This window comes from Setaria italica, chromosome IV, assembly GCF_000263155.2.
Source record: "Setaria italica strain Yugu1 chromosome IV, Setaria_italica_v2.0, whole genome shotgun sequence".
Lineage (NCBI taxonomy): Eukaryota > Viridiplantae > Streptophyta > Magnoliopsida > Poales > Poaceae > Setaria > Setaria italica.
This window is the reverse complement of record NC_028453.1, coordinates 34,039,864-34,109,194: the sequence shown is the minus strand read 5'-3', so window position 1 is coordinate 34,109,194 and position 69,331 is coordinate 34,039,864. Positions and strand designations below refer to the sequence as shown.

The following is a 69,331-nucleotide window of genomic DNA, read 5'->3' as shown; positions in this document are numbered from 1 at the left end:
AAGAATCTCGGCCGTGCATTATTGGTGTCCGGTGTCCCTGCACTGCAGGTATCATTGTTGGAGTGAGGCGTCAAATCATACGATTAGGAGGTCTCACCGGCCTAACCGCACGGCCACGGCGGGCCAAATCGTTGCCGTCCAGTACTCCAGTAGCAGTAGGCTAAAGGCTACTGCGACGGCACCTCACCTCACTGACACGAGTGGAGCAAGACGGGATGGCCGGGTAATCCATTCACTAATGATGCGTTGTTATCGCGTAATGATTCCTGTTACTTTCTCGTACTTAACCACAATTCACAAGGGGGTCAGGGGCGATCCAGCGTCGCTTTCTCCGGCGGGGCCCGCGGGCTTGACGGATCGAAAATCCACCCATGCCAGCAGCTGATGACAGCGCGGGGCCCGCTCGGAATCCGTCGCCATCGCCGCAGGGCTGGGTGGGCCCTCCGCCGGAGAAAGCTCTCCTGCGATGAAGGCACGAAGCCATTCGGTGCACGGGTCGCATGGCTCTTTCGAGGACTTATCTGCAAAAAAGCTAGACTCTCCGATAGATTTTTATAAAATTTTTCCAGTCAACGGCGAGGTCTTCGGATTCGAGCAGCAAAGCAGCATCTTGGAAAAGAGAGAGCTTTGTGGTGTGGTAGTGAGTGTCCGAGTGACGACCACTCCCAAAAGCACCACACCACATCACCGTGCCGTTGCAAGCTTTTGGTACCCAGCAAGCATTGCACTGAGACCGCCAAGAAAAACACGAAAGGAAAGGTGGTTGAGGATTAAGCACAACAGAAATTGGCTTTTAGTGCCACTAAACACGGTACGGAGGCTCACAAGCTCAAACCCAAAAAGGCCAGACGCGTGTGCGTTCCACTTTCTGATGGTGATGGGATGTGTTTTCTGACGGGCATCAACCACCTTTCGCTCCACCTACAAAAATCAGTAAACCACCGGTGCTCGTCGTGGATACCAGCACAGAATTTGCTCGTTGTGTTGCAAATCCTTTTTTTTTGTTTTCCTTTGGGTAAGATAATGGGGGCTTTGGATGAGTGGTCAAGTCGTCGGGATGTACTGATGATTCGCGAAGGAGTAGAATTGGAGAAGAGAAGAAGAAGTTGTCGTGTAATGACACTTGCTTCGTACACGACGACTAAATAATAAGCTAGGCATGGAAAGTCATGAGATCTAGGTCACGAGGAGCATGCCTAATTATCTACCAATGATTCCTTATCTTTTGTTTTACGAGCTAACAATTTTCGTTCTATTGTTCTAAGCTTGCAAAGTTATAATATTTCTTAAATTGACGTAACTTTCTTGCTCAATTCAAGCATTTTACATGTGAAAAGTTTTTCTCCTTAACAAACATTTAAAATCAACATGTCTACTTGAAAACATAAAATAAAGCTATATGTTATTCATTCCCACGGTCCGTGTATTTATAAGTGTTTTTAAAATAAATTACTTGAAATTTATTAGAACTAGGAAGCCTAAAAGAACATTGCAGATCGTTTTAAAGAGGTGGAATGCAAAACCACGGAAGAAAGCCAATCTCTCTGTCACTCGGTCATGCCACAAGCTCGCATAAGGATCTACAAGAGTCCAACATGACCTTCATATGAAATACAAAATAGCATTCTTTATTTTCTCACTCATTTTTAGGTTGCAACTGGTTCAAAGTTAGTGAAGTCGATTGTGTTCTTCTTCCGTACGTTCCTTACTCTTGAATTATCATGTCCCATTGTCTTAACAATGTCACTAATCCATCTATACCCAACCCAACTTCTTTTAGAAATCCTTGGAAACCCTTAATCCTACAACAACAGACTATAGCCTATAAAAGCTCTATGATTAAGCTAACAAAACCTTTATCCGTAAGTAACTCACATACACCACAAAACCACAATGAATTCACACCACCATATACCTTTTCTCTAATAAGTTGTTACTTCTTTTTCACATATAGTATGACACACATAGCCTCCACCTGGAGATCCAACTTAGAAAACGCGTGCGCAGCCGACACACCTTTTATATTAACTCGTTTGCGTGTCGCTCCTTGACTCTTACAACATTCCTATTCTGCTCGACGTTCACTTAATTCTTGACATGCTCATATACCCCTACACCTCTGGTTTGGAATTTTGAAAAATAATGCCCATCAACACGGGAAAAAAAGGCAACCGCAAGCACAAAAGAAAGTCCTAGATACGTGTTTTAACAAATAAAATATTATAAAAAGTTTGCAGGGATGGCAACGCGAGACACCTTGGGACTTTGGAGGGGCAACTTGCAAAACGGCCACCCTCCTCCGTCCCCACCACCGCCGGTCCACGACACGCACGCACAGAGCACCACACCACCGCCACGCCGCCTCCTGCCCCTGCAGCACAACTGCTGCCTCCGCCTGCCCACCCCGGCTGCTTCCTCCCCTCGTCTCCGCGTTTTCAAAAATCAAACCCCGGCCGTAACGGCGAAAACCCCATCCTCCATCGGAGAGGGAGAGCCGGAGCAGTGGTTGCGGTTCCCCTCCCCGTCGCTCTCGCCACCCGCCGCCCGCGGCCGGCTCTGTGTCCGGGGCGGAAGGCGGTAGGCACCTCTGCTCCGCGCCCCTTCATCCCCCACCGGCGGCCCCCCTTCCTTCGTCAGGTCACCAATCCACTTCGTTCGCCCACCCTTTTCAGTTTGCCCCCCGGTCGATCTCCTTCTCGCTAAGCAAACCCTCTTCTTAACCCCCCCGCGGCCGTCGCCGGGAGAAAGCTCCCCGCTTTTCGTCCAGGCATCCTTCCACCACTTCGCTTTGCTAGTCCTGTGCTGCGCTACCTGTACAGTCCTGTGTTAGAGGACGGCGCGGGGGTCAAGATTCCTTCTTGCCGTGCCCTTGTTGGTGGTTGGTAATTGCGGCGGCCGTGGAGTCTCGGTGTGTGGGAAGTGAGGGATCCGTTGTTCTTTTCCGTTCTTGGCGATTCTCTTTCCCGTGCGACGGCTGAAGTGGCAGCGGCGGCGGGGGGAGAGCAGCCGCCGGTGCCCGGCCTTGGAGCGGCCCCAGTCCGTCTATGGAAGTTGCGGCCCCGGCGCCACGCTTCGGCTCGGAATTGAAGTGCGCAGCAAGGCGCTGCTTGCCTGCCCCTCTGACGCTGCTGGTGCCTGCCCCTCTGACGCTGCTGGTGCCTGCTGTGGCAGTCTCCTGCTTGGTTCTTGCTCCTCGCTGAGGGATTGCGGCACTGAGAGGATGGCGCCTACGACGTTGCTGCTCCTCTGCTGCTGCCTCCTGGCGTTCCCGCTACCAGGTACTGGCATTTTCTCTTATGCGACTTATTCAATTCAGTGGTTTATTGTTGTCGTGATCGATTAGTGAGCTGCGCTACATATGCATTCAAAGATGTTACTAGTATGTGACAAAAGAGGAAATTTTGTCGGGGGAAACTGAAATTTGATTGGTGGTGTTTGTCGTGACTAGGTTCGCTAGCGGTTGAAGATTTTGTCGGGGGTTATGGGATAAACTATGGGAGAATAGCGAACAACCTCCCTTCCCCGGATAAAGTGGTGGAGCTCCTGAGGAAGTCAAAGATAAGAAATGTCAAGATATATGACTCTGATCACAGCGTTCTCGATGCATTCAAAGGGTCCGGGCTCAACCTGGTCATTGCAATCCCCAACGGGCTTGTCAAGGATATGGCTGCAAACGAGAGCAAGTCGATGGACTGGCTAAATCAGAATGTGAAGCCTTATCTCCCTGAGACGCGCATTATTGGGATCACTGTGGGAAACGAGGTTCTGGGAGGCCAAGATCAGAGCTTGTACCAGCCACTTGTTGATGCTGTGAAGAATGTTTATAATGGACTTAAGAGGCTCCACTTGGAGAAACAGATTGAGATTTTCACACCTCATTCTGAAGCTGTTTTTGCTACTTCTTATCCGCCCTCTGCATGTGTCTTCAAGGAAGAACTCATGCCATACATGAAACCTCTCCTGGACTTATTTGCAACGACTCACTCATCTTTCTATGTCAACGCGTACCCCTTTTTGGCTTACACTTATGATCCAGAACATATTGATATCAATTATGCTCTCTTTAAACCCAACAATGGAATTGTTGATCCGAATAACAGCCTGCACTATGACAACATGTTTGATGCTCAGATAGATGCAGCTTATGCTGCTCTACATGCCGCAGGGTATGATGACATGGAGGTTCGGGTGGCAGAGACAGGCTGGGCTTCTAGTGGAGATCAAAGTGAAGCAGGAGCTTCATCTGAGAATGCAAGGACATATAATTTCAATCTCCGTAAGCGGCTCTTCCTGAGGAAGGGAACTCCTCTGAAGCCAAATAGACCAGTGAAAGCTTATATATTTGCCTTGTTTAATGAGAATGGGAAACCTGGAGCTGGCTCCGAGAAGCACTATGGGCTGTTCCTTCCTGATGGAAGGATTTCATATGACATCGGTGTCTCAGGTCTACTACCTTCATCTGCATCCTCATCCATGCTGTCCAAGAAGGTAAGCAATTGCTTCTTTCCCTTTTAGATTATGCTGCTGATTCTGCCATGAAGTCTTGGTATTATTGTTAGTTCTCATCAGGTGATTGTTGGATTGGATTTAAGTGTGAATGAGTCTGCCAGTTGTGGAGCCATGTTTCAATATTAGGAATTTGGGACTGTCGTATGATACCTTGCATGATGGTAGTTAATGAACAACAAATAGTTTTCTGGTATCTGTGATATTTTTGCAACTTTGGAAGCAACATGCTGCTGCACGCACTAGTATGCTGGGTCTTGTGTGTGAAAAATGTAATGCTGAGGACATCATGTGCTAGGTTTTTAGCCCATAAGTTTGATTTCATATTGTCAGCCAACTTGACAATCCATGTTTGAACATTTTGTGGCTCCTGAAATCCTCATTCGCTGCATAGTTCGGATGTGTGAATACCCACCCTTATTTTCATTGTTTTATAACAAAATAACATGCAGTGAGTGGTAAACACTGATGCTCAATAAAAAACACATGATGTTCACTGGTCAGAATTAGCTTGGCTAACTCTTTCCTATTTGAAAGCAAACAATTTTCTTTGCTTTCTGAAACCTCCTCTGTCCAGTTGGCCTGGGCCTATTATTGTCTTTTAACAAATTGATAGCAAAAGGTACAAATGACCTTTCACTGATGTTTTCTCAAGGGCATATTTTTACTTGTCACCAATCAATGCCAAATTATTAGAGGTGATCCTCCGATTTCATATCCTAAGTCCCCAGTCTTTTCCAGCAAAGCAAACCACTTAAGTGCGAAGAGACTGTGAATGAAGCTTAGTACAAAGAACTATGGGTGTCTAAAGTAGTACAAAAAATATGGGTGTCTTATACTCATTTATGTCTAACAAATAACAATTGCCTATGCTCTTCAAATGTAGGCATGATAAATACAGCACTAGAATTCAGAAATCAATTGCGGTATCAGAATATTTTCCTGATTTGTGTAGTCAGTTTGCTCCCTGAATTCTAGTGCTGTATTTATCATGCCTACATTTGATTTCTGATACCGCCTCATATTGAAAGGTAACCTGACTTGAGCACGTTATTTCTGTTTGCAGAAAATTCGAGCTGGGGGTTGGATTTTACACTATTTGGCTACAGTTCTTCTATCTATTTTCATTTTTTGGCCATAGTGGAATTGAGGACGGCATAGGCGCATAGCACATCTGTAGTACATGTACAATTGAGCAAGTTAGAATGTTGGGAATGGGAAGTTCACAATGAAAATTCAAATAATAGTACCATGCACATGAGTTCTGCTTCTTGCAATAACTATTATCCTCATGCTGATATGCTTTTTGATGAAAACCGTACTCAGTTTATTTAAAAAAGGATTCCTACTCTAAAACACTCGCTCCTCAGCTTTCACATTTCAGCAGTTGAAATGCCGTATCAAACTGTTAACCCTGTGAAATAAAATTATCTATTGTACCAACTTGTAGCCTCCTAGGGATTTGTTTTTCATTTTTAGCAATCAGGTTATAGCCTCCTTGGATACCTTTTAGGTGAATTTATTTTTATATGGGATGTGCATCAAGCGGCCAGGCTGACAAAAGATTAACAAATCATTGTTCTTTCTTCCCCTTCAAGCATTGTATCTTGACATATCAGTCACCATTTGACACTCAAAGATGCTGACCTTGCTGACCGAAAGATCAGCATTCTTTCTTGTGGGTATGATGAAGGATTGCACGTGCATCAATCCTGTGATCTGTTCTAAGAATGTCTTAAAAAGCAGTAGTTGCAGTACCTCGGAGAATATACATGAAGATATTAAACGGCATCGAAGGATATGATATGTGATGTTGCTGCCTCTTGTTAAGCTTTGCCGAGAGGCTCCATCCGTTGACTGAAGCTCTACCTTATTGATATGATATTAAACTAAGTCTAGTGATGAAGCAATCATATCTTAACAATATCCCCATCATATCTTACTGATGGAGGCTTTACAGAGTGATACATATCCTTGCTAATAATCATGTATTACTTTCCGTTGCCATCTTTATAAAGAAAGGAGTTGGTGCAAAACTAGTATATATGGTCATTGTTTTACTGAATCACTCCGTCCTTATACAGGTGAGCAGGGCATCAGTTGCTGCTGAGGGATGAAGCAATCATATCTTAACAATATCCCCATCATCTTTTTTTTAAAAAAAAAACAAGTCTGGTGATGTAGTGGTCACTCCTTTCATTTCCCCGGTGTCCTTTTTGCATTCCTCTTTTGATCTTTGCACAAAGAAAGAATATAGTATCAAGACAAAAGTAAAGGAAAACTTTTGGCATATCCTATCTTTTTAGCCCCTGCTTTAGACGAAAATTATTTCTTCCATGGAATCTTTGATGATCTCTCTTGCTCGTTAAGTACTGACGTACTGTGGTACGTGCTCAATCAGAGAGCAACTGAGCATTGGATGCCACTGCATTGACATGTGCTATGAGGTTAACGACGGATTAATTTACCCAGGGATTGTCCATTCAATTTGTACCGGCTATGCCATGCTGATGAATTGCCAGAAAAGTTTGGGGTAGTGCCACAAGGATATGGAGAAGCTCATAAATTGAATTAAAAAAAGAGAAAAAAGGGTAAAGGATGTCGGCAAGAGATGCCCAAGTACCATCGGTATTTGGTGTTGAATAAACAAGCAGGTGTGGCCGCCCTAGTATTATGCTGTGATTAAATATGGCGCCGTCCTTGGAATCTGTTTGGTCCACAGGAAGATGTGTCTTCTTCATCCGTGGCTCCGTGCCCATGACAGATGCCACGTCTTTTCTTCTTTAGTCCCTGAAAATTATCGAAAAAACTAGTATTGATTAGAGATAATATAGGAAGTACTACAAAAAATATTGTTTCAGTAGCTAAGTGAAACTAGCAGAGCCATGTAGTGTTTTGTTCTAACTTTAGGCCCATACACTTTCACCAAGTTTATGGGCCGATTGTACGGCCGCAAGTACAAAATGATTGATCTGTATGAGTGAGTGGCCATGGTTCAGGCCCAGAGTCCAAGTCATTGACACGGCCCACGGTGCCTCTGCCCAGAGTCTCCAAGTGTCGTGAGAGCTCGGCGTTCGTCCCGTCGGCCCTTCTCCCCGCAGCCGTCGTCGCATCCCCGGCGAGCTGCGGCCTGCCCGGCGTCCGTCCACGGCGAGTATTAGATGTTGCTCTTGCTCCACCGTTGCCGCCTCTTCCTCCACCTAACCCGCCGGCGCTATCGCCAGTTCGCCACTTCTCCGTGTGGGGCTCCGGTTCCCCGCCGTCACCGCTCTCCGTTCACGAGCGCAGGGAGAGGGCGAATGGAATGGAGCGACCGTGGGGTGAGCCTGCACGGCGGCCAGGTCGTCTCCTGGAGGAACGACAACGGCGAGGAGTTCTTCACCAGGAGCAAGATGACCCTTTTTCATCTTTCTTTCCCTTCCTCTTACTGTCCATTACATGTAATGTAATGCTTGGGAGCTACTGATAGTACTATACAGAGAAACCTGTCCTCAGAAAGACAGAAATTATATAGCAGTTTGACGAGATTCAATGCATAACCATTATTTCTTTGATGCAAGGGTTATGATTTATGAATAGTCAATGAGCAAAAAAGAATGCCTCCACGTTCTATAAATGAGTCTCAGAAAAGTAGGCACCATTCGTTTCAAAAAAGAAAAAGAAAAGTAGGCACCATAAACTGAGAACTGTTCTATCACTCATGCTAGTTATCGTGGGAGGCTGGAAGCGGACTAATTGTCTCCGCAGAAGAACTCAAAGAGAAGGTGTCCTACCTCTGTCATGAGAAACAGTGATCTCCTTCCAAGAAACAATAATTTGAACCGCATAGGAGATTGGGTTGTCAAGCCAGTTGTGAAGAAGAAACTGAAGTAAAGACAAATTGGTAAACAGCTTGCCCAATCAAACTAAATGAATCATGCACTCATTTTTTCTACCAATGATGTTGCCAAATGCCAGTTAATCAACCAAAGCTACTTCTTTTGTAAGCTGATCGCCTAATCTCCTTCCAAGGGACAATAATATGAAGTGGGTAGCCGTACTTGATTGTTCTGCTTGTTTTTTTCATCATATTACAGCCTTGCATCAAGATGCTTATGTTTGGACGATATGAAGTAAAATGGTGAGGTTCACCCAAATTTCATTCATCCTAATTTGAAGTTGTGTAATTATCCTTTATAGGAACCTGAAGAAAAAAACCAACTGCACCCCTAATGCTGCTCCTAAAACCATGGTATTCTACCATTCAAATTGCCTGGAGATCTGAACATTCTGTATTCCATGGAGAGGCAAACAGATAAGTAATTCTCTGCCTCCTGAAACTTTATTGTTATAATGAGAAAACTATTCTTGAAATATCAGAATCCTTTTTGAAGTACTACTATTATTGTTATAATTAGAAAATTATTCTCGAAATATTAGAATCCTCTGTTTTTTTTTCTCGAACACGCAGGAGAGCTGCGTATCATTATATCAAGTACTTAAAACATTTTATATTATCGTAGTAACTAGGTATCAAGTACTAGTATGCTAATGTTGAAGTATAAGTGATTTGTTCACCATTCTTTATCAGTTTTAGATTTTGGGTTGAACTGGTCGGTACATGCAGTGCATGAAACTCAATACGGCGGGTCCTCTATGTGAGTGGGAGTGTTAAATTATAAGTGAATTCCCCTCTTGTCCTCATCAGCGCTTAATCTTTTGGGTTGAACCAGTTGGTCAATGCAACTCAACATTGTATCATGACTAGAGACTTGTGTTCGAATCCTGGCTGACGTGAGGGGGAGTACGAATTGCCTGTCATTTTCTTTCAGTTTAGGCTCTTAGCCTGGACTGGTCGTTGCATGCAAGTCAATAGTTAGGTTGGAGCCTCCAATTAGACAGAATAACAAGCCACTGTTTTTCATCACATGTTTAGCATTTCTTATGGTAACAAACGTAATTATAGTAGCATAATGGGAGAAAAGACCAACAAGGGAAATGATTCCTAGGATGGAAAACTTTCTTAGCGGAAAACTAGGCATATGCCATCATGATCTAGTAATGTCTGAACGACATAAAGATTGTGCCTTTTGTCAACCACATAGTGCTGCAAATGCTTCTTTGATTGTGATGACTTCAGCATGAACTTCCTGCATTGTTGGTCGACCTTTTGGTGTCTCCAGAGAGCATGCAAGACCGAGTTTAAAAAGACGCATGATGCAGTCTTTTGCTTCAGCTGTTGTTTGATTTTTGTGGTCTAAATCGTTGGCCACTTCGCCATCATCAAAACCTGAAGCGATACAAGCATCTAAAACCTCGCCTGTCATTTGAGAAAATCGTTTTCCACATATTTGTGAAGGTCCAGACCATTAGTAAACATCTTATCTGTTGGAAGCCTCCCTGTCATCATTTCTAAGATGATAATTTTATAGCTGTAGACATCGCCTTCTGTTGAGGGTTTGCTCCCAAAGTCGTACTCTGTAATATTTTTTTTTGTAGTTGATCAAACACATGCATCTCTTATTATTGGGGAAAAAACATAAATAATCCGGACCAAAAGTGGAAAGTTGAAACAAGATCATATAGATAGAAATAATCATGATATTGATGTACATCTTTTTAAGGAAAAAATACTCGCCTGGTGCAATATATACGATTGATCCTCTTGGTCCTAGTAAGCTTGTAGAACTGTTATGGCATGAATTACCAAGACTGTGAAGGAACTTGGCTAACCCAAAGTCAGCAAGATGTGCCCCCATGTCATCATCAAGAAGGATATTGCTAGGTTTCAAGTCACAATGGACTATAGGAGGCATGCAGTGGTTGTGTTGATAATCCAAAGCAGAAGCTATGTCCATTGCTATTGTTATTCTGGAGCCCAAGGTCAATGGACTTTTCAATCCATTCTCCAGTTTAGGATAGAGCCAGCTCTCTATTCAAGAATAAGAGCTTTGAACTAAAGTCCTGACGGATCAAATGTTGAGCATGCAGAAATCACCCTTACAAGATTACAATGACGAGTATTCCTCAAGGCTTCACACTCTGCAAGGAAGCTCTTTGGTACGCCAAGTTGGTCAAGTTTGAAAACTTTGACAGCAACTGTATGTTCTTCAAGCTCAAATCTACCTTTGTACACTGATCCATATTTTCCTGAACCAATCAAGTTGGCTAAGGAAAAACCATCTGTTGCTTTCACTAAATCAGCATATGAGAACTTCTTCAATTCCTTGCAGGATGGATGAGCTGCTTGTTTAACATTCTTTCTCTTCTTTAAAATGACGACTGTGAAGCATGATAATAAGGCCAAACAAAGAGAAAGGAGGCCTAATATCTTCAAAATGTTCAATGTGTGTCGTTCTCTGGATTCCTTTGAGTTGCAAAGTGGCAACTGTAACAATGGGGATCTGGCACATAACTTCTTGTTACCTTGAATGAACACCTCACTTGCATTCTGAAATATCCCACCTGTTGGTACCTGTCCCTCAAAATCGTTGAAGGACAAATTGAGGAGTTTCATGTCATTAAAGTTCTCAATGAACTTTGGGATTTTTCCAGACAAATTATTTTGAGAAAGATCCATCATGATGATGCCTCTCAAATTAGCAAAGGATTCAGGAATTGTTCCATCAAGAAGATTTGCCTCCATGTGCAGGGACTCCAAGTGGACACACTCACCTAAAGTCGATGGAATGCGTCCAGACAAATTGTTATCGGAAATAATCAAAGTGCCAAGATTGATCAAGCCACTAATCTCCAGTGGAATTTTTCCAGAGAGTTGGTTGTGAGACAAATCTAGACCTTTAGAAAGGGAGGAAAGAGTAAAGATCTCGATAGGTATGCTGCCGTAAAAGCTATTATAGGAGAGGTTTAGTGTTTCCAAATTTTTGCAGAGTCCTAAAGCTCCTGGGATTGGGCCACTCAAATTATTTTCTTCTAAATAAAGTTCATTCAATTAGCTAAGATTACTGACTGAAAGTGGAATTTGTCCGGAAAGTTTGTTCTGGGATAGGCTTAGGAGGTACAAGTTCTGAAGATTCCCAAGTGAGCTAGGAAGGTTTCCAGTAAGTAAATTTTGTTCCATGCGAAGAAGCGTGAGGTTTGAGAGGTGCTCAATCTCTTGTGGTATAGTGCCAGATATTTTATTGGTTGCTAAGAATAATACCTCTAGGCTCTTTGAAAGTCCCACAACGGAACTTGGCAGGATCCCTTGAAGAATGTTTCCATCCAAGTACAATCTCACCAATTGCCTGCAATTCGCCAATGAGGATAGGAAAGACCAGTCCTCAGCTTCAAGCTGATTCATGCCTAGTTTCAGTTCGATCAAGTTGGACAAGGTACCAAAGGGAGGAATGATACCATGGAATGCATTATAGCGAATATTAAGCACTTGAAGATTGGTCGTGTTGGCTAGTGAAGTGGGGATTTGGCCTCGGAATTGATTTTCCTGCATAATCAAAGCACGGATGTTTGGAAGGGTATACCCGATGCTGTATGGAAGTTCCCCAGTGAGACTGTTCTTACCCATGCCAAGGTATGTAAGTGCTGACATGTTGTAAACAGATGCTGGAATGGTACCTGACAATCTGTTGTAAGTCATGTCTAGTAGTCGGAGGTCTGGAATTTCACCTATACTAGATGGGATGCTACCATGAAATTTGTTATGTCCAAGCAAGAGGTAACAAAGCAAAGAAAAATTTCCTAAAGTGGAAGGTATGGTTCCTGCAAGACCATTTGACTGCAAGATAAGATGTTGCAAGGGTGAGCCAGTATTTGCAAAAGCAGGTATGGAACCGAAAAATTTGTTCAGCCCAAGTGCTAATATTTGAAGTGACGTGCTATTGAACTGGGCCATAGGAATCTCTCCAGTGAGGTGATTGTTTGTTAAAGACAACATTTGAAGCGATGAACTATTAGCTAGGAGTGGTGGGATAGGACCCGTGAGGCTATTGTGGGAGAGACCAATATAGACAAGAGAAGAGCTACTTCCAAGTGAAAGAGGAATATTGCCCATCGGAGCATTTCCATCAAGACATAAAACTGATAGGCTGCTGAGTGTCCCCAGCCCTTCTGGTGTACTTCCGCCAAGGGAATTACTAGCAAGATCAATGTTTTGAAGGCGAAAACAAGATGATAGAGTGTTTGGTATCATGCCACTAAGATTGTTGAAGCTGGGGTTAAGGTACTGCAGCCTTTTCAGTCGCCCAAGCTCAGCTGGGATTTGACCACTCAGTTGATTATTTGGCAAATGGATCCTTGCAAGGAGAGTGAGATTGGCTATGCAGGGAGGTGTTTGGCCATAGAGCTCAAGTGACTCAAGGTCCAGCGCAATAACACGGGATGAGTGCCTCTTGCTGCATGTGACACTGAACCAACTGCAGAATTGATTGGAATCATTCTTCCATGATGCTAGGAGTCCAGCAGGATTGGACATATGGAGCTTGAGTCAAAAGGAGGGCTTGTAAATCAGTTGTTGATTCATTATGAAGATGTCTAGTAGCACCTAATGAATATGCAGGGAGTGTCGAAAGAGAGGCGAGAACAATGACCAGGGCAAGCGAGGAACGGAAACCTACATCAAAACATGGTGTTTCTTCCAACTCTACACACTTGCTGATGCTAAGGGTCTAAGCCTCTAAGGGAGACAGTGCTTGCCTGCTTGTGCTTTGAGTGTGTGATTTCTCGGACCAGTGGGTTCTGCATTTATAGAAGGCAGTTGTGCTCCCAGCTAGCTAATTTGTGTATTTGTGACCGTGCATGATTTAATAAAAACGAAAATGAGTATACGCAATTCATCTGTCATGTGATTGGATCACTTATGCTTGATGTTAGCAAAGCAAAACATGACGATGACTTGACCGGCCACTGCTCACTGCAATTGCTGTGATGTGAGACTTTCAACCTTGGAATCATATATGCCGACTGAATTTCTTCACATCCCACTTTAATTGACCATCAAGAACTCCATTTGGAACACAAAAGTTAGCATTGTCTCGTGGAAATTGGATTGTTCCATGTGAGCACTTGATCGTTCCTGCAATTTTTTTTAAGAGAAGCCAGCAGGTCTATGTTCTAAAAAAGCTGGACTATTATAGGTCCAGATTCTATCGGCAAAATGATGAGCACAAAAAGAAATACAGACTTGCCAAATGGTGTGTTTTATGTGCACCAAGGAGTGTGGGCGGGTTAGGTATCTTGAACCTTGATGTCCAGAACCAATGTATGTTGAGTAAGTGGCTGTTCAAATTATTGAATGAAGATGGTCTGTGGCAATAAATCCTCAGGAGAAAGTATCTTAAAGACAAGACTTTGTCACAAATGGTGAAAGGGCCGGGGGACTCACATTTTTGTCGGGACTCATGGATGTTAAAGATCAGTTTTTGTTAAAAGGGAGTTTTGTCATCCAAAGCGGAAACCAAACTAGATTTTTGGAAGATCTTTGGATAGGTAGAGAGCCGATAATAACTAGATACCCCTCATTATATAATATTGCTAGAAAGAAAAAATGCGACTGTAACTAAAGTGCTGGGATCAGTTCCTTTAAATGTCTCTTTTACACGAGCTCTTGTGGGAGATAATCTGAGGTTGTGGCTGGATTTAGTGGGAATAGTTTCCTCTATTTCTTTGAATGAACAGAGGGATGGTTTCCACTGGAACCTGTGTAAGAATGATCTTTCTCGGTGAATTCAATGTATAATGACATAATGAGACATGAAGGAGTTCTTATGGATTGTGCTTCATAGAAGATAAAAGTGCCTCTTAAGATCTAATTTTTTTGTGGTATCTGAAACAAGGAGTCATTTTAACAAAGCACAACCTTGTTAAAAGAAAATAGCAGGGGAGCATCAAGTGTTGTTTTTTAGCTCTAAGGAGTCTACCATCACTTACTTTTTGATTGTCATATGGCACGCCTCCTTTGGAACGTTATTTCTATTTCTTTTGGTTTTCGACCGCCTTCAAGTGCATCTGATCTGTTTGGTTCCTAGCTGAGGGGTTTTCCTCCAAAGCACATAAGCCAAATTTTAATTGGTGCTGTTTGTTGGGTTTGTTGGGCATATGGTTGAGTAAGAATGATGTGGTTTTCAAAAGAATTAGCACTAAAAATTCTTTGCAGGTACTGTTCAGAGCGACGTACTAGATCAGAGTCTCGTCACAGATGTCTACAGAGGAAGCGGGCAATGTCCTGAAGGCGGGCTGTCACCATATGGAGGTCACCGCCATGGAAGTCTTCAGAAGATTTGGATGGAGTTGCAGAAATAGAATTGCGACCTAGAGCCTGCCTATCGTAGCTGGTGCTATCTGTTTTGCTGTTTGAACGTTTCTGTTAGCAAAACCCTGTGTACTTGCCTTGTGGTATTGTTGTTATTCTAAGAACTAAGTTAGTCTTTATAATCAGCGGTTGTAGATATTCACTCGTGAATGTTGAGACCGGATTTTTCCTTAATTTAAAAAAATTGACTGTCTATGTATTGATGAAGAAGATAAAAAATCAAAATAAAAAATTACAACCCACAACCACAACTAACTCAACCATCAACATCAACCCACACGACGACAAAGAAACAAATTCACCGACAACAAGACCGGTCACTGCAATTGCTGTCACATGAGACTTTGGAATCTTGGAAGCATATATGCTCACCGAATTTCCTCGAAGCTCACTTTTTCTACTACACTGTACGACGATTGATTTAAATCGTGCACGAATCAAACAGATCGCACAGATTCACGTAGGGTATTGCCGATGTTTTCGAAGCACATATCCGGCCAACTGTTCCAAGACAAATAAGTCTAGGGTGGACTGGGGGTGGTCGTCTCCACTGCTTCACGTTTCTCTGAAGACTTTATAAGAGGGTGTTTGGATCTTTAGTCCGGATTAAAATTCATGTTACATCAAATATTCGGAGGCTAATTAGGAGGACTAAACATGAGCTAATTATAAAACTAATTACACAGATGGAGGCTAATTCCCGAGACGAATCTATTAAGCCTAATTAATCCATAATTAACATATGTTTACTATAGCACCACGTTGTCAAATAATCGAATAATTAGGCTTAATAGATTCGTCTTGCAAATTAGCCTCCATCTGTGTAATTAGTTTTATAATTAGTCTATGTTTAATACTCCTAATTAATATCTAAATATTCGATGTGACAGGAATTTTAGAAGCTCCTAAAGAAACAAACGGGGCCTAAGTCTCGAGCCGCTTTGGTTACTCCAACAGCAACCTAGTACTAATAAAGTCGATTTACTTTGCCCTCTCCTGAAGGGACCGTGACACCTTAGGAGGGGGTGATTTGGGTGTTCTAAAATCTAAGGCTTCAAGCACATATAAAAATCTATTTCAATTTATATCTAGATGTGCACTAGATTTTTCTACGTGTTGCTATCTCTACCGTAAAAGAGTTTTGCACCATAGGTTCCAATCCTATAAACTACACATGGCAATTCTAGGAAAATTAAATGTGGAAAGTAAGTTCAATAAGAAATGCGGAAGGTAAATAAGGTAGAGAAGATAAACTCTCGGCGTGGCGACACGACAATTTTTACCGAGGTATTGGAAAGCAAAACTTTCCACTAGTCCTCATTGTTGGAGCTCCTCTTAAAGGGAATGCTCGCGCGAGGGTATAAACTCATCAGTCAAGTAACTCGTAGGATAGCCGACGGGCCTTCCCCACGAGCAAGTGGGTCTTCACCTAGCCTCTCCCGAATGCTCCTTGCCGCTCTTCACTTGGTAGAGCTTCGGCAAAACGCCGAGGGCCTCTCCTCCCTTTCACAAGCACCGACGGCCACTCCACAAACGTGGTTGGTGGGTCTCGCAAAACTTACAAGCCTTAGATTTACAACTCTTGGTGCGTACAAGCACGTACAAGCACCGATACAAAGGAGGTGTGCAAACCTCACCTAACTCTAGGCTAAACCCTAAAGCAATACGCTAATGGACCTAAACTAGCACTAACCAAGACCTAAGCCTTATGCTAATTGCATTAATCTTCTCTTTAACACTTTGGTGGATAGAGCACTTGTGTGTATGTGAGAACCAAGCCTATAGCTTTTGCAAGCTCTATCACCCTTCAAATGGCCGGGCAATGGGGTATAAATAGCCCCAAGCCCAGAAACTAGCCATTACATATCCGTTGTAACTTTCCGCGTATCACCGACTCATATGCTGACCTAGTCACTATTACCACCGTATGAATCGGGGAGGCTCAAATTATACTCCACAACTTCCAGAGTCGATTTTGAGCCGATGCTGAGCTAAGCCGACGATCACCGAATGATTCGGTGATGGTCACTGTTCCCACTGTATGAGTCGACGGTAACAGTGCACGCGCCTACCCTGCCACTGTCTTGCGGTCACCGACTGAATTAGTGATGGTGCCTGTTCCCATAGAATGAGTTGGTGGTAACAGTGCATGCGGCTACCTTAACCTTGCCTATCGTCACCGACTGAATTGGTGATGGTTATTGTTCCCGTCAAATGAGTTGATGGAATGTGTCGGTGCATTTTCCAGTAGGATTAGGTTCAATTCTTCACGTATCTTTGTCCCGGCTTCATTACCACTATTTGTAATCCTTAGAATAAGACTATCTCTAGATTTTTTGCTGTCATTTGGATGCCATAAGTCTTTCTTTTTCTTCTCATTTTGTAATTCATCATTGAGACCTATAAAACAGCTATAAAGATACATCTTACAAATACATTAGTCTCGATGACTATATTATCATTAATCATCAAAATCAATATGGCCTATTATCATTGTCCTTGCATCTCCGACACGAGAACACACTGACCCTGCGAATCAGCAGGGACAATAATGTCACCGAATGCTTGCCGTTTCCCTGTTATTTTGGTTGTTGTGCTCCTCGTTCTATCGGTTCTTGCCAGCGGAAGCTTTGTTCCACATCACATTCCCGTACGTGGGTCTGGTAAGTGCAGCAATATATTAGTTGTCGACTTTCCGGTGTTTTCTTATATTGTCTGGTACTCAGTTTCAAAATGTAGATCATTTTGAATTTTACAAGCTAGATTTCGCTATGTATCTAAATATAGGATTTTATCTAAATATGTAGCAAAATCTATGTATCTAGAAAAGTCAAAACGATCTATATTTTGAAACGGATGGAGTAGATGTTAGATGTACCACATTTCTGTCCGTGATGAAGTTCTCATGAACGTTTCAATTTGTTCATGAACTACCTAGTGTTTGTGAGAACGTGGCATGAGTATGCTTTGAACAAAAAGAAATGCAAAGGAGAGCATCAAAACATTGTTCTTTATAAGCTTTCATCCTATTTCTTATGTAAAATTGTGACAGAGGCACCATATTCTAATGATATAATTTGACCAAAATGTTGCGTTGCAATAGGGGCTTACTCATTTTATGTGTATCTATACCTATCTAATATATTGTCATCGGCCTCCTATCCATTTTTACAATTTTTGTACGAGACAAAGCCTGGAATCATGCAATAATACGCACGCATAGGCGCGCGCCAAACACTTGTATATATCATATGCTAATTGAACCCAAGCGACCAAGCCAAAGTAAAACATGAAATAAAAAAAAATCGGCTCGGGCAGTACCACCCGAGGCCTTTGTTAATTACGGGCCCAATGGGCCAGTGTAGGTTGCAACTACCGGACCGTACAAAAGCGCAAAGCCTGGTCCAATAAGCTTATTGAACCCAAGCGGCCCGGCAGGTAGAAGAGACGTATGCCTTGCTGGGCCGTGCGTGTTCGCCGTTTCATGGCTTCGTCGTCGGAGAAAAAAAGTAGCAAGAATTTCCCGTGTGGAAAAATGGATGATACCTTTGCTAGTTTGCTGGCCGGTGGTGCGCTACGGCGTGACACCACGGCCAACCGCGCTCTGTTTTGACCCTCGAAGAAATCGTGGAGGAAGAAAGTGGGCGGGAAAAAGTTGGACGGAGATGTGTGTAAAGGTAATGCCGCGGTGCCATGCATGTCACGGTGAGCCGGTCAACTGGGCCGGCACAGAACGCCGCTGCAGAGGAGTACAAGTGACGGCCGGCGGGCCGTGAGCCCGTGCCCGCCGAACAAGTCATCCGTGCATGGCCATGGCCATCCATTAGTCCACGCCCAGGCGAGACGATTATTCCCACTACACAACAGAGCACCAACAGTTTGTATCGTAACACTACCGTCTGTCCCAACCGTCGCTAGTGCTACCCCTCAGACGGCCAGAGACCAACGGCACCAAAACTGGATGTGAGCCTAACATGACCAGACTAAGCTTTGGATTTAAAAAAGACCTGTATGCCGAAAAACATGACAACACGTCAACAAATGAAGCAAACGGCAATGAGTGTCCAAGAGATGTTGACACGTCGGCACCGGACAGCTGGCCTACTCCTTGAGGCCGTTTATGAGTAGTTAACGGCCATCCTAGTTTATGATCTTCTTGGGCCATGTTTAGTTACTCCCAACTTCCAACTTTGACACTATGCAAAAAGAAGATTCCCCATCACATCAAACTTGCGGTACATGTATGGAGTACTAAATGTAGATGAAATTAAAAAGTAATTGTACAGTTTTGTTGTACTTTACGAGACGAATCTTTTGAGCCTAATTAGTTAATATTTGGACAATAATTCACAAATACAAACGAAACGCTACAGTGTGCTACAGTGCTGTAACAGTAATTTGGCACCTCCCAAATTGGCCAACTAAACAAGGCCTTGATTACGTATTTGATGTCGGAACCTGTCAAATCGCGCCAGACACATGTGATTCGACCGCACCGGTAGTGAGAACAGAACAGGGCCGCCCGCAGTCGCAGCCAGCGCCTGCCGTCTCAGCTGGTCAATCGCGTTCGGCAACTTTTCGTTCACGAGCGCACGCGCCTGTGGACGGAAGCAAAACAAACCCGTGCCACATTTGCCACCCTGATTCCCTCGACTCCGGATGGAGCCAGGCGGTTCCCTTCGCGTCCGCCGCCGGGGATCGATGCCGCCACCTGTGGGCCTTTCGATCACGCTGCAGCTACTCCATGGTGGTGCCGTGTGTCGGTGTGTGCTGGAGACGGGTTGGGTGGATCGAGAGGGCCACGCCTTCCTCACGCCGCGTGGTTTCGTATGGGCGTCCATGTCGTGGCCGCTCCCGTTGTGTGAGCCCAAGCCTATACGCAAGGCAACGGTCGGTCGTATAAGCAAGGCAAAGATGCACTTTGGCCTCTCCGTCCCAAGCCTATTGTATACTTCCTCAGTCCCGAAAAGTGTTCATCTAGCATTCAAATTTTTTCCCGCAAAAAAATTTATTTAGCTTCTAATAAAACTCATCTAATTAAAAGCAATACCCACACAAATAAAAACAAAGTGTACCGAGAAATAAAAACAAAGTGTATTGAGAAGTGCATCAATGGATATTTTTTCTCTAGTTTCAACGCACATACATTTATTAAGAATTCAGAACTGCACAATTTTCTAAACGAACACTTATTTGGGAGGTACGGAAGGAGTAATCATGACCAGAGGGAGTACTGCACATACTACAGTTCATGCACGGCCAAAAAAAAATTAACAAGGCCTGGTATGGTCCGCCGACCAACAAAGATCATAGGGAGTAGTAGTATACTCGATCAATTTCTTCTTTTTATAAGATGCGGTGATACGCGTATTTTAAGGTTTCAACGTCTTCCCGCTCAAATAAAATTGTACCAATAATTAGACTCATAGCATACATGCTTTTTAACATTACTAGTGGTATAGTTACACCCGTATTCTAAAAAATGTACTCCCTCCGTATCGTAATAGTTAGACATTTCCGTACTGTAATAGTTGACGTTTCCGATCGGATCGACAAAATTAAGGAGCGTGTGACATTACAATTTTGCCCTTCCTAATTTCATCCCAACGCAGCGCCGCCGCTTCGCTCCGGCTGAATCTGCTTGCGTGCGCCACTCCTCTCAATGGCGCCACCGCTCCACCCAAACCCGCTGGTGCCACAATGCTTCGCCACCCAAGGATCCTGCTCTACCACCCCATCACAACTTCTCCCTGTTGCCGCTCCCTCCGCCGCGACCCTAGTGCCGTACCCAGGCAGCAATAGGTTGCCGTCGACGTGGGAGGACATCTCCCTAAGCTGGCTCTGCCATGGAAAATTGAACTGGAATGCAATGTAATGCAAGCTAGGAGTAGTTTCTAGGAGGAGAAGGATCCAATCCATGTCCAGATTGATCTCACTGCTGAACTCAGCTAGAGTGAAGTAGATGGAGACAGAGGAGCATCTCACTACAGGCAGAGGAGACAAGAAGTCCCCACCTACCACCATTGCTGGTGTCGAGGAGCCGCAGGGCGCCTGCCGTCGATGTTGGTGCTGTGAAGCCGCACTTGTCGAGGATGAGGGTCTCCAGCTCATGGGAGGAGAGGGCTTGTCACCACGCAATAGATGGGTTGAGGAGCTTAGCCTCATGGCAAGGAGATTGGGGGTGGGTTTGGGAGGAGAGTCACTGTGGCTATGGCCTCCAAGCGGTGCACGGAAGGTAGGGATAGGGCAATGCGCGAGTGGCAGGAGCAACGAATGGCGGCAGCGGAGGCTGAGGGAAAAGCACGGACGGCGGCGGAGGAGGTCAAGTGCTGAACCAGGGGCAAAAAAGAGAAATTCATCTTCCGGAGACTATCAGTGACAAATATTTTGAGTCTATCTGATTTGTACTGGCGGCGATAATTACGACTGATGTTGTTGCTATAGATATTTGTAGTGTAAAACGGAACTCACAAGGCAAAGTCGAATTCACCGCGCATTATGTTTTTGATTCATGAAACGAAAGTAGCATGCATAGGGGGTGTTTGTTTCTTTAGCACCTCATAAAATTTCTGTCACAACGAATGTTTAGATACTAATTAGAATTATTAAATATAGGCTAATTATAAAACCAATTGCACAGATGGAGACTAATTTGCGAGACGAATCTATTCAGCCTAATTAGTCCATGATTTGACAATGTGATGCTACAGTAAACATGTGCTAATGATGGATTAATTAGGCTTAATAGATTCGTCTCGTGAATTAGCCTCCATCTATGTACTTAGTTTTATAATTAGCTTATATTTAGTCCTCCTAATTAGCCTTCGAATATTTGATGTGATATAAATTTTAATTTAAACTAAAGATCCAAACAGCTGTAGTAGTGGTTTCGTGCGTCTAATCGCCACTAGACGTACTGCTCAAGGCCAACCTTAGATATTAGCCTAACTTGCCACCGCAACCAATTAAACCCGCTGGCACGATCACACGCGATCGAGGCCAAAAGTGACATCTCAGTACTCCATCTCAACGATTTGTTGCGCTGCTAGGGCGTGGTGGTGGCGTGTCTCATGCCCAGACCTGCAATTTCAGGCGGCTCTCATAAACCGCTCTAGGCGCAGCTCTGTCCGCTCATCATCAGAGCATTTAATCTCCCGCCGCGCCCCGTCCCGTCACCTGGCCTCCTCGTGATCTCCGCCCGTCCACCCACACCTCCAAAGAAACTCTATAAAAAAACTCCTAAAAACCTTCGTCCGCGCATCTCTCGGCACCCCCGCACGTGACCCGCCGACACGCCAAAGCTGCCGCCGACCCACGTTAGCCAAGCCACCCACCCCAACCGACGCGCCACCCCGCCCGCGCCGCGCATACATGCCGCCGCCCAGCCTCACCGCGGCGCGCGACCCGGCCGCCGCCGCAGCCACCACCACCACCACCACCAAGCGCCGCCGCCGCAGCAGCAGCAAGGAGGGCGCCGCGGCCAAGGTCCACCTGGCGCCCGCGAGCGGTGAGGGCGCGGCTTCCGAGAAGGGGGCGATGGGCGCGGCGGCGGCGGGCGGCGGGGAGGGGACGTGGGGGCGGTGCCCCGAGTGGTGCTCGGCGGCGGGCGTGGCGGGGGTCCTGCGGCGGCACCCGCTCCCGGCGCTCTTCGCGTGCGGCCTCCTGCTCTTCATGGCCGTCGAGTACACCATCCCCATGGTGAGGCCGGGGGCGCCGCCGCTGGACCTGGGATTCGTCGCCACCCAGGGCATGCACGACGCCGTCGCCGCGCGGCCGTGGCTCAACTCGCTCCTCGCCGCGCTCAACACGGTCAGTGCCCCCGGCCCCGCCCTTCCCTGCCTGCCTAACCGTCCGATTTTTCTCCGCCGTCGCCGCCTCGCCGAACTTGGTTCGATGCACCTGCTGGCTGCTGCTTTCCTGTCCTCTGATTTTCAATCCCCCTCCTCTTGCATTAGGTTCTTAATTATAGTATACTACATTTCTACTTCCCTTTTTGGCCTGCAATTGTTCCGACCACAAAACTTTGCCTGCTCAATTTCAACGGAGTAATTCTAGTGGCAAACGTACATCCTTAGCGAAATGTCTGCATCTACTGGAACCTTATGTCTCCTCCAAAAGCACCATTAGCATCTTACATGGAATTTCGATGTACTCCTCCAAAACCACCATTAGCATCTTACATAAACACTGTTTACACCTTCGGTACTGTTACATTACTACATTGTTAGTAGAATGGTCCGGTTTTACACCCTTTCGTGCTGTTACACAGCAACACTAGTATCCCAATTCCCAAGTAGCAATTAGCATGTACTAGACAATTTCACTACCTGAATTATTAGTATACAAATTAGCAATAAGATTGCATAATTCAGCTTAATTTAGTTCTTGTGAACCTATGGAGCTTCCTCCGGGCGAGGACAGCAAAGCTGGCGCTATCAAAGCACCGTCAATGCAGCTTGTGGCTCGCACTCCCCCAGCCAATAATTAACAGCGTACGAGTAGTACTTTTCAAGCCAAGCCTGGCCTGAGCCACTCGTAGATTGGACTCCACCCTCACAGATTTGTGTGACCGGTAACTGCAATGCAACTTGGACGCTGGACCTGGGTCACGAGCAGAGAGCAACAATCCTGAGGCTCTGCTCGGCTGCTCCACCAGCACAGCGACCACAAAATCAAATGGAGCCCAAATTTCATCTTTTTTTCAGATAAGAACACCCGATATAGTAGTGGCTTCGCGCGTTCATGCACCAATTCCTTGATAAGATTCTGCGTCTTCATGGTCCCCATCGATAGATTTCCGCGGCTGGAATCCGAGCCGAGCGCGACGTGACCAATTCAGCGCTGACACTGACTGACAGAGCCCGTCTGCATGCGTGCGTGCAGGTGTTCGTCGCGATGCAGGCGGGGTACATCCTGTGGGCCATCCTCGTCGAGCAGCGTCCCCGGGCCGCCGTCGCCGCGCTCATGATGTTCACCAGCCGGGGCGTGCTCGGCTGCGCCACGCAGCTCCCGCTGCCGGCGGAGTTCCTGGGCTCTGGGATGGACTTCCCCGTGGGCAACGTCTCCTTCTTCCTCTTCTTCTCGGGCCACGTCGCCGGCGCGGTGATTGCGGCTGCCGACATGCGCCGCGAGGGGAGGGTCGCGCTGGCACGGCTCTACGACGCGCTCAACGTGCTCCAGGGGGTCAGGCTGCTCGCGTGCAGGGGACACTACACCATCGACCTCGCCGTCGGCGTCGGGGCCGGGATCCTCTTCGACACGATCGCCGGGTGGTACTTCGACGTCATGAACGGCGACGGCAAGAACGCGCACTGCCGCAGCTGCCAGTGCCACAAGGCTCTCCTCTCGCACTAGCTTATATTGCTGATATGAGTACATTTTGGTAGCGCTCCAAGTGCCAACCGTCGACGGCCAATTGAGGATTAGTTCATGTCAAATTCTTTTTGAGTTTTTCTTTTCTTTTTTCGGAATCATTTTGATGTAAGAGAACTTAAATGCTACTTACCGATATGTAATTGTACAAATTGGTCACCCCATGTCAGCGGTTAACTTCTGTAATGCAAGCATCAGAAGTTTCAAGCATAGGACTGTACTGAATCAGCACAAGAGCTGAACTCTCAGCGGATGGCGAAGGTAAAACGCATCATTACATTCTGACTAAACACTACTCCCTCAGTCCCAAATTACTATTGCTTTTAGTTCCAAATTATTATTGTTTTTCTAGGTACATAACTTTTTTATATGTATGTAGACATAATATATACATTGACATAATTATATTCAGGTGCATGTCAAATGCCATGTATCTGAAAAAACTAAAACGAATATTAATTTGGGACGGAGGGAGTACACTCCGCCCCAAATTACTATTCGTTAAATTACTATTCGTTTTGGATTTTCTAGTTACATAACTTTTGATATGCACCTAGATATATATTCATAAGTTATATGCACCTAGATATATATTCATGTCTAGGTATATAACAAAAGTAATAGTGATGTATCTAGAAAAGCCAAAACGAATTGTAATCTGAGACGGATGGAGTATTGGTAATTTGCTTGCCGTAAACATCAGACGAGGCAATACTATTTCTGAAGCTGATCTCAAAGTGCAGGTACTAGGATGATTTTATTGACTTCATCTTCGAAGTTCAGCATATATGTGAGAACACATTGCAGGTTTACAACAGGTGACAGGTGATTATGTCTATCTAGTAGTGGCATGCAGTATCAGTCCTCTTGCCTCAGTCCTGCATCATGGATGGAACCGCAAAAGATTTTGCTATATATCCCCTATATCACCCCCAGGAAACAGCCAGCAATGGCCAATGGGGGTGGCAAAGCAAAAATATAGGATCAGTTGGATCAGAAGTGGCCAGCGCCGTCTACGGAAATCAGGCTGGCCTTATTTAGGCAAGCACTGTTCTTTGTCAGACGCCAATGGCAGACCCGTTCTGCACACCGAGCTTGTGGAACTCGGCCTCAATGACCTCCACGATCTTGGCGTCCTCAGGGTCCTGGTCGGGGATATTCACGTGTAAGGAGCCTTGCTTGGTGAGCTCCATGTTCAGCGCTTGCTCCTGGATGAAGTTGTAGAGCTCTTGGTGGAAGGGGTGGTCGAGAGAGAAGCAGTCATCAGGGTCACTTGATGAACGTTTGGATGCACCCGAGCCCTCCCGTCGACAGAAGTGGGGAAGGGATGAGTAGTCCATGATCTGCATTGTTCCGGAATCAAAGGTGCTTATGGTATTGCAATCAGCAATGTTGAAAATGCTCAAGAGTTACTCTACTCAAGTTCTATCTTCAATTTCTGATTCTTTTATTTGACTTTGTTGAGAAACTATACTATTTGGAAAGAAAATGGTACTAACAGGCAATCTTACCTTTAGAAGCTCGTCTTTCCCACAACCACGCAAAACATGAACCTTCTTTCTTGTTCTCTCTTGCAACAAAGGCTTCACAACCTAGAATCAAACGAAATGTCAGTGTCTTTGCAACAAAAGTAACAGAGTAGTGAAATCTGAAACATCGTACCTTCCAACACGCAGAAAATATATATGGAGCATTTACTATATAATAGGTCTCAGTCTTTTCAGGGTAATTCAAATCGTCAACGGTAGATATTGCAGTCACAATCTGTAATACATCAATAATTAGCCAGCAGTTGCGTGAAATATATGGATAGCATTTGTGTTGTGGAGTTTCATACAAAACATTGACTAATCTAAATAGAGCAATATATGTCCATATACAGTATATTGAGTTACTTAAATAGGCATATACCCATCGCTGTCACCCTCTGGACATTATGAAAAACAATTTACACACTTATAGTTTGTAAGCTGACCTTCATTTGGTTTAGTGCTGACAATTTCAGACCAGTCATATCAAGAACCTTTATACAGGTGGTAATATGCCTCCCATACTTCTTTGTCACCATAGGCTAGATGAAACAAAAGTGAGCAAATACATGTGTTAAGAAAGCTCTTAAAGATGTTCTAATTGTACATAGAGCATTAGTTGGCCACTCACCAAAATAAAACGATCACGGTACTCATTGATCTGAATATGAGATTGCACATAGTAGTTAACCTGAAAATGCAACATTTTATGACTTATTTCGATAAAGTAAGTCATAAATTCATGGGCTGGACAAGTATTACTTGATCTCAAATACATACAGATGCAATCTGACAAAAGGGTCAAAAACCATTAAATTCATAAGTAACTCCATTTATGTTGCGAGTTAGTAGTGCAAGAGTATTTACTTAAGTTTGATTGACATGGATGCAATCTTAAAAAAGCTACTAAAACTCTTGAGAAGTATCTGAGACAATTACCGAAGCTTTGTCATATGTGCTTAGTCCAACACCAACTGCAAATACAGGAATGCCCTGGAAAAGGAGAAGGAAAGAGGACTATTAAACAATTTTACTACAGACTGGATAGAAGACTTTTTATGGCATAGAGACCCTAGAATTCATTGGTAAAGCACAAAAGTTGAAAATTTCTAAGCACAAAAGTCACAAACTTGCTCTGTATCTAATCTACTAGTGGGGTATTTCAGTTGGCAGAATCAAAAGATAAAGGTATTTCTCATATATCGTACAGTCTAAACGGGAATAGTAAGTTAATAAGCACAAAACACATCATAGGTGTACAGAAAAGGACCACATTTGTGCATACTAGTACCAAACAATACTACTGCATATTGTTGGTGTAAATCCTAGTCTGTCACCAGTAGTGTTAGGAGTGTCTGGTCTTTACTTTCAGTGTCAGTTGAGTCTTGTCGTTGTTGGCCTGGTCCTTTTAGCAGGTTAGTTGTTTGCTTAGCCGAGTCCTTATGTGGTTATACAGTTCAGTTAGAAAGTTAAGAGTCACAGGTGTGTGCCTGAAGTTCAGGGCCATTAGGGCCATGTCCACCTGCTGGTAAGGCCAATTTTTGTGTGTAATTTAATTATAAATAAAACCACAAAGTCAGAAAACGCAGCACAAAATCACTGAATTCATCTTTGAGTGAGTTGAGCATTGTCTCACACAAATTGCATACAATTTTTTCTTCCGAAAATGAATTAAGAGTCACTTTCCCTTTAGTGTACATCATATTACCAGTCAGAAGAAATGTTTCCATGTATACACACTTAATGCATATTGTGGTGCCAAAAGTGTTGGTGTACTGTGTGTATTAGGGCCCAATAGGCCCATGTAAGACATCTATATTGCTACCCTCTAGGGTTAGCCCATAATGCATCTATTATCTCTCAATATGGTATCAGAGCAGGAATTGTCAGAGGTAAAACGGCGAATAGAAAGAAGGTTGTGAACCATGGAAGGAGCAACAAGAACGTCAGAGACTCGAAAAGAACCGGGAGTGTGAGCAGTGCCCACGGAGGTGACAGGAAGACACGAGCCATTGGCGACCATGATGGACGAAGGGTGGGAGGAAGAAGGAGGGTGAACGGAAGAGAGGATACCAGGGTCGGGCGTAGTGTGGAAGGTGGCACCCGAATCGGCGATCCAGTCCTGACCGACTGGAGGAGTCAGGGCCATGGTGCCGAAAGAGCGTGCCAGGGCTGTCGGGTCCCACCCAACAGGCCCAGGCGAGGCCCCGGGAGGAGGAGCCCACGGCGACGCGAACTGAGGAGGAGCCCACGGCGACGCGAACTGAGCAGCTGGGACAGCGCCAGCAAGCATGGCGGCCGGTGGACGAGGCTCGCCGGTGGCCTGGAAAGGCCACATAGAGATGCGCCCTGACCATGGGTGGGTAAAGGACGGCCAGGGAGACCCCCGTGGAGGCGTCGGTGTGCCCGCCGGTGTGCCCCCACCGCGTCCCCCACCACGTCCCCCACCACGGCGACGGCGGCCGCCACGGCCCCCCCCACCCCCGCTCGGCCCAGGAGGGGGAGGACCAAGAAGGGACGACGGTGGCGAAGCGGAGGGTCGTGGCGGTGGAGTCACAGCAAGCGCGGTCGAGGAAGACGCGGACCCCGGCGCAGGAAGGGACCCGGGCTGGATGCCCTGAGTAAGCTCCTCCAGGACAAGATCATCCCGGACCTGGAGGAAGGTGGGGAAGGGTCGCTGCCGGGTGATCCAGGTGCGGAGGTGGGCGTAGCGGTCGCTGAGGCCGCGAAGGACGTTGAGAACCAAGATCCGGTCCTCCACGGCCCAGCCAAGGTCCCCGAGGGAGTCCGCCATGGTCTTCATCTTCCGGCAAAACTCACCAACGGAGAGGTCGCCCTGGACGAAGGTGCGGAAGCTCGCATCGAGACGAAGGGCTCGGGCTTCGGCGTTGCCCAGGAACTGTCCCTCGAGCGCCAGCCAGGCCCGGCGAGCGGTGGTGTCGGGGGTGCCGCGAACGAGATCGTGGAGGTCGAGGGAGATGGTCCCCAGGATCCACGACATGACGATGCTGTCGAGGCGAACCCACGCCGCGGTCCGGGCCGCAGGGATGGTGTCGGTGAGGACATGGTCGTCGAGGGCGTAGCGGCGAAGAACGAGCAGCACCATGTCCCGCCATCGAGCATAGGAAGGCGACTCAGCGTCGAGGACGACGGGGACCAAGCTCTTGATGTTCTGAACACCCCCGGCCTGATAGTGGAGCTGCACGACGAGGGGGTCGGCCGGGTCGGTCCAGGCTGTCACAGGCGGACGGGGAGCACCGGAGCCGGAGGAGGTGGCAGTGCTGTCATGGGACATCGGGTGGGCGAGGAACTGCTCCGCCTCAGCGATCTGACGAGCCAAGACATCGGCCGCATCCCGCTCCCGCTCCCAGGCTAGGGCTGCCGCGCGCAGACGAGCTTGGCCCTCGGCAGCAGCAGACCGGGCAGCTACAAGGGCCGCAGCGAGAGTGACCTCCGGAGTGCCGCCGGTGTGTAGGGGCAGAGGTGGTGCGGCGGGGAAAGGGAGGCGAGCAGGCACCCCCCCCCTGTTGCCCACGGGTATATCACCAGGAGGAGCATGTCCTCCTGGTGAAAGAATCCCCACGCCCTGACCATAGTGGTGGTGAAAAGCAGCATCGCCCGGTGGAAGGTCCTGCCCGTGGTGAAGAGCGGCGGCGCCGGCGGCGGCGGCGGCGGCGGCGGCGGCGGCGGCGGCCCCGCCCGCACGCCCGCCGATGCCCGCGCGGTGTGCCGCGGCAGCGGCGGCGGCGGCGGCGGCGGCGGCGGCAGCGTCCCCGCCCGCACGCCCGCTGACGCCCGCGCGGTGAGCCGCGGCGGCGGCGGCGGCGGCGGCGGCGGGATCCGCCTCGGCGGGATCCCCGCCCGCACGCTCGCCCGCGCCCGCGCGGCGAGCCGCGGCGGCGGCGGCGGCGGCGGCGGCGGCGGGATCCGCGCCGTCCGCCACCCCGGCGGCGACGGCGGCGGCGGCAGGAGCCGCCCCGACGGCCGTCAGGGCCGCGGCCGCAGGAGGCCGGCCGGCGGTCGCAACTTGAGCCCACGATGGAGGAAGAGAAGGGAAGGAGGAGAGGGGAGGGGGAAGGGGGTCGCCGGCCATGGCGCCGGCCGGCGGCGGCGGCGGCGGCGGCGGCCGGTCACCAGGAAACCCTGTTCGGTCTCACCATCAAGGCCGTCCAGTGTGACAACGGCCGCGAGTTTGATAACACCACCTCCCGTGCCTTCTTCCTCTCTCACGGCGTGCACCTACGCATGTCGTGTCCCTATACCTCCTCCCAGAATGGTAAGGCTGAACGCATGATTCGTACCACGAACGACACCATGCGCTCTCTTCTGTTCCAGTCTTCTCTCCCTGCCCCTTTTTGGGCTGAGAGTCTTCACACCTCCACTTATCTCCTTAACCGCCTACCTTCTGTTGCCTGTCCCGCTCCCACTCCACACCACGCTCTCTTCGGTACCTCCCCCCGTTACGATCACCTTCGGGTCTTCGGGTGTGCGTGTTATCCTAACACCGCAGCCACCGCTCCTCATAAGCTGGCTCCCCGTTCGACCCAGTGTGTCTTCCTCGGGTACTCCCCGGATCACAAGGGGTACCGTTGCTTTGACCTCTCTTCTCGGCGGGTCCTCATCTCTCGCCACGTGGTGTTTGACGAGTCCGTCTTCCCTTACTCCACCACCACCCCACCTCCTTCCACCTCCGACCCTGATCTCTCCTCTCTGTTTCCCACTGACCCGGTGGACCAGCCACCGCTACCGTTCTGTCCTGCAGGTACTGCTCCGCCGTGGTTCTCCTCGGGCTCGACGTCCACCGGTACTGTCCCTGACCCTGCACTCAGCACGGGTCCGACGGTGCCGGCCTCTGGTGCTGCTTCTTCCTCTTCGCCCTGCACGGGATCGGTGGCACCACCCGCAGCACCTGTTGTCCGGTTTGCGCAGCCCGTCCGCGTCTACCAGCGTCGGGCGCGGCCGGCTCCACTGGACCTGCAGCCGGCCCCGCCACCGCCGTCGCCGCCTCCGTCATCGCCGGTGGACTCTTCTCCACCGGCGACGCCTACACCACCACCACCTCCACCGGCCCCGACTGCCCGTGTCGCGCCGACGGTGTACCATCCGCCTCTCCTACACCGACACCCGCGTCACGTTCACCCTATGGTGACGCGCCTTGCGGCTGGTACCCTGCAGCCCCGGGCTCTTTCAGCGATGCCCGGCGCGCCGCAGGTTTCTCCTGTACCCTCCTCCGTCCGCGGCGCCCTGTCGGATCCTCACTGGCGCCGCGCGATGGAAGAGGAGTACGCGGCGCTCCTCGCCAACCAGACTTGGGATCTGGTGCCCCGTCCGCCTGGCTCCAACGTCGTCACCGGCAAGTGGATCTGGACTCACAAGCGGCGGGCTGATGGTACTCTTGAGCGGTACAAGGCTCGCTGGGTTCTCCGGGGTTTCACTCAGCGCCCTGGTGTCGACTACGACGAGACGTTCAGTCCGGTGGTCAAGCCAGCTACTGTCCGGACTGTTCTCTCACTGGCTCTCTCCCGCTCCTGGCCTGTGCATCAGCTCGACGTCAAGAACGCCTTCCTGCACGGCACTCTGACTGAGACTGTTTACTGCAGCCAGCCAGCGGGGTTTGTTGACTCTTCACGGCCTGATCTGGTTTGCCGGCTCAACAAGTCCCTTTATGGCCTCAAGCAGGCCCCTCGAGCTTGGTATTCGAGGTTTGCTGCCTACCTCCTGACGCTGGGCTTTGTGGAGGCCAAGTCCGATACTTCACTGTTCATTTATCACCATGGAGCTGAGACTGCTTATCTACTGCTCTATGTTGATGACATTGTCCTCACTGCCTCCAGTCCGTCCCTCCTACGGCGGATCATCACCTCGCTTCAGCAGGAGTTCGCTATGAAGGATCTGGGTGTGCTCCATCATTTTCTTGGGGTCACTGTTGAGCCTCGTCAGGCCGGCCTCTTTCTTCACCAGCGGCAGTATACTCTTGATATCTTGGAGCGAGCTGGGATGACTGACTGCAAGCCCTGCTCCACTCCAGTTGATACTCAGGCCAAGTTGTCAGAGGCCGCCGGCACTCCTGTGACAGATGCTACTGCATATCGGAGTCTGGCTGGGGCCCTTCAGTACCTCACCTTCACCAGGCCAGATATCACTTATGCAGTTCAGCAGATTTGCCTTCACATGCATGATCCCCGAGAGCCCCATCTCACTGCTCTGAAGCGCTTACTCCGTTACCTCCGGGGCACTGTGGACTACGGCCTCCTGCTTCACCGGTCTCCCTCCACTGAGCTTGTTGTCTACACCGACGCTGACTGGGCCGGGTGTCCGGACACTAGGCGCTCTACCTCCGGCTACGCCGTCTTTTTGGGCGGCAACCTGGTGTCCTGGTCGTCCAAGCGTCAGCCGGTGGTCTCCCGCTCCAGTGCCGAGGCGGAGTACCGCGCTGTCGCTAACGGCGTGGCTGAGGCATCCTGGCTTCGGCAGCTCCTTGTCGAGCTCCACACTCCTTCTTCTCGGAGCACTCTTGTCTACTGCGACAACGTCAGTGCGGTGTACCTCTCCACCAACCCTGTTCAGCACCAGCGGACCAAGCATGTGGAGATCGACCTTCACTTCGTCCGGGATCGGGTCGCCATCGGCGATGTTCGGGTCCTCCACGTCCCGACCACCTCTCAGTTTGCTGACATCTTCACCAAGGGCCTCTCGTCACCCGCCTTCACCGAGTTTCGCTCCAGCCTCAACATCACCTGTGGCTAGTTGCGTCTGTGGGGGGGCTTGTGTGTGTGCCTTTCTTTACTTGTCCAGTCTGCAACTCCGCTGCGTCGGTAGTTCAGACTGCGGGGGAGTGTTGGTGTACTGTGTGTATTAGGGCCCAATAGGCCCATGTAAGACATCTATATTGCTACCCTCTAGGGTTAGCCCATAATGCATCTATTATCTCTCAATAAAAAGCCAGTAGTAAAATAAGATGAGAACAGCAAGCATGCAAGGCAAATTAATATAGCTTGCTTAAGACAGCTGTACCTCTTTGGAGTATCCTGATAATCCAACAAGCTGGGTATCACGTATTGATCTATACAAATCTACTGGGACAATAGGTTTCTGCAATAGTCCAGCACAAGCAGAATGAATAAGAAAGTGTAAATAAGTGTAGAACTGTCCTAAATCTATATTTGATAGCCAAGCTTTGTCTAGGATACCACTTACCTCCAGTATACTATCAATCTCATTTTGTATCCTCCAATTCAAAGAATCTACAAGCTAGCAAAATGATTTTTCCTCAGGTAAAGAAACATTTACTTTGTGATTCATCGTTATGAAAATTGAAAAGAAAAATTGCAGCGCTAGCAATTACCATCTTTTGAGCCTTATTCACATGCCACTCTCTAGCTTTAAGGAAGCGCACTAGTGTCTCTGTTGGGTAGCCCTGGTGCACATTCTAAAAAATAAAATAAAAACATGAGAGGTCAAAGGCAATCTCCTTAGGATAATAAGAAAGCTATTTTACAACATCTAAGAAATAACATATATACTTCAAAATTGAACAACTGCATACGAGCCAAGTAGGAGCCATGGTTCTTTTCCAAATGGTACCACCAAGATTAACTTCAAGATAGGTTGTTGTATTTCATAATATGTAGTGCAAGAATTCATTAGCATTTTTTTTTCAAAAAAAAAATCTTGCACTTATCCTTTGGTTGCCTCATGGTATTAAGGCAACAATTCTGTTGCAAGTGGCACGCTCATTTTGATTCTCACTCCACCAGCAAAGTGATTCTGCTGGGAATTATTTGGCATCTCCTATCATCACACAGTGCATGCTTAAAGCCTAACCTTTAGAGAGCATTTTTGACGAAAATATTCTCAAGCGAATTAGAATTAACTGGTAAAATGTTACCAGGACGTGTCTGCACACTGGGATCACAAGTGTCAGGTGCCATTATATTAACAAAGTAAAGAGAAAAGGTGAAATCATTCTACAATAATTCGCAACAACCGAAAGATGGTTCCATTGACAAACAACCAAACACTAGGAAAACCACCAAGGAATACATTACTACCAACATAACAGGAGGTTCGAAGGGACCAAATATCTCACCGTCCACTAGTTGACATAGTGGACCTGAAATCAGAATATTCCTCGACACATCCATTGTGGAAAGCATCATTGCCACCTCTCACTCCCCGTCGTCAAACTACTCAAAATTACCCCAAGGATCTCAAATGTGTGGCTTAGATCAAAGAACAAAACTAAACCTTTGCATCCAATCAACAATCCGTCAACTTTCACCACTGTGAATTTATCCTTAGATCCGTACTCATACTAGTTCAACTGTATTAACTAACTATAACAGACAAAAGCTGAGATATGAACAGGAACGCTCTGATCCAAATTGATCTTATTGTTATATAGTCTAGTACCCAACAATCCAAGAAATATCAAGCATCACTTGGCTCGCCAAAATCGGATTAATCATTGAAAATGCTAAACTGAACTAAGCAAAGGTTATGTCTGACCCAAATCCAAAATGCAGACACTTAAAATAGCACAAATGCCTAAGCTTTGACAGAAGAACCAAGCTTTTCAGATATCAAGAAGAACAGAATCAAGATTACAAAAGAAAAGAAAAGGCACGCGCATAGATCCATACCTCAAATGTCTTCTTCAGCGGCGCGTCCACTGCAAGAATCCAATCCAAAGAAAGAGCATTAGCACCAGACGAACCCCACACAAAACCCACCACCAACAGCTCGAAAGCTAAACCCCAAATCCGAGCAGGCCCGTCCCTCCGAAATAATGAAAGATTCAAACTTTACAGGCGATCCAGAGCGAAACTCTCACCTTGGTCCAGGAGGCCGGCGAGCTGCTCCACGGCGTCGTCGCAGGCGGCGTCTGCCATTGCCGCCGCGCGGTGGGGGATCCGGAGCTTGGCCTGCGAGCGGGGACTGGCGAGGCGGGAGCGGCCTCTGATTGGTTTGACGATTTGGCGCGGATTTAGGAGCGCGGTCAAGAGGAAAAAGATTCGCGACGTGCGGGGGCGGTGGGGACTCGAGAGTGGGGCGGAGCCGAGGAGGACTCGAGGACTAGGAGCGGAGGGGAGGTCGGTCTCCTTCGATCGACTTCGAGTCGTGTTGAGCCCCTGGTCGGTTGGTCGTTTGCTTCGCTGTGGGCGACCTCAACAGCATGGGCTATATACTACTGCAGCAGTGATGGAGTAGGGCTGCCTGTTGCTGCTGCAAAAAGCAAAGCAACTGCAAATTTTTTTATTTTTTTGAAAAAGAAAAGGAACTGCAAGTGACGGGTGCTTTCATGTGCTTCTCGTTTCATGTTTTTTTTTGATAAAGATTTACATCTTTTGAGCATCTCTTTATCAACTCTTTGTGCAATTTGGTTCTAATATGGGAAGTGTTGAGGGCTCACTTCGGAATACAAGGAATTTAATATTTTTGTTCTCAAAATATTTAGGAGATACCATATATCATCGAGGATAAGAGGAAGTTTGTTGGGGCATGAGTAAAATATATGATAAGTATGTCTATGTCAAAGTTAGTATTGTATAAATTCAGTCTGATAAACCGAAAAGGAGGTCCTTTTATGTCTGGCCTTCCTTTGGTTGTATCTTTCTTTTTTTCTTTCCTTTTTTTTTTTTGACAAGCTCGAAGCAGTCAAATAGTAAGCCCTTGTACTCCAAGAAGAAACACTTCCAAGTCCCAAAATGTTCAACTTGGCTAAACTCATGCCATTTTTTTTTATTTGGTCAGGTAGTGGGAGCTAGCACAGTGTGAAGCTCATGTCATGGGTTAGGTGTGATGTGCCACCTTCCGAATTTTGAATTTAAGTAAGACTATTGGGTTCTTTCTGGTCGTGCTGGGCCAAGCCCAAGCAAGAAAGGCCATTCTACTTGAGTAAAGTTGGGCAAAAGGATATATTCCAGTCCATTTTTAAACATTGAGCAGAGATGCTCCTCAAATGAAAAGATGCCAGGTGACCAAATGACTTGTCTGGCTATTCTCCATGTGCTCCACACTGTTGACTATTCTCATCGTCGTAGGTCCACGCGCGAGAAGTCGAGAACGCATCCGCTGCACATGCTAAAGATCCTCCTCGATTTGGATCCTGCTTTGGAATATTCGCTGGCACCTCAAAATTTTTAGAAATTCTACTCAAATTGAAGTTAGCTTTTTGTTGCCTCATGTAGATTGTGTTTTTGTTGCCTGAAATGTTAGCTTTTTGCTGACAGGAGGGAGTACTAGGACTCGTAATGAACTTGTAGAGAATTAAACTTTGGGATTCCAAAGCAGACTGTCCTCAATGTGAAGCAAAGAGGACACGCACAAATCCGAAGCTGCAATGCTTCATGCATGTTACTAGTTCATTTTAAAACCTGACGGCTATGCATAACGACAGACGCGCGCCTACCATACCATGTGTCTTCAGTTTTGTCGAGGGTGCAGCGCAGGGAGGGAGTAGCACGATGCAGTCCTGCCTTGTGCAAAGCAGCAAAGGCATGGAGCCCGTAACACTCTGCGGTTTATTCACCATCGATAACCCCGTCGGCGAGTACGTTAATTTCGTGTGTGCCGTGGCACATACGCAGAAAGTGTCGCTCGCAACATGAACGTGTATGGGCTGGGCCTGCGTAATTAATGCTTTCCAGCCCAACTGTTAACTGAGCAAGTTTAAGGCCCGGCACCAGCAGTCAGCAAAGTTTTGCTTAAGAAAAGGAAGCTGCACCTTAATTCGATAAGGTTTCTGAGGTCTTATTTGAATTGTTAATTGCCAGCATCTCCAGTATGAAACCACCAAAATCATCTAAGCCGGACACCATCGTCTTTCAAGAACATGAACAACAGCAAGAATAACTGATCGATACACATTGCATTACTCTGCAGCCAATTTTCTCATTCATCGATTGTTAACGATCAGAAGAGTAGCATCAGAGCATGCATCTTGTTGCCAAATAAGATGCATTCAGAGAATGCATTTTTTTTTACATTTTGTTTTAAGAACGGAATCTGCACCTTATAATTCAATAAGGTTTTGTTAATTGCTACCATTCACCATCTGTAGTATGAAACCACTACAATCATCCAAACCTGGCATCATCATCTTTCTAGAACAACATCAAGAATAACAGATACACATTGCATTGCTCTGCATCCATTTTTCTCATTCATCGATTGTTAACAATCAGAGCAACAACATCCACAGTGCACGGAATAATTGCAATGCCAGATTAAACTAGGAGCAGCCGGGTCATCACAAGGGCGTTCGGCTGATCCGCTTGAGGAGGCAGAAGTAGGCGAGGAGCCGGTACGCGAGCGCCATGGCGAGCAGGATCCAGACCTCTCGCATGCTGCCGTCGAGGTCGACGGTGTCGAACGACGGCGACGACTGGAGCGGCCGGCAGCCGCCGCGGCCGCCGCAGTCGTACGCCAGGTGGCCGTGGTACTGCGCCTTGAGCAGGAGGTTGAATCCGTAGTGCATGAAGGACACGTACTTGAGCCACCGGATGAAGGCCGGGATGTGCTGGACGTAGTAGCCGCCGGTGAGGAGGAAGAGCATGAGCACCAGCGACGCCATGACGCCCGCGCGCTTGACGCTCAGGATCGCGGCGCCGAGGAGCTCCCCGGTGCCCTGGCTGGTGAAGACGACGAGCAGCGTGGCGAGGAGCGTCAGGGAGAAGCACGCCGGCGTGCGCCGGAGCCCCGCCATGAAGTAGAGGACGGCGGTGAAGAGCACCGGGTAGACGACGTGGGGGACGGCGTCGCAGAGCGTGCTACTGGCGTAGTAGGCGCTGAGGCTGTACATACCCGCCTGCCGCTCCTTCACCAGGTAGAGCTTCTCGAAGGGGAAGACGTAGACGGAGCCGAAGAGCGACGAGGACGTCCAGAAGATGCAGATGTAGAAGATGAGGCCCACCTGGTCGCGGAGCTGGGCCTCGTCGCCGGCCTTGGACCGCCACCAGAGGAGGCCCAGGAGGAGCGCCACGCCGACGGCCTGCGCCAGACGCATCTTGTCCAGGTAGTCGGGGGCGCGCTCCCGGAAGGTGCGGCGGGACAGCACGGCGAACTGCTGGAGCCACCCGATGCCGCCGCCGCGGTGACCATTCCGCGCCCGCACCGCCAGCCGCAGCTGCTCGGAGGGCTCCCTCGTCCTGTTACTTCCGGCGGCGGCGGCGGCCGACTGCCTGTACTTGAGCTGGAGGTGGCGGATGACCTGGGAGCGGAAGAACTCCTGCTGGGGGTCCGGCGAGCCTTGCAGCGCCTCGGGGACGGTGATGTCGTCGAGGTTGCCGGTGGCGAGGTCGAGGAGGAACTCGGCGGGGTTCATGGGGATCTCCGGTGCGAAGCCCAGGGAGGCGAAGTGGGGCATGCAGTCCCGGGCCTTGCCGTGGTAGATGGCGTGGCCGTCGGAGATGAGCAGCAGCTTGTCGAACATGTGGAACATCCGGCTCGACGGCTGGTGGATCGTCGTGATGATCGCCCTGCGCGACCTGGCGAGGCGCTGGAGGACGAGGATGAGCTTGCTCGCCGACGTGGAGTCGAGGCCGGAGGTGGGCTCGTCGAGGAGGAGAAGCGAAGGGTCCACCAGGATCTCGTACCCGATGCTCGTCCTCTTCCGCTCGCCGCCCGACACCCCCCGCACGAACGCCCCGCCGATCTTGGTGTGCCGGCACCTAGACCACATACATGTGAAAACTAAATTCCATGGCAATCAAATGAACAAATGCAGCACTGACCGAGCAACCTCTCTAGATTCAGCTCGGCGATGATGGCGTCGACCCTGTCGCGCTTCTGCTGCTTGGACATGCGCGCGGGTAGCCTCAAGAAGGCGGCGAACACGAGGGTCTCCTCCACCGTCAGCTGCGGGAAGAGGACGTCGTCCTGGGTCACAAATCCAATCCTGCGTGCAGCATAGGAAATGATGAAGATGAACATAGAAAAAGAAAAACAGATTTTTTTAGGGAAAAATAAGGTGCCAAAACCTTTTTTTTTATTTTACAGTTTTTACCTTCTTTTGAGTGAGGGGCTGTAGGGCGTGTCGTTGTAAGTAATCTGGCCCTTGATGCCGCCACTGAGCCTGCCTCCCAGGATCTTGAGCAAGGTGGTCTTGCCACTGCCAGATGGGCCCATCAGCGCCAGGATCTCACCAGGGTCCACACTCCCTGCAATGCCCTTGAGGATGTGCTTGCAGCTGCTGCCCTGATCCACCCTCGCCTGGGATGTAAACGCCACTCTTGCAGCTGTCAGGGGGTTCTTCAAAGTCATCTTCACCCTGTACTCCACATTCTCAAACTGCATTTTTTTTTGCAAAGAAAAAAAGGGAGTTCAGTTTTTTCCATGTATGTTTTCTTACCAGCAAATATCGCAAGTTATTTGTACACATATCATTTTCTCATACAGCTAAAACAGCAGTGCGATGCACTAAGGCAATCCTTGATAGAACACCGATGTTGTTTTATTTTCTTTTTCTAGCTTACGCGTGCGGATGATATTTTTGTGAATCACTTCGAGTAGATACAACATGCTCTTTGCACATGCAGCACTAGTACACATACAGGCTAATTAACGTGATGTTTTTTTTCGTTCTTGATTAAATCCAAACTGGCATAAGAATATGAGCTCACGTATTATGCTATATACCTTGAGGAAAATTGGAAGAGGGCCATCTTTCGTTGGCCACAGATGCTCCTCCTCCACGTCGGCCTCGACATCGGCATCTCCATTGCCATGTGAGGAAGGAGGGGGAAGACAGTGGCGCTCCGCGACGGACATCTCCATCCTCTGCTCATCGCTGATCTCCATTGTTCCCACTCCCACTAGAGAGAGAAAGTTGTTTCAGAGAGAAAGCCAGGCATATATGGCCTCCCTCTTCTTGGTATGAAGTAGAAGGAAATGAGAGGTGTGAGCTTAGGCAACTACTAGTAACCAAGAGCACGCCTACTTTTGTTGTAATGTTGTTATATATTCATGGTTCAATTCGGTTCTTTAATTTTACCTCTTGTTTGGTGACCCACAATCTTTCTAAGGGGCTTTGGGAGGAGAGAACCTTCCACTCCATTGGATGTAACAACTACCGGCATTACATGTTGCATCTAGGACAACTGGATAGGGGGTGTTTGGATACATTAGGCATGATTTGATTCAACTTCAAGCTATTAAGTGTGTTTGGTTGCAGGGAAATTAATAACAAGGAATGTGAGTTTTAGAGGGGCTAAGTAGATCCAAACACTATTCTTTTTTTAAAAAAAGAGGGATTGGCAGATTGGTTCATCGAAAAAAATGCACAACAAGAAATTTTCTGACGACGAACAAAAAGTGTCTTTTTTGCATCGTAAACCGTAATTTATGACGCGGGAGTGACAAAAACCTTTCATCATTAGTCGAGCGTCATAAACCGCGACTAGTTACGTTTCTTATTTTGATGCGCCACTAAGATAATGATGAATGAAAATTCGTCCCACATGTCGTCATAAACTGGCTCCTGCATAGCATGCCACGTCGGACCACAGTTTGATATGGCATGACGGTTGTGACGAACTGTTTATTGAATTAGGTCCAGTTCTTGTTGGACTAAGCCCAATAATTGTTGTCGTTATAGATTGATTTAGGCCCAATTTTTTTTGCGCCGAGCCTTTATTGTTGTCATCATAGATTGATTTAGGCCTAATTCTTCTTGGACCGAGCCCAATAATTGCTGACATCATAATTTGGTTTAGACTCAATTCTTGTTGGATCAAGCGTAACATACGCTGATAACTTCATTTAGACCTAATTCTTAATGGATTTAGCTAAACATTTGCTAGCATCGTAACTTTGTTTAAGCCCACGAAATTATGGCCGAGGGGGCGAGCCCACGAAATTTTGGGTCCAGTTATTTTCGGGTGCAGCCCAGGTAGCGTTTAATGAAAATATAATCTAATTTAATATTACGTACAAATCAATTCTGTAATTAACAGCACAATTAATCTATACATACCACACATACAAATAAATGTTTCTCATCACACTTCACACATTATTATTCATGACCAAAGAAAAAGCACAAGCATATTATCCATGAGAGATCACAAACCACTACAAATGATATCTCTCTGACCAAGAACAAAGCTGGCCTAGAAACACATTGAGCATAAACCACAATACTCACAAACCAGCACAAGCAGCTGGGAGGATATGAGCAGATGCCTAAGAAACACATTGATCTTACCCTCTGAAGTTTAGCAGTTGACGAAGGAGGTACTCAGTTTCTCTTACTGCTTTTTTCAAACTCTCAATCTCCTCAGACTGCATTTTCATTGCTGCATCTGAAGCTTGTGCCTTCATCTTCAAGCCACTCAACATTTGCTCCTGTTCAACAACTTGCTATCTTAGTTCTGCAGCTTCTTGTAGCCCTCCCAAAGAAACTTTAGATCTTGAGCTTGTAGCTGAAGCTGGTTGCACGGCCACATAATCAAGGAAGGGACTTGACTGCAAATCATGAGGACCAGAATTTGGTACTGCAACCCAAATGATTGTTTTCAATATTTCAGCCTACAAATAAAAGGAGCAGAAGTCAAACTTCAATCTTAAACAAAGCAACTAAATAAAGTAAAGAATACATGAGCAAGATAATCACTTGTTTAGTTACATACCAGGATATGTGATTGAATTTCAGCAATGTAGGAAAGTGGTACTAGGCCCTGCACAATAAGTATTTGATCAGTTGTCTTAGATATAAGGAATAGAATGTACCATAACCATAGAAATGCAGATGTCGGCCGTGCAAATAGATCTAGAGCGGTCAAGGTAAGAGAAGGATCTCAAATCTAATACAATACACTGTGAAATTTACTGTTCGCTAAAGAAATACTCCAGCAGAGGGGGCCACATCTTGGCGTAACTAGGCTCCGCTCCAGACAGAAATAAACTTGAGCAGAGTGCTCTCCGGTGAAGCAGATGTAGATTCAGAAAATTACTATTATAATGGAAACCAACAGCTCTTTTCTTTTGAAAGGCAAGAGCAGCCATACATTACTAATTGTATATCTAATATAGTCTGAACTAGCAGTCCGGCAACTAGCTGTGTCTTGATTAATGGATAGAACTTGCTAATTGTGTTCCTGTTATAAATTAACTTGTACTCCCTCTGTTCCAAATTGTCGGTCGTTTTAGTTTTTTAGCTTCATAGATATTATTATGCATCTAGATATAGTGTATGTCTAGGTGCATAATAATATCTATGAACCTAGAAAAGTCAAAACAACCTACAATTTGAAACGGAGGGAGTATGGAACGGAGGGAGTATTGTAGTACTTGGAAAATAAGGGGGCTACACATTTAATCCCTAGCAGCTTGATACCTCAGAGAAAAATATGGTTAAAACAAACTCAAGCATCACACTAGTCGGTTTAACTTTGTATTTTATTCTGTCCATCTCAATTTAATCCAGAAAAAAAAAGCTAAAGCTACATACTAATATGCTGACATGCAGGCTACTGAATCTAAGGATGCGCTCTCAAGGGAGCATGATGGAGTTGGTCAAGTTGTATTTGAACATGTTAGTATTAACTGTGGAAACTATGTGTTCATGTAATAGCCAAGATTATTGTCAAATTTGGAATACGAGCAATCTTGTTTGTGTGCTTACATATAATATCTTTTATAATTTTTCTAGGACCACATTGATGGAAGAGACTACACCGATCAGGAAGATGAGGAAAATGAAGAATACAACTATGATAATGAAGGATACAATGACATCGAAGATGATGAGAATTTTGACTACAATCGTCGACGGGACTTCGATGAGGATTATAACCTTTGGTGATGCCTTTTCATTTGGCTTACTGGATATCATATGCCACAGATGAAAACTGGTGCTGCACTTTGGAGTTGGATTAGATTATGGGCCTTAAGCCATATGATCAGTAGTATCTTAGTCAAGTATTTCCATTTGAACATTAGTACTTTGTTGAACTATGTCTCCTTTGCCACTTTCAGAATGTCTGGACCTTTCTTTTGTACTTGCTAAGTTGGATGAACTATGCAATGTTATCGAGCTAGTTATGAAATGCTACAGATTTTCATTGTTCAGCATTTGCAAGTGATCACATATTAGTTCTATGTGGCTATGAAATAATCACAAGCTAGATGGATATCACAAAATGGTTGCATATTTGCATTGCCAATGGTCCAATGAACTGTAGCATTTTGTTGTAGCCAAGAGGCAGATAAAAGCCTCGTATTGTAAAAATTCCCAACTGCTAAAAGCATATCATCGGTAAATACATTTCGCGAGAGTAAAAAAAAATCATCATGTAATATACTACTGTCAGCAAACAATGTTGGGCCCACCAGCGAAAATGAGCGTGGACCATTTACAGCCGACGGTCAACCGTTGGTAAGGTACTATCGATCACTGGTTTACCAATCACCTGTTGGCAAAAGGGGGAATGCCCGACAAGGAGTGGCCGACGGGAGATGGCCGACGGTATACTCTCAGCTATTCCCTTTTCCAACGGTACAAGTTAATGCCCGACAATTAAATGTTGGCCATTCTTAGGATCGTACAGAGAAAATAAATGAGATTCTCACTTATGGAGCTCGAAGATGCAGTAGTGCATGGTTGGACAGGGTAGCCAGTGCTTGCACGACATCCTCACTCATCTGCTCAGCTGCGCCAGCATGGGCGCAGCCGCTGCAAGGACGCTGAGATGTTCCTACAAGAGTGCTGCCGACCATGTCGCACCTTGATGTCCACCCCGTGGAGCTTGCCGACGCCGTTGAGGTACCCCATGGCTGCCGAGGTCAGCCACCACCGCAGATCTAGTTGGACTACAGAGAGGAGGGTGCTAATTTTGGAAATACAACGCGGGAGTTTAGAGGGGCACTGTGGTAGTGATGTTTTTATTATTTGGGGAGAGGTGAGGGAATACAAAATTTGAAGATCCTGCTTTCAAGTTGCTGGGCGTGAAATGAAAATTTGGTAAGCTACACTTGCTGTGGGGTCACTAACAAGATTGTGCGTTCTTATCGGACTCATTTGTCAATGAAGCTGGGTGCGTTTTATCTTGCAAACAACATAGGCGGGAGATGAATATCTGGAAGAGACCCGGGTTTCAGTGAACTTGGGTGCATTTCCAATCGCTGACTAGAAAGGGGAACAACTGCTTTCTCCAACTATAATGCCTACGCGCCTATTTTTTTAACTCATGTGGTTGTTAGGATTTTCCTTCTTTTAATTCTAACCAAAGCGGACTCATGTACCCATCGAATATTTTGCATGCCTACCCGTGAATGAAAGCCTACATATTCCACCCTATACTTGTGGCAGGATTCCTGATCAGTGTAGGCCTGCATATTCCAAGCATCCCACATATTTTCATGGCTTCTGTAATCCTGTGAGACATGAGCTATGAGAAGGTGCACTTCGTTTTTGATCGGTCATGGTGCTTCAATAAATTGGCGTGCCTCCAAGGCCTTTGCTCATCGGCTCCCCATCTTACACGCATTGACAGTGGTTGTGCTAGGGGACCTACTTGGTTCGGCGCCCTGTGAGAGGTGAGCTCATAGCTTCCGCATCTTGTTTATAGGTTACCATCATTGCTTGTGGTCATTGCTTTATCATTTTTAGTTCTGTTGGTAAATGTCTGTAGGAGGATGACTGGTCAAGCAAACGGAGCAGGCAACTTTGATGCTGTGCCACCTTCGCAGCAGCCAGGCTTCGTTGATCCATATGATCTATACAACATGGAAGAAGCGGACAAGGATGAAACAGAGGAGGTGAAGAAATCTATGTTCACTTGGCTGCAGGACCACGGTCACACTCATGTGCATCACCATGGTCGCTTTGTCTGCCCTTTCTGCCATCTTGGTCACCGAGTTTGGGGTATTTGTGACATCATGCAACATGCGCCTGGCATTGGTCGCTCAGGTCGTGTTACCATGGACTCGAGGGCTAGGCATCATGCATTGGAGGGCTATCTCTGCAGCGACACTCGATTTGCTGCATTCCGTGTTGCTGCAGGTATGTCGGAATAAGCTTATGCCATATCCATATCCATGACCCTGTCCATTGTGTCCTCATTGCCATCTCCGTGTTCGATGCATTGCATCTTCGTGTAACAGAGATGACTTTATTTGTACCATTTGGATTAGTGGTTTGAGCCTATTGGTGCTTGGTGACAGTGCACCAGTTTAGTATTTAAAATTTGTATGGTTTCGTTGTTGTGTGTGTGTGCCTATGCCACTGTACGAGTGTGGATCAGTGGGGATGTATCATGTATGTGTACTTAAGAATGCGATCTAATAAGAACGGTCATGGTTTGTTCATTACTATTTCAGAACAGAGGAACTTACGTTGTGTATCTTTTTATATAAGTTGATAGTCCTCTATACTCTGCTCCCTATTTAAGGCACAAAAGAAATCCCCTGTTGTTCGCTGCCTCTGCTCTCTTCTATGCATCTTTCTAATCTCCATCACCGCCCGACGAGCTGCTCTTCCTCGATGTCCAAATTCATCAGCATGGCTCAGAGCCAGACAAGCTTCTTAGAGCGCACCAACACACTCTTCTCTATGGCAAAAGACCTCTCCTGGGAGTTCGGCGCCCACATTACCGTCGTCGCATTCTTCCCCACCGGCGAGCCCAAAGCCTACGGAGCACCCACCGCCGGCTCTGTCCTCTGCACCTACCTCCCCGAGATCCATAGATTATCGTCTCCAGCTTGTTCTGAAATGGCAGGGAGGCTACTGCTAGGGTTGACGGAATGAAGCGGGAGGTGAAGGAGACTGCTTTCCTAGCCGAGGCGGAAAGGGCGCGTCAGGCTACCACATGGTTGAAGATCTTGGCGGCTCAGACGAGCGCGGGGAAACAGAACTAGTGGGAGGTGGACGAGCTGTCGTTGTTCGTCAGGGCGTTGGAGGTGCTAAGGACCGACGTCCAACGCCACCTCGACGTAATGGAATCATCCCGGAAGGAGAATATGCAGTCTTAATCCTTTTTTTTAGTGCTCTCACTGCAAGATAAATCATAAAGATGTTACGTCAACTTTTATGCTATCTTAATCCTTTTGTAATCTATGCAAGAAAGATTTGTATATTTTTCTTATGCATTATATTAGCATCAATCATACATATGATCCGTTCTCTAAAAATTGAATATGTTAGACTAACATTTGCGATCCTTTATTGGAAAAAAGATGTTTGGTCTGAATTTTGGCAAGGTGAGTAAGGATTTTCTTGCTTTTGAGAAAGAGCCAAATCGGATCACAATATTTTTTAATAATCGTCACACATTGATTTTCAACCTCTCAAAAAACTGATGCATTATTCCAACTACATTCTCATTAAATGAAACATAAAATTCGATCCATCTTCGTTTCTCAAGGCATGCGAGTAGGAGAATGACCCATTGGGAAATAAATGAGGGAATAACATAAATTAGTTTTAAGTAACCATTCCTACACGAGAACCAAGGAAGACCGGCTGTGTGGACATGGAGGATGTGACATTACATGGCGCAAGAACGTGGATGGTTGCCATGTTAATCCTCGGTACAACTTAGAATTCATTACAACTTTTGGGAAAAATATGTACAGACATATGATCCGTTATAGGAAAAGTGAATAGGACAGACCAATATGTTCGACCTTTGTTGGAAAAATGGTTTGAATTTTGGGAAGGTGAGCAAGAATTTCCTTGGTTTTGAGAGAGAGCCAAATAAAATTACATTATTTGTTAATATTCATCCCATATTGATTTTCAACCTCTAAAAAATCAATGCACTATTCCAACTACAATCACATTAAATGAAACATAAAATTGAATCCATCTTGGCCTCTCAAGCTTTGTGAGTAGGAGAACCACCCCTTGGGAAATAAATGAGGGAAAATTAGAAATTGGTTTCAAGTGCGAGTAACCATATCTATATGGGAACCAAGGAAGAGAGAAAGGGTGAGGGAGAGCAAACAAAGCACGAAAATAGGGGATTGATCTTCCAACCAAAGGAAACATTCCATTAATCTTACAAACAAAAGATAATAGCATAGCAAGGATGGCTATGGTTCCAACGAAATCTAAAGTTACTAATTAATAGCATATCAAATATAAACGATCTAATAAATTTGCCTAGGAAAAGATTGGAACTCTTGGAAACAGCAAAATGAAATCATGCAATTCGATTGGCAAGTGACAATACATCATCAGCACAATGATCAGAAATAGCGATTCTTGGCGAGGTGCAGACGTATGATCCATTGTCAGAAAAGTAAATAGGACGGACTAAAATGTTTGTCATATATTGATTTTCAACCTCTTAAAAAACCGATGAGGAAAGATAGTCATTTGTTTCTAAATACACAAGACAAGATAGCTGTTGTTGCTAGTACACAGTACAATAGAGTCCATTCATGAACATTCAACGGGAAACATTGACTTTTCCCCCCAACGGTTGGCTTCATAAAGGAAGTCTATCATCTAGAGTAGCTGGTTTTGGTGCGGAAGAAAAACAACAACGAGTGGAGGATGTGTGTCGACTACACAGACCTCAACAAGCACTGTCCAAAGGACCCCTTTGGGCTCCCTAGGATTGATCAAGTCATCGACTCGACAGCTGGATGTGCTCTACTCGATTTTCTTGATTGCTACTCGGGGTATCACTAGATAGCTCTCATGGAAGAAGACCAAATTAAGACCGTGTTCATCACCCTGTATGGAGCTTTGTGCTACACAACAATGTCATTCGGGTTGAAGAACGCGTGTGCTACATATCAACGAGCAATCCAGGAGTGCTTCAAAAAATAACTACACCGCAACATAGAGGCTTACGTGGATGATGTGGTCATAAAGACCAGAAATCCGACGACTTGATTGCGGATTTGGAAAAAAACTTCGCAAGCTTGCGAGAATTTTGGTGGAAGCTAAACCCAACAAAGTGCGTGTTTGGCGTACCCTCCGGAAAACTACTTGAGTTCATCATCATCCACCGAGGAATTGAGGCTAATCCCGAGAAGATCTCCGCCATCACCAACTTGCACACTCCATCGTGCATCAAGGACATCCACAAGCTGACTGGATGCATGTCGGTCCTCAACAGATTCATCTCAAGACTTGGAGAACGGGGACTACCCTTCTTCAAACTACTCAAGTGGCAAGACAAATTCTAGTGGACCGGGGAGGCAGACCAAGCCCTGCAACAATTGAAGGACATCTTGTCAAAGCCACTGGTCCTCACGGCTCCAAATCCCAATGAAGACTTGCTGCTCTACATCGCCGCGACTAACAATGTCGTCAATACAGAGATTGTGGTCGAAAGACCAGAACCAAGCCATGTATACAAAGTATAGAGGCCCATCTACTTCGTCAGTGAGGTGTTATTAGACTCCAAATCCAGGTACCCGCCAGTCCAAAAGCTGCTGTACGCCATACTACTCACCTCGTGGAAGCTACGACACTACTTCCAGGAACACAACAGATCCGTCGTCACAAACTTTCCCTTGGGAGAAATTCTCTACAATTGAGATACAACAGGAAAAATCTTCAAGTGGGAGGTATAACTCAGAGCACTGTCCCTAGATATCAAGTCAAGGACTGCCATTAAATCACAGGCACTAGTCGGTTTCATGGTATAGTGGTGGGAAAATCATGTATCAACACCAGCAGAACGCCCAGAGCATTGGGTCATGTATTTTGATGGATCACTCAAGCTCGAGGGCGCTGGCGTAGGGGTACTCTTAATCTTTCCCAAAGGCGAAGAACTCAGATATGTCTTGCAAATCTTCTGGGAGGTATCTAATAATGAAGCTGAATACGAAGTGCTTCTACATGGGTTTCACCTGGCAGTCTCTCTAGGAATCAAGCGATTGTTGGTGTACGGTGACTCACTGGTGGTCATCAATCAAGTCAACGACGAGTGGGATCACCACAAGGACAACATGGATGCGTACTACCTGGAAGCACGCAAGCTAGAGAACAAGTTCTCTGGTCTTGAGTTCCACCACGTGGTTTGCAACAACAACGTAGCTGCGAACGTCTTATCCAAGCTTGGATCTACTCGTGCTCAAGTTTTAGCTGGGGTCTTCGTCCATGAGATACACAAGCCATGCATTGCGGAACTGACGCCATCAAAAACCACCGATTGAGGTCATCATGCACCAGACTGGTAGGTTATGATGATCGATGTAGACTGGAGAACCCCCTTCATCGACTACATAAAGGAGCACAAGTTACCTCTAGACAAGAGAGAAGTAGAGAAAGTCTCATGATGCGGCAAGAACTACGTTCTAGTTGGGGACAAGCTCTACAGAAGAGACACATCATCATGAGTGCTCATGAAATGCGTCTCTTGACAAGACGGCAAAGACATACTCGAGGAAATCCACAAAGGCATTTGCGGCAACCACGCATCCTCAAGAACGATCATGGGCAAGGCTTTCAGAGCAGGATTCTATTGGCCTACAGCCCTCGCTGACGCCAAAGAACTAGTGCATCGATGCCAGGGGTGTCAATTCTTCGCCAAGCAACAACACATCCTTACCTACAAGTTGATCACCATACCACCCTCTTGGCCCTTCGCATGTTGGGGATTAGACATGATTGGCCCACTGCCTACGGTGCCTCGACTTCCTCGATGAAATTGTCCATCGCTACGGCTTCCCCAATCGCATCATCATAGACCTGGGCTCTAACTTCAACAACCACGAATTCTAGGAGTATTGTGAGAATAGCGGGATCGACGTCCGGTACATCTCTGTCGCTCATCCATGGGCCAATGGCCAGGTTGAGCACACCAACGGGATGTTACTGGAAGCTCTCAAGAAAAGACTACACGATACTGGAAACACCAAAGTGGGCAAGTGGCTTAAGGAGCTACCCAATGTCCTCTGGGGCCTTTGCACCCAGCCTTGCAAGCCTATAGGGTACTCAACCCACTTTCTGGTCTACAGATCAAAAGCCATCCTCCCTACCGACGTCATGATGAAATCTCCAGTAGTCGAGCAGTACGAGGAGGGCTTAGCAGAAGAAATAAGGTGTCTAGACTTGGATAGCCTCGAAGAAACTCGCTGTGCAGCACTCGTCCAGTCAGTAAGGTACCTTGAGAAATTCGTTGCTATCATGATCGCAACGTCAAAGAACGTTCGTTCAACATAGGCGATATGGTCCTCAAGCGTATCCAAGACACCAAGGGACTGCACAACCGTAATTCGCCATGGGAAGGTCCTTTCATCGTCTCCAAGGTCGCTGGATCTGGGTCGTATAGATTACAAACTCGTGGAACAACAAGCACCTTTGTTGATTCTACCCTTAGTTTACATATTCATGTAAATTGGCCATCGGCTTCAGTCTAATTACAATTTACAAAAGTAGAGTTCCTTTTTATCGTAAAACGACTACCTATCTCTACCTGATTGCAACTTGCAAAAGCAGGTTCGCAGAGCTATTCAGCTCCCCAAGTACTATCGCCCAACCCGCAGCTTGTAATAACAAGTCTGTGCTTAGCTATTTAGCTTCCTGGGGCAACATCCCCTACTTGCGGCTTGTAATCACAAGCCTACACCAGTTATTTTTTTGGGTTATTCAACTCATTGGGCAAACATGTCTAGACGCGGCTTGCAAAAGACAAGTCCACAGACAAATTCATGAGTTATTTAATTCTTTGGACAAGCCTATCCTTTTGACAGCCTTTAGAAAAGAAGTCGTCAGTAATTTGGGAGTTATTTATACTACCCGAGTTCTTATCTAGACAAGTCTGTCTAATTGCAGCTTGTAATAACAAGTCTGTAGTTCCAGGATTTTCGAGGAGCACAAGCATCTGAACAGCCCAGAGAGGTTGTGAAGACAAGCTCTAGTTAAAGAAATCCCGAAGAGTCTACTTGTCAATAAAGTACGACTACCCAGATGCCCTGAGTACTCGCACTCCGCTGAAAGGCGTTGCATCATAAACGTACTCTACAATGTGTATCTAAAGAGGATGATAAAAGTAGCCTTGTGCGCAGACACTCTCGACTACCGTACGAGCAGTTATTAGGGTAGTTCGGGAAATGCACTAAAAAACATACACAAGTCGACAACAATGAAATTTGCAACAAGACTTTAGATAATTTACATTTTCTTTCATATCATGTTTATATTACATTGATCTGATACCTACTTCTTTACATACAACTACTCAAGGTCTATTTGACTAGCTACTTCCTTGGCGACAGTAGCCATCTCTTGCAGGTACTGTTGAAATTGCTCATCAGAGCAGTCTTGTGCAATCCCCTCTGCAACTAGAGTCAGGTCAGCTTGCGGGTAGGAGGAATTCACCATTGCCAACAGCTGCTTCGAGACCGACTCTGCCATCTTTTGGATGTAGCCGGTGATCTTGGCAGGCACTTCCTTGAGTACTTCCGCCAAAGGGCGGGGCTCCACACCTTCCGCTGGGGGCTCCACCATATCAGCAATGGGCTGAGTGGCTTCAGTCAGATCCTTCAGAGCAAGCTTCATGGTTGCAAACTTAGCCTTGCACTCTCAGATGGACTTCATGACATTCACCAAATCAACTTCTTTGTCGGCACGCATCTTTCGCTCCTTCTCCAGGTGGTGCTCCAGTTTCTTGTACAGAGCGGATAACTTATCATGTTGCTCCATCACTCTGTAGTACGAGTTCTGCCAGTCAGTGGCTTAGCTTTGGAGATCTTCTTTTACCTTTTGGAGCTCTGCAAGAAACAACACAAGGAGCAATTCAGTATTGTCAAAATGCAATTGATACTTGAAGACCAACGAGAGATGACAAGTTACCTTTTAGTTGATGCTTCAACATCTTGTTGCACTTCTGGAGGCCGTCCTTCTTGTCCATGGCATGTTGAACAAGATTGCGGTACTCGGCAGCTTGGCCGTCATACTCTGTTAGTAGCCGGGAGGAGTACTCCCGCTCCTTTGCAAGCTCTTGCTCAAGTGCTTGAGCTCGCATCACGGTGTCTCCGTAGCCCTGGAGCATCTTCAACTTTCGACGGGAGCGTTTGATTACATCCTGCAAAACAGAGCAGGTACTCATGTCAAGATACGGGTACTAATTTTCAGTTATGGACAAAGCAGAAGAAAGCTTACCGCTGCATATTTGCCTACGTGGCAGTACATCTCCATTATTGTGGCTTCCATCTCTACATCGAGGAACGGGTCATCGAGTAGTTGAATTTCTTCAAGAACAGCCTCTTTAGGTATCCATGGTTCCTCATGTTCGTCAGTAGCAGATGCACTGAGAGGAACCAAAGCACGGCTGATCGATGGACCCGCTTCAGAAGATGGGATGGAGGCCATGACGCGGTTGGTCAATGGACCCACCTCAGATGGTGGGACAGACGCCAAAACTTGGAGGACTCCAGCAGCTTCAGCTTCTACTTCTAGCTCGGGGGCTAAAAGGGTAGCCACGGTTCTAGAACTAGTCGCCACCGCAGCTTTGGTGCCTACCTCCGGCTCGGGGGCTACAAAAGTAGCCACAACACCGGATGTAGTCGCTGCGATGGGCTCAGCTACTGGCAGCTCGGGGACTGGCACTAAAGTGACATTCAGTGATGAAATAACATCGTGCATAAATGCGGCAACAAGGGATACAACACCTGGAGCTATTTCTAGCACAGGTTGTTCCTCCAGTGGCGGGCTTGTACACGCCGGGATGAGGTTTTGGGCCGAGCGGCTACTGCCATCGGTTCCAGACTTTGGGCTCGAACCTCGAATTTCCACGCTGGCAGATTTCCTAAAAAAGACAAGTGTCAAGACACACTACAAGGCAATATGAACTCACAATCAGTACTCGAACGACATTCTAGTAATTACTTTGTGGACATCTTTATCTTCAAAGAGGGCTTCCCCGCTAAGCGCATGAGACTGATAGTGGGGGACGGCTTCTTTGGCATGGCTTGTTGGATCACAGTCTGATCCTCACCAGCCTTGGTTGTTGTATCCACTTCTTGGGTTGTTTGTGCGCCAACGGGGTTGGCCCTAGCAACGGGAGGCTCTTCGTCATCCTCGATCTTGATGACCTCCTCGATCACTAGCAGCTGGTGCTGCACAACTTCTGTAGTCGTTCTCTCCGCCTCTGTCTACTCCCCGACTACCTGCAATCCACCAATGTTGTATTGAGTAGACATGGTGGTAAGGAATTTACTTACGAGTACTTGATACTTAGGATCTTGTCCTTCGAATGTGATTACCGGAGGAGGGACATCCTCGGTGGTGAGAGACTTCTTCGCCACACGCTTAGCGGCGACGGTGCACCTCTTCTTCAGCGGTGGCACCAGACCAGCTTCCAGGTCATCTCAACGTCACGCTTGGATGTCCCGGAGGAAGACCCAGCCTTGTTCGACGGCTGGGCCTTGATTACATACTCTTCAGGAGCCTCTGAGTCATAGCTGCTGAAGGAAGAGAACCCCTCCGACTCTTCCTCCTCGACTACTCTCTGTACATCAACACTCGTATGTTCACGCGGAGCGGCGTTGAAGCCATCCGATTCGGGTGGAGGAGGAGCGGAGCAGAACAAGTGAACTTCTTCCTGCAGAAGAAGACAAGTCAGAACATCAATAAATACAAGAATTAGTACTTGGGGGCTGAGGCTACGGGTACTTACACTACTTAGTAGGTTGGTGGTGCAGTACTCCCGCACAATAGTCGGGATCGGGCTTGCGAGCTTGAACAGGCGCCTCAAACGCGCCATGACTTCATCCACGGACAAGTCTTCTGAAGACATCCGGGATGGATAGCTGAGGCCGAAGTAGTCATATCCCCATGTGCATCACAACTACAGGGGCTGAATCTGCCTCTTCATAAAGCTAAATGCTACCCCTATTCCTGTCAGCCCTTACTGCTTGAGTATGGCAATCTTCTCCAGGAGGTCGGGTAGCTGCAGACTATCTCCTTGGGTAGGCTCATCCAACCACCTGTTGTTCCAAATCGGGCGGTGGCCTGTCACCTTGGGTAGTCTAGGCTCATGGTTGCCGATATAGCACCATCTCTCCTTCCAGCTAGAATGGGAGTCAATTAACTCATAGTTCAAATACAAACCCTTGGCTTTCTCCCGCATTTGAATCCCTGCCCCACCTACTACTTTAGTATGTTCCATCTTGAGCTGGGGTTTGACTCTGAAAATCTTGCGGAAAAGCTAAAAATGCGGTTGGATTCCAAGGAAGGCTTCGCAAAGATGCACAAAAATCACAATGTGAAGAATCGAGTTGGGGTTGAGGTGAACCAATTCCAACTTGTAATATGCTAAAAGGCAGCGGAAGAAATTTGACATGGGCAAAGCCAAACCGCGCTCAATGAAGTGTATGAAGATGGTGTAGTTCTCCATTAGCCGGGGTTGCCGCAGGCTGCCCTCCAGTTGATGAAGTCTTGGCCTTGGAGAAGATTGGCTTCCACCAGCACCTGGATGTCCACTTCTTTCAGCACAGATTTCTTCCAGGTGCACGCGGGAGTTGGCGGCGCCGACTGGTCAGTCTTGCCGTACTTGGGAGCCAACAGCTGGATCTCCTTCTTTTTCTCTGCCATCCTCTTCTTGCTCTCCGCCACCTTGTTGGACGTCACTTTCTTCCCCATTCGTGCTGCCACGAGGGTCTTCTTGCGCATGCGCTCGGGGGCTAAGCAGGGGGGGGCGGCGCTCGGGCTCAAGAATCGAGCAGCGGTGGCGCTAGGGCTACGGTGTGGAGTATGAAAGAGAAGATGGCTTGGGTGAAACAGAAGGGATGATTTCCTCCGTTATTTATAACCGCAGCACAGTTAACATAGTAGCGAGATTGACGGGAATATTCTATTTTTAAACGCTCGAGTTATCGCTTGACAGTTTCCAATTTTTTTTGGAAAGAGATAAGGTTATTGTTGGCAAACGGTCACATTGACCAGTGGTTGACCCTTATACCCAAACTAGTCGTGTAATGCTTCGAGGGCTGTGTGCCACGTGCCCGTCGGCTAAAAAGTTTTTTCTTTGGGTTTTAAGGATAAAGAGCTGTAAAATTGCAGATTGACCCTTAGCCTGCTTCTTTGATTCAACCTAAGGTTCGGGGGCTACTCCATATGGAGTGCGACTTTTGTTGCACTTACATATAAAATTCAAGATTCAAGATCAAATTAAATGAGGCTTGAGCACATTCTAGCTGCATGGCAGTACTCGAGTACATCTGAAGACTCAATCTGATGGAGTACTCAAAGAGCACCAAAAACTAGTCGGAGACGACTACAGAAGTACTCGGGACTGCTACATTTGACTAAAAAGTACTAAGAGGCTTATTGTCCATACATCTATGGGTCCACCAGAAGGTTTGGATAGTCCTAGATACAGGGTTGTACACTGAGACATGTCAGATATGGAGACTACGGTGCAGGATGACATGGTCTACGTAGAGGACAAGAACTAGTCGAGGATTAGGAAACTACTCGTAGCAATTAGAGTAGGACTTACTAGTCGAATCCAACTAGTATTCTTAATCAACTGACCTGTAACCCTGCCCCCGGTAATATAAGGCGAGGCAGGTATCCCCTCCAAACAAGTTCAATCCAATACAATACAACCAACACACGGGACGTAGGGCATTACGCAATCTAGCAACCTGAACCTGTCTAAATTGTGTGTTCGAGTTCACCTTCGAGTTTCTGATCTTGGCAAGCCCTACACACTAAACACTACCTCGGACACCCCCCTCGGTAGGTTGCTAGGTCTAAACACTGACAGGGAAGCCCCCAGCGGCTCCGTGGCGACCATCCGCGAGCGATGACGGGTTGAGGTCGGCAACATCGGAGTGCGATCCCGACGACGAGCGTGATGGCAGGTTGAGGTCCGCGTCAACGTAGCACTGCCGAGAAGTTGGTGCGGCCGGCGGTGCAACGGGAGCGCGACGAGAAACCGCCACGAGAGCGCGACAAGGAGGAGGAGGTGTCGAAGGATCGCTCGATGCACGCGGGGGAGCCGGTGTGGGAGAGGCGGCGCAACAAGGAGCCGGAGGAGGTGGCGGCTAAGGGGGAGACGGATCACTTCATGGCGTCGATGGCGTCGACCGGGCTGTGGAGGTGAGGCGCGCGCATCGGGGACGAGATGTTAGTGGAACTGGCGATGATGCTGATGGTGGGGTAAATGGCAATTAAATAAGGAGTTCCTCGCCTTTCATGGGAAGTTGCGCCGGCTTCCCTGAGAAGCTAGGCAACCAGCACCTATTGAGGATGGCAACTGGCTCCTCAAAGAACACGCAGGAATAGGAACCGGTACGGCAACTGCCAGAGGCCATGGCATCGAAGAGTCGATCTGAATCATCAATGTGCATATGAACGGATACGAGTAGTAGGCAATGCCCGCCTCAGTGGCAGGTTTTCATTTCCATAAATAACCCTAAAAGCCTGTTCCTACGCAAGCGTGCAGTTGGTTTGGTGGTATGAATCGCCTACCACAAACATGTGGTCTCGGGTTCGACTCCTAAGGAGTCATATTTTTATCAATTTTTCACTAGAGTATTCCTACAGTAAAAGCACTAACAACTTCACAAACAATTTTTTTTTCAAGTGCCTCGGGACCATCACAAATTGATAAATTCAGACAAAAATCCAAATGGTTGACCATAGATAGAAACATCACAAATACAAACAAAGGAAACTACATTAAGATTGTTCACCATAACTAAGAACTTCACCATCTACTTAATTAGCCTTGCCACCAAGCATCAATCCCGCGACAACAACAAATAAAGCAAGCAGCACGTGCGTGAGTTTGACATTGTGCCTATAATTCCCAATGAACTTTAGCTCGGTAGTAGCCTTCTGAAGTTGTTGCCGCATCGTCTTGAGCTCATTCCTAATCTCTGTAAGCTCACTGTTAGCTTTTGCCAATTCTTCCTCCCACTTCTTTGCATCCTCCTTAGCTTGCACCTTCTTCTTCATGAGCTTCACTAGAACACCAAAGGCCCTATCATCCCATTCTGAATCAACCTAGGTCATGTAACCGCATTGCTTCTTTTCATCCTACAAATTAAACGCCCCTTTACAAATTGTCGTTGACAATAATAACATGAAACCATAGAACCAATATCTCTATGAAGCAGGTAGCCATTACCTTTGGGCAGCAAGCAAACCAACGACCAGGGTTGAGAAAGGTCCAAGAATACTTCACCACTACTCTCAACCCGTGATCGCACTTGCTTTCAGGATGCTAACGGGTAGTGTCGCAGGAAGATGACTCCGAACAGTAGCTACCAACGGAAGAAGATGATGGAATACTCAGAATCTTCAAAAAAGTCATTGTAACTTGAAATCAAAGTTTAGTTTTGCACTTCATAAACTATAGCCTATCAACTTCTAACACCAATCGGATGCAAACCTAAGTGTAGGATGAAATCGGAATCTGCTGCCTTCAACCCAAATCCCCAATTCCAGAAAATCCCCTTCCCTCTAACGAAAGGGGAAAGTAGCGGCCAAAACAGGGGGACTGACATGACCGTAGCCCCTACTCCTTCGCTGCTAGGATGCGCCATTCCCGCCACTTGTTGTAGATCTGTGCACTGACACCTCTAGGCTCAAGTCTTTGCCACAGCCAACAGGAGTGTGCTGGCGACTCCCTTGCAGTGTATGCCGTTGCAGATTTACCCGTTACTCTGGTCTGCAATTGGAAAGTAGACCATACTTATTAGAATTGTAATATAAAGAGCTGCCTTGTTTAAAAACTATAAACTGCATTATGTCTCAGTGGTAGTGCTGACTCGTCAGAATCAAGAGGTCATAGGTTCGACTCATGCTCTGGACACTCTTACCCTTTTATTTTTCTCCCTTTTTTTTATTACAAATTGACTTGTGGGATCCTGCTAGATTTCATGATGAATTGGAACATTTTATTTCTCAACTCATGCTTACATGGGATCCCCTCGGTTTATGATATTTTTGCACACCTCATTTTTCAACAAATGCTTACATATGGGACCCTGGTTGGTTTATGATATTTTCGCGGGCCTTATATCATCACAAAATCACCATGTAACAGCGAGTGACGATTTATTTTTAGCTACAGTGGCAACTTTTATAACATTCCGTAACTTTATCACTAAATTTGCTCGGATGTGAAACTTTACGACGTTTTCAGCCAGAAACATCATAGATCTATGACGAGGACAAATGTGTCATAAAATTTTCATCATAGATCAACACATTTCTTGTAGTGATGGTATATAAATTAATTTCCATATTTGACTTATCGATTGTTATCGATCCATATAGTCATCATGTTGACGGTCTAAGAGCAACTCCAGTAGACTCTCTAAACAGCCCTCTACTTCAAGTTTAGAGGGCTTAGTAAAAAATAAAGCACTCCAGGAGGTGGAGATCTCCAAATTTCCCTCTCCACCCTCCATTCCGGGGGATCTCTAGGGAACCCTCTATCCATGAGGGCTGTTGCTGGAGTTGGAAACATTCTTTAGCCCTAGAGAGAACCTTATTTGTTCTTTAGAGGCTTTGCTTTGAGAGTTATTGTTGGAGTTACTCTAAGAACCCTATCCATGACTAATTATTCCATGCATCTATCGTGATGATATTTGCTTGAGAATGATGACTTATGCATGCATCTACTGATAAAGTATCTAGCAGTATAGAGAAAAAAAGATAAAGACTTGATTACTCGAAATCTATATGAGCAGTATTAGAGCCCGTGCATTCGCACGGCTAGAAAAATAACATTGTGTAATATTACTAAAAACTTAATCACTAAAATATGATACTATGGTCCATACAGAGAGAAAGAAATGCATGTATTTTCGATGACCAAGAGAAGTCGACACAGAAGTTGTTTCAAGAGATCAAAAATGAATCTTCCCTGTGGTGTGCCATGGGAGCTAAGGACCTAGCTGCCTTAGTTGTTTTCATTTGATAGTGTGTAATAGCCTGTTTTTTTTTTCCTTTCTCTTCCCCTAGTTGTTTGGGAGTTTGGAGCTTCTTGCTATTCTGCTTTAACCTCTGCTTGAGCAGGTCTCCTTGGTGCATCTAGCACTTGTGTTGTTACACAGCAACAAGTAGTTACATATTTGAGGTTTTCTTTGGTGTCCTTTTTATGATAACTCGTACTTACATATTGTCAATGGCGTTGAGCTTAATGTGCTGTGTCTATATGTGCCGACATGCAGGTGGACTCATAGGGTTTAATTTTGATTTCTCTGGGCCTTTTAGCTTATAAACATGAATGGACACCGAATTAACATGCTTTCTTCTTTTACAGAAATGACTTGAGCTGGGCTCATATTTTCCCATTGACGTTGTTTCATTGAAGCAGGAGTTTTACTGTTTTACCATGGTCTCTTTTGTTTGCTGATTATTAATCAAATTGACAATTTCTGGCATTTTAGCTCCTATGCCTATGTGAGCAAAAATCTTCATCTTTACATTTTAGCTCCTAACATATATATACATTTTTGCGAGGAGCCTAACATATAGTATATTCGGCCCAGCGACACAATCATCATCACGCTTGGGAAAAGCAAGCCCACTGACACAACCTTGTGAGGCCTGCATGGCCCAATTAAGGCTTCCAGGAGCCCTCAAAACACCGGGCCGATTATTTGTTTCGTTGGGCTATCAAATTCAGATGTAGGCCGATTTGTACACCATTTGGGGGGGAAAGCAATTTCTTTCCGATTCAGCAAGCAATCAACCAAAAATCGGATTCGAATTCGAAAATAAAACCATGTTCACTTGAAAAAATATACTCTGAAGTACTCTTTTGCGCGGACCAAAACCCAAACGGCCAAACCCCATTGCTCTCGGCCCGACTCGCCTGCTCCGCGCGACCCGGGTTCGCCATCGCCTCCGCTCTTCTTCTTCTTCTTGCGAGAGAAGCAAAGCCCCGCGCCGCCACAGCCGACGAGGGTAGATCGTCGGAGGGAGTGGGAGGAGGATGTCTGAGGGCGGGGAGGAGGCGCGCCGCCGCGCCGCGGTCGCCGAGTACCGCAAGAAGCTCCTCAGCTGCCGGGAGCTCGAGGCGCGGGCCAAAACAGGTAACACGCCGCCGCCTCCTCCTCCTCCTCCGCCCGTCTCCCCGTGCGTGTACGTCCCGGTAGGTCTGCAGGGCTGGGTTCCGCTGCTCGCTAGTGGCGATCGCGATCTGGTTTCTGAGGTGCTAGGGCGGCGGGGTAGGGTTTTGGCCGGCTCGATTGGCGTTCAGGGGCGGTGTAGTGTTGCCTGATTTAGGACTTTGCTTCGGAAAGGTTGTGGCTTGCGGTTATGGGGGGCTAAATTGCTTGCCAAGTATGTGGGTAGAGGCACTAGTACGACGTTTGGGTGAAGTTTGGTGGTTTCCACAATTTGGGGGAATTTGGATGCAAGTGCTTGGTGATTTCTAGGTAGGTTTGCTCTTTTCGGTTAGCAGGTGATGTTACTGCCCAGAACAGTATGGGCTGAGTCTGCATTTTGTGTTTCGCTGCAATTCCCTGATCCGCTGAAGATATGTTTGTAGTCAATTGGAGGTTAATTTGGTGTGAAATGCTCTGGTAAGTGAGTTTGCAATCTGAAAGCAAGAGTAGTTAGTTGCAGTGATTAAGATTCTAGGTAGTCACTCTCCATTTCACGCTACAGTCCTAGCTCTGTTGTTTTACGCCAAGCAGCTCAGATTGGTTATTTGGTTCAATCGTGCTTTATCTGAGAGAAGCTCAATTGTACAATTTGGCTACTAAACTAGTTTTGGAGGATGCTTATGACTTATGGGCCCATGAAGTGTGTATCAAAATGGTACTATGTTTTATTGTGTGCAAAGATTTATGCCAGCCTTCTTCTAGTTTATTCTTTGCACCTTGAAGTGTGGTGCTGTTGAAGTGATTAAGTTGCGCTTGCCCCCCCCCCCCCCCCCCCCCGGTGTTTCTTGTGGTTTTACTCTTACACCTTTATGTTTTTTCATGTAATATGATAGTTCAATGTGACATGTTTTTGTTATGCTTATAATTGGAAGATGTGACAAAATACATTTTTTTACAGATAGCATAAAATTGTACTTTTGTTATCTTGATTTTTGTGATGAAATTGTGTTTCTCGATGCAGGGAGGGAGAACCAAAAAAATTCAAAGAAAAACTTGGAAAAAACTGAAGAGGATCTCAAAGCATTGCAAAGCGTGGGCCAAATTATTGGTGAGGTGCTTCGACCTTTGGACAAGGAACGATGTAAGTGGAAAAAGATCCTTATGTTTATTGATGTTCCAGCAGAATATTTTTGCAGGAATAATGAAACACTCTGGATCATGTACCTGACCTTCAACTATATTTCATTCCACATTCCTTTTCCTACAAGCTCACAACATTACTTTTTTTTTCACTCATGCTATAGACTTTTTTCTTGCTTCTCAACTGATTAATAATGTATTGAGTTTTATCAAAGCAACTGAAGCATGTCTTTCTTGTAGTTATTGTGAAGGCTAGCAGCGGACCGCGGTATGTTGTTGCCTGCCGAAGTAAAGTTGACAAAGAAAAGTTGATTGCTGGTACAAGAGTTGTTCTTGACATGACAACACTTACCATCATGCGCACTTTGCCACGTGAGGTATATATTTATATTGTTTGCTTCTTCGTCCATTGGCAATCAAATTTGCTACTGCCTAGTTTGTTGGCTGGGGGTGATGGATTTGTGGAGGGGTGGCACTGGGTTGCCTGGATGGACCATCGTCATAGCAGCCCATTTTGCCTTTCTTTCCCCCCTCTTTCTTTGCTAAGTTACCGTGTGGCATATTATAAGCTCATCGGCTAGGATTAATTTGGTCATGTAACATGTTTTGAATTAAGTTTTCCAAATAACACTACCCCTTTGACTCGCATTTTTGGAAACCTGCATCTCAAACACAACCCTGTCGACCTGTATTTCTGGTGGTTATGATTTGGACATTATTAATCCTTGATGCAATATCTTTCTTATTCCTGCTTCTCAGGTTGACCCTGTGGTTTACAACATGCTACATGAAGATCCTGGCAATGTTAGTTACTCAGCTGTAGGTGGCTTGTCGGATCAAATAAGGGAACTCAGAGAATCCATTGAGTTACCGCTTATGAATCCGGAATTGTTTCTCCGTGTAGGGATTAAGCCGCCAAAGGTAAATTCAAGAAATAAATATGATTTGAAATACAATATCATGCGGTTAGCTCAAATTGATATTGGTGCATTTTCATAATATTGGGTTATACTAAATTTTACTTTCCTCATTCAAGGGCGTGCTACTATATGGTCCACCTGGAACTGGGAAGACACTCCTAGCTAGAGCCATTGCTAGCAACATTGATGCTAACTTTTTGAAGGTCCGGAACTTCTTTTTTGGTACTAACGTATCACGCATATAATTTTTCACTGATGTGCACCTTTTAAACAGGTTGTTTCAAGTGCTATCATTGACAAGTATATTGGTGAAAGTGCACGCTTAATTCGTGAAATGTTCAACTATGCACAGGAGCATCAGGTAATCTTTGTTTAGTTTTGTTTATCTGTATACCTAGCCATCCTGATTATTTCACTTATTTTGGGAAAGATGTCAATAGCATAGCTTTCTTTCCTTTAATTCCATGACTATGGATTAACTGTGAACTATGAGATAGATTGGTCATTCAAAGGTTGACTTTGAAGAAATAAACTACAGTTTACAAAACGTCTCTAGCTCTAAAATGTACATTAGCGAAGAATAAACCGGGAAACGCCCTTTCGCACTTAAAAGAAAGAAATGTGCACACCTGTGGATTGTATATCTTTTCCAAATCAAGTACATAATCAGTCTAGATACCATTACCTCTAAAGCGTTTCTTTGGTTTAATCGTGTACCTAGCCATGCATCATTTTCATGGATGAAATCGATGCCATTGGTGGCCGAAGATTTAGCGAGGGCACAAGTGCTGATCGTGAGATTCAAAGGACATTGATGGAGCTTCTAAATCAGCTAGATGGATTTGATGAGCTTGGGAAGGTATTTATTTTTCTGAAGAAATCATATTTTAATTTTTTATGTCAATCGTCAGTTATTGTTTTGTGCTGATGTGTATTCATCTCTTTGTACCAGTCCGTTGTCACATAATTTTTTGTTAGATTCATTTATTGGAGAGCTGAATTTCAGTTAGTCTTGTTCCAAGTATATAGGGTTCCACACTACATTTTCATGGTTGACAGTTCACATTTTGTGATATTTTGCAATGAACATAGCTGCATGCCTGCACAGAACTCTTGGTATGTCGTCTTTGTTGCCTAGATAGCGAGCTTTTGTTGGGCAATTGATAACATATTAAACTCAGCTGCAGAGTTAGTTCAAGAGACTTTATCATGAATTTTATAATGACCCCCTTGGCAAGTTTGATATGATACTGGCTGTCCCTGATTGTTAATATTATGCTGTATGTGCGCAATGACTTCTCGCACTGTGTGACAAGAATGCTCTTGCTTAATGTAGGTGAAAGTGATCATGGCAACGAACAGGCCTGACGTCTTGGATCCTGCACTCCTTCGGCCTGGGCGGCTGGACAGGAAGATCGAGATCCCGCTGCCGAACGAGCAGGGGAGGATGGAGGTCCTCAAGATCCACGCTGCCGGAATCGCCAAGCACGGTGAAATCGACTACGAAGCTGTCGTGAAACTGGCCGAGGTGAGTTAATCTTACTGAGCCTTATCTTTCGCAACACCTCGACATGCTTGCCACCATCTCCCGGATCCTAACCCCCGCGGTCCGTTCCAGGGTTTCAACGGAGCTGACCTGCGCAACGTCTGCACGGAAGCCGGCATGGCCGCCATCCGGGCAGAGCGCGACTACGTCATTCACGAGGACTTCATGAAGGTGCGCTTACAAACCCATGTTCTCTCTCTCTCTCTACCTTACCACGATGGACTTGCTTGATGCTCACTGTGCCTCCCTCTCCTGTTGTGATGGTTTCAGGCGGTGCGGAAACTGAACGACGCCAAGAAGCTCGAGTCCAGCGCGCACTACAGCGCCGACTTCGGAAAGGAGTGAAGAGCGATGACCTGATCCGGAGATCGTCTGATCGTAGTGCAAGTCCTGTTACTGTTAGGCCATCATTTTCTCCTAACCTCGGGCGGAAGAGCTCTCATCCTGACGCTATCGGAGCAAACAAGTCACTAGTTTCGTCAGATAGATTCCAGGATGGATGTGGCTGCAAGCAGGTCGGCGTAATGTAAACTTGGAATTCACTCTGAAACTGATCACGTTGATGAGAATGAACCAGACAGTAGCTCATCTTACACGTGCATCGCTTGCTTCTCTGCCATGTTTGGTACTCAGATTTGGCTCCTTTAGATGCTCTTGGTTAAACGTGACCGAGTCATGACACGTGGGACCCACTTGCCAGTGGCGTAAGGCGTTTGATTGGAACCTGGTTCCTCGTCTATGTCTATATTTTTTTTTTCTGAAAGAATGTCCATGTCTATATTTGGGAAGCTGAACCTGAAGCAGCCCATGCGGCACGGAGCCCACTGCTCCCAGCGCTCCATCCCATCACGCCCATCCGACGGCCAGCGAGCCATACATCCTCACGCGCACGAATCTTGGCGCCATAGCAACGGCCCAGAACAAAACTGTCGAGCGCCCGGCCGCGGGGAAACTCCCTCCTCTCCCGCTCCCACCACCAATTTCCCAAGCCAGCCAGAAAACCACCGGCCGGAAAAAAAAAATCGCGTTCCTTGATCCGTTCCGCCTCCAAGGAAATCTCGTTTTCTCGCCTCGATTCCATCGGATTTTCTCGTGAAAGAAGAAATCTTCGCAAATCACATTGACAAACAAAAGGCGGAGTCCGCTTTGATGGTCGCCGCCGCCGCCGCCGTGATCTTGCCATGACGAAGCCGGCGAGGAGCGCGTCGACGTTGTCGGAGGCGGCGGCGGCGGAGAGCGCGCGGCGGGTGACGCCGATGAAGCTGCTGGTGCGCGTGGTGGAGGCGCGGGGCCTCCCCGCCGTGCACCTCAACGGCTCCAGCGACCCCTTCGTCAAGCTCAAGCTGGGCAAGCGCCGCGCCAAGACGGCCGTCGTCAAGCGCAGCCTCGCCCCCGCCTGGGACGAGGAGTTCAGCTTCCTCGTCGGCGACGTCGCCGAGGAGCTCGTCGTCTCCGTGCTCAACGAGGACAAGTACTTCAGCAACGACATGCTGGGCCTCGTCCGGGTCCCGCTCTCGCAGGTCATGGAGACCGACGACCTCTCCCTCGGCACCCAGTGGTACCAGCTCCAGCCCAAGAGCAAGAAGTCCAAGAAGAAAAACCGCGGTATCATCGCAGTTGCGCGGTTTCTCCAACCTGCTTCTTTTGCTCCTCCATTCATTTTTCACCGCACATGCAACACAACTTGATGTTTGTTACAAAAGAAAAGGAGAATGCGATTTTATGAATAGTTTTTCGGATGTCATTGAATTTTCTTGCAGAATGGTAACTGAATATATTTGTATGAGCAATAATCATGGGCATGATGCATGAAAAATTCCAGGAATGTAGTACACAAGAAACAATCGTAGCAATCTGTAAATGTTTTATGTAGAAATGCTTTTACACATTCTTGACATTGGATTATGCTTTTATAGAACTTTCACCGTCTCGATTTAGTATCAGTCTGTGATCATGTTTTTCTGTTCCATTGCAGGAGAGGTTTGCCTACACATATCATTGTCCACAAGAACCCACGTATCTGACGAATCGCAGTGTGTTCCTCATCCTGCTTCAGATGACTTAGCATCCAGCTCAGAAAGTCCCAGTGAGCACAAAGCTGCAACACTATCAACAACAAGTAGCTACATTGACCTATCAGCCGTTTCCAGCATCGACCGAGCATCTCATAGCAGTTTCGAACGATTGCCAGACAGCATACCGGAGCTACCAGCCCGGAGCAGCACGGAACAAGCAGCCCCTGAACCTGGACCAGCTGCGGATAATGATGCAACTGCAAACCCATCATCAGTGGTGGAGGTCTTGTCCCGCTATTTCTTTGGGAAACCTGTCGATGCTCCTGTGCATTCGACTACATCAGAAACTGACTCAGTCGATCAGTTCCAAGAGCCAAAGGTGAGCTCATCAGAAGATCATGAAAACCCTGAGAAGGGCACAGCATCCGAGTCAAGCCTTGATGAGCTACTGAAGATCATGGAGTCAAAAGATGAAGGCAGTGAAATGCCAGCAAACTTGCCTGGTGGTGTACTGGTTGACGAATCTTATGTCACTGCACCAACCAACTTGAATTCCCTCTTGTTTTCGCCAAATTCAGATTTCTGGCCAGCAGTAGCAGAGCTTCAAGGAACAAGTGGGTTTCATATCGAGCCATGGAAACTTGAGAGTAATGAGAGTTGCGTGCAAAGAACATTATCTTACACAAAAGCTGCAAGCAAGTTGGTGAAAGCATGTAAAGCCACAGAAGAGCAGAAGTACTTAAAGGCAGCCAGAAATTCTTTCGCAGTGTTCTCTGTTGTTAGCACTCCTGATGTTCCCTGCGGAAATTGTTTCAAGATAGAGATACTGTACTGTATTACACCAGGCCCCCAGCTATCTTCTGAAGAGCAAACATCACATCTGACTGTAAGCTGGAGGGTAAATTTTGTTCAGAGCACAATGATAAAAGGAATGATTGAGAGTGGTGCAAAACAAGGCATGACCGAAGGTTATGCGCAGTTTTCTGAAGTACTGTCCCAGAAGCTTAAGGTAGTTGAGCTTGATGATCCTAATTCAAACAAAGAAAAGATTTTGGCTTCATTACATGCACAAAAGGAAACAGGCTGGAGGTTGATTGTCCGCTTTCTCGGGAACTTTACATTCATATTCTCTGTTGTCATAGCACTATATGTTATAGCTCACCTTCATTTATCCAAGCCCGATGTGATGCATGGGCTTGAGTATTTTGGTCTTGACCTTCCAGATTCAATTGGGGAGGTTGTAGTTTGTGCAGTTTTGATTCTTCAGGGACAGAACATTGTCAGAGTAATACGGCGCTTCTTAAGTGCATGGAAACAAAGAGGTAACCATCTCAATTCAGTATCATTCCCTACTATGAAGTCCTTGTACACAAGAATCTTTATGAATAAGTTGATTAGCTATTTGTATTGAGACGGCGCGTTGTTGTGAAAAGAGCGAATACACTGTTCTGAAAAGGATGTTAAGCTTACGGTCCCCACATAGCCACTTCTGTTCTACATATTTGTTTCGAGCTTTTCTGTAGTTTCACTTGGGCTAACATATTGACTCTGTTTCCTGTATTAGGTAGTGATCATGGGGTCAAAGCTCATGGCGATGGCTGGTTGCTTACTGTTGCGCTTATTGAAGGCACTGGTATAACAGCTGCTGGTTCATCTGACCTATTTGATCTCTATGTTGTTTTTACATGCAATACAAAGAGGAAAACAAGCTCAATTAAATTTCAAACATCAGATCCAAAATGGAATGGTTAGTTACTTTCCCCTTCCCTTGTATTTCTTTGTTCTGTTCTGGATGGTGGATAGTTGGAATTCAATTTGTCTAGAACAGCAGCCGTACCTGAACCGATATTTTTCCGCCTACTGACTCATTTAATATTTACCTTTCTAGAGGTATTCGAATTTGACGCTATGGATGATCCTCCATCAAGGATGGATATCGCTATTTATGATTCAAGTGGACTGTGTATCATTGGTCACACAGAAGTGAACTTTCTGAAAAACAATTTATCAGATTTAACTGACATATGGCTTCCTCTCGATGGAAAGTGTGATCAAGCAAGTAGCCCTAAATTGCATTTGAGAATATTTTTGAACAATTCGAGGGGGACTGAAGTTGTCATGAATTACCTAGCGAAAATGGGGAAAGAAGTTGGTAAGAAGGTAAGGAATTGAGCAGTTTTTGTGTGAGATGGTCATTGGTCTATTCAGTTATTACAGTGACGTAGCACATATTATGCAGATAAATTTGCGGTCAGCCCAAACAAACGCAGCATTCCGGAAGCTATTTGCCCTCCCTCCAGAAGAGTTCCTTATCGACGATTTCACCTGCCATCTAAAACGGAAGATGCCACTTCAGGTTGTTATGGTTTTCTTGTTATTTGTATTTTATCTGAATGGAAGTAAGGAACCTCCAAGTTTCCCAACTCCCAAGTGGTTTCTTATGTGTAGAGTGTTTTATTGAATCTTGAGATAGACTGTACTATTGCGAATAAGTGCTATAGTTTTGAACTGGTTGATGCTTCATTGGATTTTTTTTCCAATTGCTATTTCCCATTTGTTGAGGCCAATATTTTTTTTAAAAAATAAAATGATATTTTTTCAGGGGCGCCTCTTTTTCTCTCCAAGAATAATTGGATTTTATTCAAACATATTTGGACACAAAACCAAGTTTTTCTTTTTGTGGGAAGACGTTGATGACATCCAGGTTATCCCTGCTACACTGTCAATTGGTAGTCCGTCATTGATGATGATCCTCCGAAAGGATAGAGGTTTAGAAGCAAAACATGGTGCCAAGGGAACAGATCATCATGGAAGACTCAAGTTCCATTTCCAATCCTTTGTTTCGTTCAATGATGCTTACAGGTAGCTTCCATTTGTTCTCTTTCTAAATTCTTCTACTATTCAATCTTGCCTAAAGATATACTCCCTCTGTATCCTTTGAATTGTCGCTGGCAGTTCAACAGAAAACAACTCAAAATATTTGATGTTGTAGTTCACGTCATACATGCCCTCCCATTTTTACCCCTGGCTCCACCACCTGCTCCCATGAGCCTCCGCTGCTAGCCTGCTACCGTCCCCTGCTCCGCTTAGCCTCTGCTGCCTGCTCCCATGCAGCACCCATCGGCAAAAGGGTAAACTCATTTCTTCCTTAATTTTCACAAACCTGTCGGAAGCAAAATATAAAACGATACGGAGGGAGTATTTTAAAAATGACAAGTTTATGTTCATGGATTACTGTTGAATGTTGAAACCTAACTACCTCGTATTCTAAATATTCTTTGTACTAATCATATAGGCTTTTAATCTGAATTACTGTTTCTCCACTAGCGTAGGCTCATAATCTGAATTACTGTTTTCCATAGCACACTTATCAAACTAGTCTGCTACTTCTCTAGTGAATAAATCACATCAATAAGCCTAAACCTCACAGAATAATTACGGCGATATGGAAAATGCGAGCACTTGGTCCAGAACAGAAGGGGGAGGTGATTGAAAAAGATGAACCGAAAGAACTCCAGCCTGAAGAAGGCGGATCCTTGTTCACCAATGCAGATGTCAAAATGTCTGAAATATTGTCGTCAGTTCTTTCTGTTGACGTGAGTGTAACTTTTACCTACAAATGGTGCTTAAAAACACACAATCTGGAGCTTTCCTGTAAACATCTGCATTTGCAGGTTGAGTCCTTGATGGAGATGTTTTCAGGAGGTCCCCTGGAACACAAAGTGATGCAAAAGGCCGGTTGTATAGACTACTCTGCAACAGAATGGGAACTTGTGGGCTGCAATATACGACAGCGGCAAACAAGCTACAAATTCGACAAAAATCTGTCTCGCTACGGTGGTGAAGCAACCACCACTCAGCAGAAGTATACCCTGGTGAACCGAGTTGGCTGGGCCGTTGAAGAGGTGATGACCCTCCAAGGTGTACTACTTGGAGACTACTTCAATGTAAGATTCTGCTTCTCCATGCAACATATATTATAGTTTCTTTAGGAGCTTTTCTTTCTTTCACTTAAAATATGATTTCTTTAGAGTTTCTGACTCTTCAAATTGAAAAATACCTTAGCTATCAGTATTAGT

General features: G+C 46.3%; 6 protein-coding genes across 7 annotated transcripts in view; 4 read left to right on the top strand and 2 right to left on the bottom strand.

Moving 5' to 3' along the window:
* The first annotated feature begins 2,371 nt into the window (after positions 1-2,371).
* Positions 2,372-6,803, top strand: LOC101755823 (glucan endo-1,3-beta-glucosidase 14). Of its 2 annotated transcripts, none has more exons than XM_004965870.4 (3): positions 2,372-3,278; positions 3,449-4,488; positions 6,591-6,803. In XM_004965870.4, the coding sequence occupies exons 1-3, from the start codon at positions 3,221-3,223 to the stop codon at positions 6,621-6,623; spliced, it is 1,131 nt and encodes a 376-aa protein (XP_004965927.1). In that variant the 5' UTR covers positions 2,372-3,220; the 3' UTR covers positions 6,624-6,803. The 2 variants fall into 2 exon arrangements, with proteins under 2 accessions (XP_004965927.1, XP_004965926.1); XM_004965869.4 differs by lacking the exon at positions 6,591-6,803 and adding an exon at positions 5,573-5,862 and having other exon boundaries at positions 2,377-3,278.
* A 15,144-nt stretch (positions 6,804-21,947) lies between these two features.
* Positions 21,948-24,334, top strand: LOC101755412 (phosphatidylcholine:diacylglycerol cholinephosphotransferase 1). Its single transcript, XM_004965868.4, has 2 exons — positions 21,948-22,561; positions 23,636-24,334. Exons 1-2 carry the CDS (start codon positions 22,124-22,126, stop codon positions 24,104-24,106), a joined length of 909 nt encoding a protein of 302 aa, XP_004965925.1. The 5' UTR covers positions 21,948-22,123; the 3' UTR covers positions 24,107-24,334.
* Positions 24,335-24,845: 511 nt separating this feature from the next.
* LOC101754729 (phosphatidylinositol/phosphatidylcholine transfer protein SFH2) lies at positions 24,846-34,823 on the bottom strand. The gene is made up of 11 exons (XM_004965866.3): positions 34,487-34,823; positions 34,296-34,324; positions 32,999-33,082; positions 32,851-32,904; positions 32,668-32,745; positions 26,593-26,646; positions 26,285-26,344; positions 26,100-26,195; positions 25,787-25,888; positions 25,636-25,716; positions 24,846-25,467 (listed from the first exon to the last, which is right to left on the bottom strand). The coding sequence occupies exons 1-11, from the start codon at positions 34,542-34,544 to the stop codon at positions 25,183-25,185; spliced, it is 981 nt and encodes a 326-aa protein (XP_004965923.1). The 5' UTR covers positions 34,545-34,823; the 3' UTR covers positions 24,846-25,182.
* A 1,952-nt stretch (positions 34,824-36,775) lies between these two features.
* On the bottom strand, positions 36,776-39,453 carry LOC101754327 (ABC transporter G family member 26). The gene is made up of 4 exons (XM_004965865.1): positions 39,292-39,453; positions 38,660-38,943; positions 38,396-38,551; positions 36,776-38,324 (listed from the first exon to the last, which is right to left on the bottom strand). The coding sequence occupies exons 1-4, from the start codon at positions 39,451-39,453 to the stop codon at positions 36,905-36,907; spliced, it is 2,022 nt and encodes a 673-aa protein (XP_004965922.1). The 3' UTR covers positions 36,776-36,904.
* A 19,901-nt stretch (positions 39,454-59,354) lies between these two features.
* On the top strand, positions 59,355-63,960 carry LOC101753930 (26S proteasome regulatory subunit S10B homolog B). Its single transcript, XM_004965864.3, has 10 exons — positions 59,355-59,616; positions 60,653-60,772; positions 61,012-61,148; positions 61,531-61,692; positions 61,808-61,894; positions 61,966-62,052; positions 62,413-62,550; positions 63,028-63,219; positions 63,310-63,408; positions 63,508-63,960. Exons 1-10 carry the CDS (start codon positions 59,517-59,519, stop codon positions 63,580-63,582), a joined length of 1,197 nt encoding a protein of 398 aa, XP_004965921.1. The 5' UTR covers positions 59,355-59,516; the 3' UTR covers positions 63,583-63,960.
* Positions 63,961-64,302: 342 nt separating this feature from the next.
* Positions 64,303-69,331, top strand: part of LOC101757707 (C2 and GRAM domain-containing protein At1g03370) — a 5,885-nt gene continuing 856 nt past the window's right edge. The window contains exons 1-8 of the mRNA XM_004967137.2: positions 64,303-64,842; positions 65,213-66,574; positions 66,817-66,999; positions 67,141-67,412; positions 67,492-67,608; positions 67,855-68,114; positions 68,683-68,848; positions 68,927-69,199. Of these exons, the coding sequence (XP_004967194.2) occupies positions 64,419-64,842; positions 65,213-66,574; positions 66,817-66,999; positions 67,141-67,412; positions 67,492-67,608; positions 67,855-68,114; positions 68,683-68,848; positions 68,927-69,199 (3,057 nt within the window). The 5' untranslated portion in view covers positions 64,303-64,418. The remainder of the gene's footprint in view (positions 64,843-65,212; positions 66,575-66,816; positions 67,000-67,140; positions 67,413-67,491; positions 67,609-67,854; positions 68,115-68,682; positions 68,849-68,926; positions 69,200-69,331) is intronic.

Bases quoted from the DNA above. Each gene is read 5' to 3' on its own strand.
- LOC101755823 (XM_004965869.4), top strand. From the start codon at position 3,221: ATGGCGCCTACGACGTTGCTGCTCCTCTGCTGCTGCCTCCTGGCGTTC. The intron at 3,279-3,448 runs GTACTGGCATTT...TGTCGTGACTAG, and splicing joins CCTGGCGTTCCCGCTACCAG to GTTCGCTAGCGGTTGAAGAT. The intron at 4,489-5,572 runs GTAAGCAATTGC...TTCTGTTTGCAG, and splicing joins CATCCATGCTGTCCAAGAAG to AAAATTCGAGCTGGGGGTTG.
- LOC101755412 (XM_004965868.4), top strand. From the start codon at position 22,124: ATGCCGCCGCCCAGCCTCACCGCGGCGCGCGACCCGGCCGCCGCCGCA. The intron at 22,562-23,635 runs GTCAGTGCCCCC...GCGTGCGTGCAG, and splicing joins TCCTCGCCGCGCTCAACACG to GTGTTCGTCGCGATGCAGGC.
- LOC101754729 (XM_004965866.3), bottom strand. From the start codon at position 34,544: ATGGCAGACGCCGCCTGCGACGACGCCGTGGAGCAGCTCGCCGGCCTC. The intron at 34,325-34,486 runs GTGAGAGTTTCG...GGATTCTTGCAG, and splicing joins CGCCGGCCTCCTGGACCAAG to TGGACGCGCCGCTGAAGAAG. The intron at 32,746-32,850 runs GTAAGTGGTATC...GGACTATTGCAG, and splicing joins AGATTGATAGTATACTGGAG to AAACCTATTGTCCCAGTAGA.
- LOC101754327 (XM_004965865.1), bottom strand. From the start codon at position 39,453: ATGGAGATCAGCGATGAGCAGAGGATGGAGATGTCCGTCGCGGAGCGC. The intron at 38,552-38,659 runs GTAAAAACTGTA...TGCTGCACGCAG, and splicing joins AGCCCCTCACTCAAAAGAAG to GATTGGATTTGTGACCCAGG. The intron at 38,325-38,395 runs GTTGCTCGGTCA...TATGTGGTCTAG, and splicing joins GCCGAGCTGAATCTAGAGAG to GTGCCGGCACACCAAGATCG.
- LOC101753930 (XM_004965864.3), top strand. From the start codon at position 59,517: ATGTCTGAGGGCGGGGAGGAGGCGCGCCGCCGCGCCGCGGTCGCCGAG. The intron at 59,617-60,652 runs GTAACACGCCGC...TTCTCGATGCAG, and splicing joins CGAGGCGCGGGCCAAAACAG to GGAGGGAGAACCAAAAAAAT. The intron at 63,220-63,309 runs GTGAGTTAATCT...GGTCCGTTCCAG, and splicing joins CTGTCGTGAAACTGGCCGAG to GGTTTCAACGGAGCTGACCT.